This window comes from Myotis myotis, unplaced genomic scaffold, assembly GCF_014108235.1.
Source record: "Myotis myotis isolate mMyoMyo1 unplaced genomic scaffold, mMyoMyo1.p scaffold_m19_p_10, whole genome shotgun sequence".
Lineage (NCBI taxonomy): Eukaryota > Metazoa > Chordata > Mammalia > Chiroptera > Vespertilionidae > Myotis > Myotis myotis.
Genome location: NW_023416314.1, coordinates 41,869,536 through 41,941,031, shown reverse-complemented (window position 1 = coordinate 41,941,031; position 71,496 = coordinate 41,869,536). Strand labels below are relative to the sequence as shown.

Genomic DNA, 71,496 nt, shown 5'->3' with positions numbered 1-71,496 from the left:
AAGCGTACATGCAAGTAAGTGTTGACACACATCCACTTTCAATCACACAGCCCTTTTCGCTTGAGCTGCTTTTCATTAGGACTCCAGGGAAGAATTTCACTTTGTGGCACGAGGACCCAGCCACAATACCACCCAATGAAAACAGTCTGCAAGATTTCAGTTACTTCTTCACAAAAAGTGTCTCTTTATTATAAAAGATGGCCAAATTTTCCATTCAGCAGAATAATTCTCCTTAGAGTTGGGTCAGTGTAACAAGTCTCTTGAGGTCAGGATTTAGATAGAGACGCATCAATTTCTTACGATCTTTGGCCTTCTGTCATGAGACTCTTTACTTCCAACTCCCTACATGCATCCTTCCTTAAGGTGTCCATTGCTAGACAGCTAATCAATAAATGCAAACAACATTTAAGTGAGCATTTGACTTTCCAAATTTATGTTTCTCATATATTTATTTTATATTTCAATGAAAAGCAGCACTAAAAATGAGAAAGTGAATGTATTTTTGTTATATCTGTTCACATTGCATCTCATTACATTTTACTTATGTTTTAGTCTTTTTTTTTTAATTGTAATGATATATTTTATTTAATATACAAAAATATATCATTTTAACCTGCAATCAGTATAAAAATTACCAATGAGAAATTTTATATTTTTATTTCATAATAATCTTCAAAATCTAGTGTGTATTTTATAGAGCATGTCAATTTAGAAATGTCAAGTTCTCAGTAGTCACATATGGCTAGTAGCTATCAAACTGTACAGTTCAGTTTTGCAAGGATAGAACAGAATAATGATAACGGAACCACATGTAAATGGAATTTGTGATAACAGATTACTCTCTCTATTAATTCTAAGCTATGAGGCTGAAACATAGCATATGTAACATCTTGAGAGTAGATCCAACAGATCTGTTGGCATGCAAGTGGGGTCCCAATACACCCTAATAATACAAGCTTTTCACTATTGAACCCCTTCTTGCTCCTGACTTTTGTGTTATATTTCACAGCATCTTATGTAGACAGGACCACGTAACCCACTGATAATCATCCCCTCTTTCGTTACAGGCTAGAATTTCTTTTCTTTTTTTTTTTTTTTTAATTAAATCTTTATTGTTCAGATTATTACATTTGTTCCTCTTTTTTTTCCCCCATAACTCCCCTCCTCCCAGTTCCCGCCCCACCCTCCGCCCTCACTCCCCACCCACTGTCCTCATCCATAGGTGCACGATTTTTGTCCAGTCTCTTCCCGCATCTCCCACACCCCTTTCCCCCCCAGGAATAGTCAGTCCATTCCCTTTCTATGTCCCTGATTCTATTATAATCAACAGTTCATTCTGTTCATCAGATTATTTATTCACTTGATTCTTAGATTCACTTGTTGATAGATGCATATTTGTTGTTCATAATTTGTATCTTTACCTTTTTCTTCCTCTTCCTCTTCCTCTTCTTAAAGGATACCTTTCAGCATTTCATATAATCCTGGTTTGGTGGTGATGAACTCCTTTAGCTTTTCCTTATCTGTGAAGCTCTTTATCTGACCTTCAATTCTGAATGATAGCTTTGCTGGATAAAGTAATCTTGGTTGTAGGTTCTTGGTATTCATCACTTTGACTATTTCTTGCCACTCCCTTCTGGCCTGCAAAGTTTCTGTTGAGAAATCAGCTGACAGTCATATGGGTATTCCCTTGTAGGTAACTGAGTTTCTTTCTCTTGCTGTTTTTAAGATTCTCTCTTTATCTTTTGCTCTTGGCATTTTAATTATGATGTGTCTTGGTGTGGTCCTCTTTGGATTCCTTTTGTTTGGGGTTCTCCGCGCTTCTTGGACCTGTAAGTCCATTTCTTTCACCAGGTGGGGTAAGTTTTCTGTCATTATTTCTTCAAATAGGTTTTCAATATCTTGCTCTCTCTCATCTTCTGGCACCCCTATAATTCTGATGTTGGTACGCTTGAAGCTGTCCCAGAGGCTCCTTACACTATGCTCGCATTTTTGGATTCTTTTTTCATTTTGCTCTTCCGGTTGGGTGTTTTTTGCTTCCTCGCATTTCAAATCATTGACTTGATTCTTGCGCTCCTCTGGTCTGCTGTCGGGAGTCTGTATAATATTCGTTATTTCAGTCCGTGTATGCTTAATTTCTAGTTGGTTCCCCAATATAAGATCGAGGGTCTTATTAGTTTTCTTGTAGATCTCATTAAGTTTATCGGCGGCTTCTAAACAGTTCTTGAGAGACCTTAAAAGTGTGGTTCTGAACTCTATATCTTCCATTGACAATTTTGTCCTGTTTCTTTGTCTCCGCATTTTGTTATGCTTCCTTGGTGCACCCCCTAGTGGTCTTTGTTCGCAGTCTTATAGTTAAATCTTGATTGTTGTAGCTAATTCCAGGGAGGGTTTGACCTCCAGGCCAAGTGGCTATGAGAATCAGCTGTGTCAGCAGTGAGAGAACTTCTGTCCTCTAGGGAGGTGCTAATCTGGTGTTTGCCTGAGGCTATCCGGCAAAAGCCTCTGTGCAGAGCTTGGGCAGGGCGGGTCGCACAGGATCAACAGGGTGGGCCGGAGAGAGCAGTTATGGCGGCTCTCAGTCCTGTCCCCAGGGGCTCTGCCTCTCTGAGTCCCAGCACCCGCTGCAAAGCTCAGAGAGAAAGCTGCACTCGCTCTGACCGAAGCCAGACAGTCCCGCTTCTCCCATTTGAGTCTGGGTCGCTAAAGACTCGCCCGGATCTGGAGCTCAGAGTCTGCGACTCCCTCCCGATTGAAAACTCCAACCACGCCCTCCGCCGCAAGCCCGCTCGCGAACTCTGCACCTCAGAATTTGACTTCAGCACTGCGCCTCCTCTGAGTGTCCGTATGCGTTTCTCTTTCCTCCTAGTTGTAGGACTTCCACTCAGCCAGCGTTCCTGTGGTTCTGGGTGATGTCCCTTCCGTTTTTTGGTTTCACTTTTGAAGTAGTTGTTCAAAGCAGCAAACTCCGGCGTTAACCTATGCCGCCATCTTGGTTCTCCCCTTATGTTTTAGTCTTAATATTGATTATATTTTAAAATTATGACTTCTATTACATCTGTTTCATGGTTTCTTTTTTTCATGGTTTGTTTTTTTGTTTTTGTTTTTTGTTTGTTTTAATTGATTTCAGACATAAGAATCAGGAAAGCTAAACACCATGATGGAATGATGAAATGGAAATTAGAGGAATTAGAAGAAATGTGACTATAATTGGAACCCTAAGTGATCATACATTTTGGATACCCAAGTCATGGGGCAAGTAATTGGAATACCCAAAGCAAAACCAGAAGTCACTTTTGTGGTTGTTATGGAGTGGTCTTTCCTCTGCACTTGACTACTGCCTTTTGTATCATGCCCAATGATAGTGCTTTGCATACCCAAAACCCAATAATCTCAACGTCTTCTTGCCTGCTTTGTTTAATGTGTTATGGAGTTTGTAATCAGACTTGTAATGAATCCAGCTCTGCCCTTTGTCATCCCTCTGGGAAGGGAACACTGAGAGGAGACTGCTTTGTTGATCTGTGCACTCCCAGTTCCGGGAATAGGGGGACAGCTAATGTCCGCTGTGTTGGAAATATTAAATGCACAACCATTCAGACCTTGAGGAAAAGGCCTTTCAGCTCTTTCATAGTTAAGGGAAATGAGGATCAGAGGAAGAGTATCTAGAGGTTTTTTTTAAAGGCTTAATTTTTAATTTTTACCTCTTATAAACTGAGTTACCTTGGGCAATTAATTGTTTTACCACTTCTGGGAATGTCAATTTCATCTGAAATTTAGGGAGAGTAATTCCTGCCCTTTCAGTGTAGTTATAGAATCACGTTAGTAATTTTCAATTCATAGAAGTTAAGTAGCTCAGTGCTTTATATATATTATCTGTTTTCTACCTGGAAGGTAAAGCCAATGTTCCTATAAATGCTAGAACTCATAACTTTATCTTGCTGTGTGACCCATTCACAAAAGCACATTATGATCAGGGATCCTCCAGGTGGACCCAGGGGGTAAGGAGTGTTTCTGTGAGAAAGAGAAGGTGTTTCTTTCCATGGAGCCCTCACAAGTTTCAGGCCACTCGATGGGATCAGGCCTGCAGAGAAAATGCGAGAACAATGTTGAGATGTGGTCATTTTGTCTCATTTCCTTTACTGAGCTGATATTTTTCCAGGCCACATTCTTTCATAAGTGGAATTCCCCATACCAGTCAGGCATATAGTTCAGGTTTTTTTTCTAGAATATTTCATGCTTTATTAGTACATGCAGCGTTAGTAGCATCTTGATTATTAAAAACTTATATCAAAAAATGCTTTTCTTGAAGCTCAGACGATTTTAAATAAATGACTTCAGATATTTATTTATTTACTTTAAAATATATTTTTTATTGATTTCAGAAGAAGAAAGAGGGAGAGGAAGAAAGAAACATCAATGATGAGAGAGAATCATTGATCAGCTGCCTCCTGCTCGCTCCTTACTGGGATCAAGCCCGCAACCCAGGCACATGCCCTGACTGGGAATCTGGGTGATTCCCAGTGACCTCCTGGGTGATAGGTCAGTGTTCAATCACTGAGCCATGCTGGCTAGGCTGACCTCAGATTTTTAGGACTTATATTAAAGCATGCACAGAAAACAGAGTAGAGAGTATTATATAACACCACATTATAACTCCAATCAAACCATTTGATCTAGGCAGCTTAAACTTTGTGTGCAGTATAAAGCAAGAGTATCCTGTCCTATTTCCTCATGTGTCAAATGTGAATACTATCTACCTCATAAGATGTCAGGACGTCTGTAAGAATTACATGAAATGTAATTGTTGAATAAACATTAATTGCTATTTCTGTTACTGATACTGTCCTTGTTTTACCTTCCATGGCTCAAATATCCTATAGTTATTAAACAAATATCTTTTACTCTTAGAATTCAGAGCTGTACATTCTTAGCATTCCTTTAGAATTATTAAAGCTGGAGACCACTGGGCCTAGCATCTCAGACTTCTTGAAGTTCCCATTTGGAAAGCTGCCCATATTTAAACACATGCACTTATTTGAGAGAGGGAGAAGGAGTAGTCATCTGATCTTAGTTTGTATCTTCAGGATTTGAAGGAGCCGCTCTCGGATCTGCTTAGTGCGGACAGCATAGACAATGGGATTGAGGATTGGAGGAATGAGGAGGTAGAAGTTGGCCAACAGAGTGTGGATTGGAGGAGGCACCTGGTGACCAAATCGATGAATGAGGGAGGAGACGGCAATGGGAACATAAAAGATCAGAATTGCACAGATGTGAGAACCACATGTCCCCAGGGTTTTAAGCCTGGCCTCAGGGGTGGCCAGCCCCATCACAGCTCTGAAAATCATCACATAGGAGGCAGTAATGGCCATTGAGTCCAGGATCAGCACCAGAAAGCCAATGCTCAGCCCATAGACATTATTGATCCTGCTGTCACCACACGCCAAGGTGACCACAGCCATGTGCTCACAGTAGGAGTGCATGATGACTCGGGCTTTGTAAAGAGGCAGCCGCAAGCGGATCATCATAGGCAGAGGTCCAATGTAGAGTATACCCCGGAGGAGGGCAGCCAGTCCCAAACGTCCCACCATAGTATGAGTGAGCACTGTGGTATGACGCAGTGGGTCACAGATGGCTACATAGCGGTCAAAAGCCATAGCAAGAAAAATGCCTGACTCAACTGTGGCAAAGCAGTGAATGAGAAACATTTGGGTCAAGCAGGCATCCAGGCCAATGTCACCAGCACCAAACCAGAAGATTCCCAGCAGTTTGGGCATGGTGGAAGTGGAGAGAACCAGGTCAATGACAGCCAGCATGCACAGGAAGAAGTACATGGGCTGGTGCAGGCTGCGCTCTACTCTTACCACAGCCAGGATGGTGATATTCCCCACCACAGCCACCAGGTACATGGAGCTGAAGGGGATGGAGAGCCAGATGTGCAGAGACTCCAGCCCTGGGATGCCAGTGAGCTGGAAGGATCTGGGTACCGAGCAGACATTATGAAAATTGAGCATAGCTATTCATAAGTGAACCTTCTCACTTGGGCCCCAAAATGTAGTAGAACTTTTTTTTCTAGAAATAAAAGACAAGAGGATTTTATTCTTAAGTCCTATAATAAAGAATAGGATCATTGATAAGATGCTATAAACGTCTTTCTCAGAGGAAATTACAAAATGTCACAGTGTAGGCGTCATATTATTGTTATTATAGTACTCACAATTTTACCAAGCACAGGCCAAAATACATATTTGATGAAACAGCTGAGCATCTTTTTGTAATACATTCTCAAGGAGTAATGTTCTTGCATCAATGAATGAAATGACCTAAGGCAGACAGGTACCTATTCAGTCATTTAACTCTTCAGGACTGTGTAGTATCTCTCAGGATCATATTTGGTTTCAAAGTGAGGACTCCTTGAAAGAAGAGACACATTGATGCTGAGAAATACAAATAGCAGTTAATTTTATTCAGCACTTATTATGTCATGTCATTTTTACAGTGTATATTTTTTTCAGGGTCTAAGCGATACCAAGATGTGTTCCTATGTATATTGCAGGAATGTCAAGTAAGGGAAGAAGCTTTGTCTTCCACATTTTGAACCTAGTTGGGTTGAACAGAGCAGAGTAGTCAGTAGTCTGGGCTTTAGAATTTTCCAGATACGGTGTCGTCAGATCTTGGTAATAGGAGTTTAGACAAGTTACTTTATCTCATTAGATAAATACAACTGACTTCATTCCACAACAGACTTAAACCACTGTGACCTAGAGAAGTCATTAAATGCATTCTCATTTAATCTGACACAATAACACCAAGCATTATATCTTTTTAGAATAATGTGTAAAACACGAAATATATCCAATCAACTTAAAAGAACTCTGGAATGTCTATCTCTGAAGGGAGCCATAATGCTGGGAGGATGGCAACCTATGTAAGTCTGTTGTTTTGACTTTATCCCACAAAATTCCTCTCCATAAGCTGTGTTTTGCCCATCTCAAGGTTCTCATAGATCACTACAAATAGAAATAGAGACAGTGTTGGCAGTAGCCGTAAAGTGGAATACTACTCAGCCATAAGAAAAGATGAAATACTGCCATTTGTGAATATCATGCTAAGCAAAATAACTCAGACAGAAAAAGTTAAAGTAGGGGAGGGCGGGGGTAAGGGGAAGAGATCAACCGAAGGACTTGTATACATGTATATAAGCCATACCAATGGACATGGACAACAGGGGGATGGGAGCATGAGTGTGTGTGGGGGGGAGGTTGGGGGTTAATGGGGGGGATGAGGACACATTTGTAATACCTTAACTAATAATAAAAAAAAAAAAGAACAATAAAAGGGGACTTGTCTATTTTACCCTTACCAGTTATTAACTAGCTTTTATAACTTGATGTTATACTTAGCAAAGGCGTAATCATGTGGAGAATGTTGTTTTACTCCAGGAAAACAAGAGTCCCTGAAGTGGAAAAATAGGCAGGACTTGCCAAGTGACTATGCCTTCTGTTCCCATCCTTGTAGAAATTACTCTCCTGTTAGTGAGGAAACTGTGTTAAGAGTTTGTCTTCCCTTCTGATGCCATTTGTGTCCCATCACTACTGAGTCACAACCTGGGCAGTTGCTCCCTTCTAGATTTGGACCTAAAAGTCATGTTGTAGAAGGATCTCACAGCCCAAATTAAATATGAGGCTAAATGTATGCATAATGAATTATGGGCGTATGAGTTCTCTTGAAAGCAATCAGGCCTCAGACCTCTACTACATCACAGACATTATTAGATTCAAGTCAAATATCCTCAATCCTCTGAACTGGCCTCAAGGAGGTGGATTTTATTTTTACCCCTTATCTCTCACTTTCCTTCCCCATATTTGAAAATACTAGTATACAGGGCTGTCTTCCTGGATAGTTATGTCATCTCCTTTAATCTCTTCCTCTGCCTATCCATCTCCTAGAACACATCATGAAGCTGAAAAGGGCACTCACAACTAGAGAGATGTCCTTCAGCTGCTAGATGGGGGTAGGCTGAGCATTGGTGACCACCCATTCTTCCCTATGATCCCAACACTCCTTAACTTATGTCTTCCTAGTCAGAGCAGCCCTCACACCTTAAACACAACAGAAGGAGGCTACTGTACCTCCTTTTCAAGGTTACTGTGAAGGTGTAAGGAATCACGGAAGGACAACCTCCCACCTGAGTTCTACCCAGATACATTTGCCAACATCAACCATAGCGTTTACCATTCCTCATCCTGCCTACTATCTTCCAACAAGGCTGAATTTTGTCCATTTCCTAACGGCATCATGGTCTTCTGCCTCTGAGAATTACCTATGACCTTTCCTGATGTTGAAATATTCTCATCTTCTTCACCTGGCTAATCCTTACGTATGCACCTTGCCACCACTTAGATGTCACCTTTAAATAGCCTGCTCCAACACTTACTCTCTGCTTGGTACCTGTCTTTGTACTGCACATGTAATGTTCTGAATTGCCTGATGATATGCGTGTTTCCCCAAACAGAATGTGTTCCATAAGAACAGAAAGCATGCCTTATCTTTTTCTTTAGTGTAATCCCTGCACTAACACAGTGCCTACCTATGTTGAATGATAAGAAAATATTGTGCCTACTTAAAGCACCCGGAGATGTTTTCAGAGGGACTTGAACTGGTGTTAGTAGATTAGAGGCCTTTTCAGCCTCCTTGAGTTTGGTTTTGTGGACTCCACCCCTTTTCAGTCCCACTCTGAGAGAATTCCTTCCTTCTCAATCTTATCTTGGAGACTTATACAGGAGCACAACCTAAGTGTCCCAATCTGTTCATCCTTATAGCCTGGGAACTCTTCCTGATGACCCCTGTTTCTGTCCTCAATTCCCCTTTATAAGATGTTCTTACCTGGGCTGGGTAGTGTCAGAGAACAAGAGCCTGGGGTTCTGCAAATACCTCTGAGGCCTGGCACTTATAAGCATTCTATTCAGGGCTGGAGAGAATTCCACCTGGACTCATAACCTTCTCACTTCCCTCAGTGGAGAAGGAAATAGCAGGCTTTGTCCCAGAAGGATGGTCACAAAACCTAAATTTAGGCACAGCTATCCCTACCACATCAGGGTTGGTCCTGAGAGGTCTAAGGAGACAGACCTAATTGAGTCTAATCCCTTGGGTCCAACTCCTGCTCTCCCTTGTTGCTGGCCTCCCTGGAGTCTGAAGCTATTCTAAGGACACCAAATAGAAATCAGAAAGGCGAGGAGGGATGCAGAATATCCCTGAGACTAGATCTCAGCCTCTCAGTAAGTCTCTAATGAAATTTGATATCCTTACAGCACTTGAAGTTGATGGTAGAGTCTTGAACTAATGTTAAGACAAATCAATGGCTATTCCCTAAAAACTAGATAGGGCAGACTTTTTCCCTAGTTTGGTTTACATTGTGAGGAAAGGACCTGGTGGTCTTGTGGGTTGAGCAGTGCATCTCCCTTACATCTTAACCTAACCTTCCCAACCTAACATTCCATTCTGCAGAAAGAAGAGAAGCCAAACTGAGAGAGCAGTTTCTTTTGTTGTTTCCTAATAGGATGCTCATGGGTTGTTGGGGCATCACGCTTTAGGACGCATGTTAAGACATGGCCTTTGAAGCACCAAAGGTTTAAGTTTGCAAGCCAACATGGCTACATGCATACCCACTATGTAACTTTGAGAATAAAGTGGGAATAATGCCTGTCTCTGGGTAGCTCTTATAATTGAGTTTTTATTCATTGACCCAGTCCATACTGTATGGAAAGGGGCTAGAAAGAAGACAAATGTATTAGATGCTTAATAAACAGCATCCTTGTTGCCAACATGACTGCTGTTGTTTTTGTGTCTTTGAGAGAGATTAGCTCTCACAAGCTTAGAAGAGACATCCTAATGGTCTTTTTCAGATAAGGAGCCCATATCTGAGAAGGAGCTAATGCAATAGAATCAGTACCGAAAGGATCTCATTTTCACCTCCAACACCCCTTTCAGAGGATCTTACTTCTCTAGCACCTCAGGAAAAGATAGAAATTTCTAGAAGCTTTCTACCTGCTCCCCAACCTTAAATTTTACATTCTATGTAAATCTGCTTACAGTTGCTGCAATATACATGGTTATTTCTTCTTTTAATGCCTGTGTACATGTTATACCCTCAGTCAAGTAACGTAGGAATGCCATTCCATGCAGATTCATATCTAGCTTTTGAAACATGGTTCAGTAATCACCTCCACCAACTGAACTCTGCCTTTAAATTGAAAGTGTAATAGGTAAGCTAGGATTTTTAGTACCTGGATGTCTTGTGTAATATTAAAAATGATAAGTATTCAAAAGTCAAATCAATTAGACTTGAATTATTTTGTTAAAGGTTTATGTAGTAAGGTTTCTTCCTTTAATAATTTGACTTTATGGGCCAACTCTCAAGACAACCATGAAATAAGCCAGTCAGAGAAAGACAACTACCATATGATTTCACTTATATGTGAAAACTAATGAACAGAATAAACAATATAGAAATGGACTCATAGATACAAAGAAAAAAACTGATGGTTCCCAGAGGGTATGGGGCTTGGGGCACTGGGTGAAAAAAGGTGAAGGGATTAAGCAATACAATTTGGTAGTTGCAGAAGAGCCACAGAGATGTGGTCTGCAGCATAGGGAATATAGTCAATAATGTCAAGATAACTGGGTCTGAGTGATCCACTTCTAGGAATATATATTAAGAAACCCAAAACACCAATCAGAAAGAATATATGCACTCCTATGTTCTTAGCAGCGCAATTTACAATAGCTAAGATCTGAAAACAGCCCAAGTGTCCTTCAGTAGATGCATGGATATAAAAAGCTCTGGTACATTTATTCCATGGGATACTATGCAGCAGTAAAAAAGAAGAATCTCTTACCCTTTGAGATGCTAAGTGAAATAAGTCAGTCAGAGAAAGACAAATATCCCATGATCTCACTTATATGTGGAATCTAAGTAACAAAATAAACTGATGAACAGAGTGAATCCAGAGACATGGAAGCATGGAACAGTGTGCGAAATCTCAGAGAGAAGGCGGGGCAGGGTGGGTGGGTGGGTGGGTGGAAGGTAATCAACAAAAGACCTTGTATGCATATATGCATAACCCATGGGCACAGACAATAGGGTACTGAAGGCCTGGGGTGGGGGGTGGAGGCAGGCTGGAGGGGGTCATTGGGGGGGGGAAGAGACATATGTAATACTTTCAACAATAAAGAATTATTTTGAAGAAGGAGAAGGAGGAGGGGGAGAGGAGGAGAAAAAGAAGGAGGAGGAGGAGGAAGAAGAGGAGAAGGAGGAGGAGGAAGAGGAGGAGAAGAAGGAGGAGAGGGAGAGGGAGAGGGAGAGGGAGAGGGAGAGGGAGAGGGAGAGGGAGAGGGAGAGGGAGAGGGAGAGGGAGAGGGAGAGGGAGAGGGAGAGGGAGAGGGAGAGGGAGAGGGAGAGGAGAGGGAGAGGGAGAGGGAAATGAGAAGGAGAGAAGCTGAAAAGAAAAGATAATTGTGTCTGGCCCGGTGGGTGCTTGGGTCAGCAGGGGGCCATGCTTTAGACTGCATGGTTTTCCGACCCCTTTATTGTACATCTGCAATTTGTGTGGAATGGTATTGAATGTAAATTGTGGTCAAAAAATAAAAACAAAATAAACAAATAAACAAATCAACACCCCAGGGGGAAAAAAGGACAACCCTTTAAAACTGATAGAGTTATGCATATTAAATATGCATAAGAACATTAAATTAATGTTCCCCATAGAATAATATCTTAAATCTATATTAAACAAATCAAGTGCATATTCAGCCTTGAAAGAGATGAACCAGAAACATGGTCCATGTTCATTCTAACACTGTCCAGGAGTGGGCGTCCTAGCCCAAAGTTGAGACACCAATGGAAAACCTCAAACTTCGTGTTATTAAAATATCTTAATCCTTCATTTGAATGTGCCGAGTCAGCTTATTTTTCTTAATTTTTATTGTTGAAAGTATTACATATGTACCTCTTTTTCCCCACCCCAGGCCTTCATCACCCTATTGTCTGTGTCCATGGGTTATGTATATATGTATGCAAGTTCATTGGTTGATTTCTTCCCACCCACCCACCAGCCCCTGCAACTCAGCTTTATGTCTTCCTTCAATCAACCCTGTCTTACAGCTTGGCATCCCACGTAGGTCAATCGAGGTGAAAACAACTTGCTGCTCAGGCCAGCATAATGATTCCAGGGGCCTTACTGTGGTCATCATTAGACAATGCATACTAGTATGTGTATCAAATCATCACATTGTATACCTTAAACTTACATAATGTTATATGCCAATTGTATCTCAACAAACCTGGAGTGGAGGGTGGCTTTAAAATCAGACTTACCTCCTCTATCCTACATCGAAATCTCTATGTCCTTCCAATTCTGCCTAAGACTTTATCCCTTTAACTTGGGTCTGCACCAGGGAAAGAGCAATAATCTCCTAGAATTTTAAGGTGTGTTGAAACGTATTTCCCAGAAATGGTCAGAAAATAAAATCTGGAGCTGGATGGAAAGAGCAACCACAAAAAGCATTTTGTTAACAGTTAAAGAACAATCCATTTTGCTCTCTAAACGTGGCACCTGAGGAGCAGAGATGAGAATGATAGGAAAGATGGACAAGGGCCATTATAAGGCTGGTGAGGAGCTGAAATAAGATGTCAAGGCCTGGCAACAAGGGTACAGAAGAAAGAAAGCTCTGTATGAATAATTAGAAAATCTGCTTGAGGGTTCTCATAAATCAAGATGGAGTCTTACAAATTGCTAACAGTGATCATAAAAGGACCTCCTTGAATGTATGTCAGAACTTTTCTATAGAAAACATTAAGTCTTTTCCATGTTTTCGAAAAAAAATTGAGAAGAGAAACTGTTCAAAATAAATACATTAGATAAAAATTGTTCAAATGTTGACCTGTTCATGCTCTGTAGAAATGAAAACAATTTTGTTTTGCTTATCTATATAGTCGATATTTTAAAATTACTACAGGGCAATTTAGCAAATGAACTCACTGAATGCTGGGTTAAACACAGCTGGGCAAATACTTTTGGAAAGCAACTTGACAGTAGAATTCATGAGACCTGCACAATGGTCGATAATTTTCCCTGGGATTCTAACCTAAGGTTGAGCAGAAAAAAGCTATTGACCAATACGTCTGTGCCACTTGCTATAGTGGGACAACTGAAACTATACTCGCACTATTCTGGGAAGTGTAAGTTAAAGTGACCACAGATATGGACACACAAACCATTGTCACTTGTGATTATAAATATTTTTAAGTAAACATGAATTTAAAAAAAACTAGAAGCAGAATGAAAAATTAAAATGTTGATGAAGTTTGTATTTAAGTAAATCTCTTCTTTATTTGTGTAGCCTAGAGTTGATATTAACAGTTTTTAAATGGTAAAAACAATGACAAAAAATTTAAGTTTTCTTATTGGTTATACTAGTATCTGATGCCCCTCCCCAACCCCACCCCCCCCTTCTCTTATGAACTTTTCCAACTTCAAGACTTCCCTCTTGAAATCTTTAAAAACCTTGGGCCTAGGGAGAGAAGAGTGACCTGGGGTCAGCCAAGAACTCCATCAGGAGAATAGAAATGTAAGTTTATAATCTAGTCCTGGGAGGTGGAATGGGATAAGGAGTGAAAATTGCTCCCAAGGAGAATAACTGAAGATCCAGAGGGAAGGGCACAGGTTTCTCTATGCAACCCTTGGGAAATAACTGTCTATTTTCAGCATCTGGATAAAGAGGGAGGGACACCAGAGAAAACAGTGAAGAGATCGGAGCCATGGCCTCCCCCTTGCTTGTGAACTAAATGCATCCAAACATTCTGACAAGGTGACCACTGTAAGAAACAAAGCCTACAGCTCTGTGGACGGCACCCTAATGGGTAAGTATATCCCAGAGATGGAACCAAAGTCATTGGAAACACTCCAATTTTCAGAAACTACATTTGTCTTTTGGTCTATCCAGGGCTTAACTTCTTCACAGTTCTGGTCAAAAGCTGAGGAAATAAGTTGGTCAAAATTTGGCCTGGATTATGAATCAAGGAAGAGGAAAAACCCCAAGGTTTTCTCAATGCTTTGTTGCCTAGTGCTCTCCATAACACAAGAGGAAAGACTGGACTATTCCAGCCCGATGTGACCTCTCGCCTTCTGCTTCAGTCAGGCAAGATCTCCTGAGCTGATCCTTACATGATAAACAGGTCTCTTCCATTGGTTATATCCGTGTCTAAAGGTCTATTCATAGAGCTGGGAAAGAAGGATAGCACTGTGTCTGTTTTCTGCGGAAGAGGGCAAAGAACCGAGGGGAGGGATCAGTTAGGAAGGGAGTGCACTTAACATCTGACCTTCTGCGCGCATACACACACACACACACACACACACACAGTTCACTTAATACATGAAGCATCTTTTTTTTTTTTTTTAAATACATTTTATTGATTTTTCACAGAGAGGAAGGGAGAGAGATAGAGAGTTAGAAACATCGATGAGAGAGAAACATCGATCAGCTGCCTCCTGCACATTTCCCACTGGGGATGTGCCCGCAACCATGGTACATGCCCTTGACTGGAATCGAACCCGGGACCCTTCAGTCCGCAGGCCGACGCTCCATCCACCGAGCCAAACCGGCTTCGGCTACATGAAGCATCTTTAATGTAGCTATCACTCCCTTCATTTCAGACAGGGAAATAGAATAGAAAACCGAGGCAGAGAGATTACACTCCCTAAGTCATGCAGCCAGAAACAGTGGAGTTAGTATGTGAACCTAAGTGGGTATCACTTCTAATTCATGTTTATTTCATCAGAACAAAACATCGCTCAGGAACCTCAGACCCACCATCAGAATGCTTCTTCCAGGACTTGAAGGAACCTTACTAGTGTCCATGAACATTACTAGTGCCTTTATGTGGGCTGACACAGAAAACATTTCTCTGAAATATTCTAGGTGAAGTAACACAACTTAGGTGCCACAATCTAGATCAAACCACCATTCAAGATGCCAATTATAAATTTGGTGGATTTTATTTTTATACGTACGTTCACATTCTCTTTGTCCCAGCCTAAGACAGTTTCACTGATTAAACTGGGTCTGGCACAAATCTAAGTTATACATCTGGGTTTAACTCAATCCTACGAACATTGATTCTTTTGTAATGAGTAGCCATAGATTGACCTACCTTAACATTGAGTAACTAGGCCCCTTTCTGCTTTAGGATGGTGGTTCACCACAATAGTTTCAGAGACCACTTCAGATATTCTCCCTGTTATGAGATAAAATTGTCTATTAACTTCTGTTCCCCTTAAATCTCTGTTCCATCAATACAATTCCTGGACTTCTAAGGCATCCTTAAACCTGTTCCATGAAACAGAGAAACACAGGAAACTATTCCAACTTGAAGAATGTAAATTTCTGGTCTACTCCCCTTCGTGAACAGTAGAGTCCAGGGAAAGGAAGCTGTTGCTATGTGCCAAGAGTCTCGCGCCTGTGGTGTTTTTTCTTTATACTTATTCTTTACAGTTGGTATTCTCCCCATTTTTTATAATAAAATGACTTGGACTTAAGAGGCTAGACAGTTCCCAAACACCGAGTAAGATGAAGCTCTGGAGAGGGAACACTTGTTTAGAAGATGGTAAAGCTGGTGCGCTGAGCTGGTGCTGCCTCCCAAGACCTCTTTCCCTTTCCTATCTTATCCTGTAGATTCACAGAAACTTCTATTTGATCCTGAGGAAATGACTTCATACATGTATTTCCTCATTGGCATATTAAGTTCCCAATTTCGCAGAATTGTAAAGTAGGAGTTAATATAAGAGAACACTTATGAACCATTTTAAAATTTACAAAACTTTCATTTTTTTCTAACACCCAAAGCCTGAACCAGTAGAAAACATGTAAAAAAACAAAAAAACAAAAAAAACTTAAAATTGTGTTGGTGCATGAATTAAGAATTCATGAGATTGCATGGGGGCATTTCTCTTTTTTTAACTTTTAAATATAACCTCTTATTTAATTAAATTTACAGCATTTTTTAAATATATTTTTTATTGATTAAGATATTACATATGTGTCCTTATCCCCACATTACCCTCTACCCCCCCACCCCCCGTTCATGCCCTCACCCCCCCGTTGTCCGTGTCCATTGGTTAGGCCTATATACTTGCATATAAGTCCTTTGGTTGATCTTACCCCCTTACCCCCACCCTCCCCTACCTTCCCTCCAAGGCCCGACAGTCCAATCAATGCCTCTCCGTCTCTGGATCAGTCCTTGTTCATCAGTTTATGTTGTTCATTATATTCCACAAATGAGTGAGATCATGTGGTATTTATGCATGGGGGCATTTCTTATGCTTATTTGCTATGAAAATATAATTGCTATTTATGTTTTAGACAAGAATACTTGAAATGTGCATGGCTTATTTGAGACAATTGGGGAGAATGCATTGACTACTGGCCACTTACTCTTGTATAGGCTAGAGATACAAAAGAAGGCTCTGTAGAGGAGAGGTGATCTGGGACAGGCCTTGAAGAATGGAGGAAATTTGCCTGGATAAGGGTCCAGAAGGTCGTGAAACCTGTCAGCAAAAATATGGCTATTTGAAGGCACGATGGTGAGTGTGATCATGGGGAGTCTGAGACTTGACTCTGCTGAGTATCTGGTGGAAAGCATGAGGATGTCAAGCCCAAGGCAGAGGAGGATGCAAATTAGACCCTCGGATTCTGCACCCCAATGCTGTGAAGCAATAGGAGCCATCATTAGATCCTTAGCAAGAGGTACCTGAAGGGCAGAAGAGCAAGGAGTTGGACAGGTGGTGGCCAGTGCTTTCATGCTGACCTCTGTCTCTTCAAAGAATAGAAAACAGTCAACAGGACCCTTTTCACTAATCACATACTTCTTGGTCTCTGTCAGTCTATTCTTTTTTTTTTTTTTATCACTATCATCAGATAATGGGACAAAAATGTCCAGTGAGATTTGCTCATAAAAAGATACACCTCTTCTTTTATCTACCTCAAATTATATACAATGCCCAGATTCTCAGAAAGTTTAATAGGGTCTGTCCTTACACTAAACCTTTCTTAAGGAACTTTATCTGTTCATCATCTTTTTAACCATGAAATCTGGGCAACCTTAAATGAGAGAGCTTTTTCTTTGAGATATTAGGTTTCATATCAAATATCTTTGAAGAAGTCAATTCAATTTGATAATATGTCCAATTCAATGTTGAACCTTTAGAGAAAAGGGAGTTGCACTTGACTAATATAAGGGCACAATTTACCAAGGAAAATGTTTTTTATTGAAATTTTTAAGATTATTTTTAAAGCTCTTGACCATTTTTAAAAAACAATATACATACAAAAGGAAAAGTCAAAGAAGGGTGTGTTTATACATTAAGGTATGTTTCTAAATGCACACACATATTTTTAAATAATTGTATCAGAATATGCCTCCTGTTCCCTTACTGAACATGGCCTCCCTTCCTGAAATATGTAAACATCTTACAATGTAAATATATAGATCTAAAAGGTTATAGACATAATTCTAGTTCATTGAATGCATGTACTAGAATTTAAACAGTGCTTTATTTTTGAACATATATTTCTTCCAACTTTTTATTATAAAATCAGTAATTACAAATAGCTAATCATTGTTATTGATGTTACAATGTTACTATATATACAGTGATAAGAGAAGTATATGCAGGCACTGGGCTAAATACATTACATTAATAGACTTACATTTAATCATGGCTCATAGAACTTTTCTGTATTTTTCATTTCCTTTAAAAAATGTTTCCAAAAGCAAAATTCATCGAAGAGGATGAACATTTTGGGAACTTCTACAGTGGAGTAGGGTAAGTTATCAGTAGAAATCATGAGCATGCCTGTTTCTACATTTACCAGTGGGTGTTTTTATGCATAGTCTCTTTTATAAATATGTAATATGCCAATTTTCAAAACCACACTTCCAATTCTGCTTTATTATAGGCTCCATCAGTTTCCCAGGATGGAAAAAAAAAAGAACTAGTAGTCTACAGTTTCCAGAGGCAATATTTCTCAGAGAAGTAAAAATCTAAAAATAAGAGCTCCTGTCCTCTGGGTACTTCACACCCTCAAATATGTTTGTGTCTAACAATTCCTGCTTGGCGCCTACTTCTTTCTGGCTCACTGGCATCCCAGGGCTGGAGTCTCTGCACATCTGGCTCTCCATTCCCTTCAGCTCCATGTACTTGGTGGCTGTGGTGGGGAATGTCATCATCCTGGCTGTGGTAAAGATGGAGCGCAGCCTGCATCAGCCCATGTACTTCTTCCTGTGCATGTTGGCTGTCATTGATTTGGTCCTGTCAACTTCTACCATGCCCAAACTGCTAGCCATCTTCTGGTTTGGTGCCCACCACATTGACTTAGATGCCTGCTTGGCCCAAATGTTCTTCATCCACTGCTTTGCCACAGTTGAGTCAGGCATCTTCCTTGCCATGGCTTTTGATCGCTATGTGGCCATCTGTGACCCACTACACCATACTTCAGTGCTCACCCACACAGTGGTGAGTCGTTTGGGTCTGGCTGCCCTCCTCCGTGGAGTACTCTACATTGGACCCCTACCCCTAATGATTCGCCTGAGGCTGTCCCTTTACCGGACCCAAATCATTGCCCACTCCTACTGTGAGCACATGGCCGTGGTCACTGTTGCATGTGGTGACACAACGGTCAACGACTTTTATGGAATGGGAATCGGGTTCCTAGTATTGATCGTGGATTCATTAGCCATTACTGCCTCGTATGTGATGATTTTCAGAGCTGTAATGGGACTGGCCACCCCTGAGGCTAAGCTTAAAACCCTAGGGACATGCAGTTCTCACATTTGTGCCATCCTTGTCTTCTACATCCCCATTGCTATTTCCTCTCTCACTCACCGCTTTGGACATCATGTGCCTCCCCATATCCATATCCTTTTGGCCAACTTTTACCTCCTAATCCCACCCATCCTCAATCCAGTTGTCTATGCTGTCCGTACCAGACAGATTCGAGAGAAACTTCTCTACATTCTCAAAGCAGGGGCTCATCCCAAATGACTATTCTGCACCTATAAGGCATGTAGATATTTGGTGATGGAAGGAAAAGGCTCTAACTGAGGCAGCCAATGCAATAAGACCCATGCAACTGGGTCTTACTGGAGTTGTGGAAATAAGGGTCTATGATGAATGAATTTTCTGAAAATGGAGAGGGTAATATCTGAAATATATGACAGTGGAGAGAAATCAAGAAATAAGTTTTTATACTACAATATCCCTTTTCCTATTTGACTTCATCAAATTATGCACAACCACAGAACTGGGAATATTTTTATTTTTGACGCTTTTTGGTAAAGGATTTCTGGTTTCTCTTTGGAGAGTGTTTTTGAACAATTCCTAGAAGGTAAAATTATATTCTAACACCTTTTTAAATATGTTTTTATTGATTTTTAGAGAAAGAGGAAGGGAGAGGGCTAGAGAGATAGAAACATTGATGAGAGAGAAACATCATTGACTGACTGCCTCCTGCACACCCCCTGCTGGGGATCTAGCCTGCAACCTGGGCATGTGCCCTGACTGGGCATCAAACCAGTGACCTCTTGGTTCAAGAGTCAATTGACACACAACTACTGGGCAACACTGGCCAGGCTACCCTAATACCTTCTTGAAGACCATTTACAAATTCTGTCAGCAAAAGCCTGGAAAAATTCCAACTGTGTTGGCAAGCTCTTCCAATCCTTTTGGCTTGCCCCAGAAAAGACCTTTTGTTGAGAATGGAGGCAATATGAATATTACAAATCTTAACCTAATAGGACCTTACTGCCCATAGGAGTTAAAGTCCTCAAGCCAGATCATTTCCCCATTTAATAGATAGATGGAAATGTAATATCCCACATCTTCTCCTAATAATAGAGTTAATTGGAAGCAGGTAGGAGGAGACAGAAGGACAATTGGGGATTTTGTTTTGGAGTTCCTGAAATGGCATACATGAAGGACAGCAGCTATACTGAAATATTAAAAGGACATAATGAGAAGGTCACAGTGGGATTGACTTGTAAAAGGGGTTAAGTAGAGAATGGAGTAAAGGTGATGAGAATAAATAGAGACAGTGGTAGATACAAACCTTGAAATAACTTCAGATCTTTGGTGAATTTTTGCTTCATACTTTTTTATTTTTATATGATTTTAACCCTTTTCCTTTTCTTGATTATAGATTTTTCATAATAAAATTACTATTCCAGGCTAGAAACCTACAAAAATGATGGTAATGCATGAAAAATGAAATGAAGCAATCACTATTAATTGTAGTTATTCAGAATTATATGTCTATTTTAGTTCTAAAATGTTTTAGACTTTAAAATGCGCAACTCACCTCCTTGTTTTGCATACCATTACAAAAAAAAAGGAAAAATTAGGAACTTAGGATATCACAAACTCTTTTTTAAAGTTTTGCTAATTTCAAATTTCTATTTCCTTATAATCTTATTCCTAAACCTAAGGTTGTTTGGCTCATATATATTTTTCTCCATTGTTTCTCCTTCCCCCATCTCCTTATTAAGGTCCCTGGAATCCAGTGCCAAAACCAAGTCCACTTACTGGGAAAAGGTTGTGTTCTATGAACATAATTTTAGTGCCAAATGTTTTTAGTAGGAATTGATAAAGAGATACTATAAAAACCTCAGAGATAGAAGCTTATTTTACAGAATATCTCCTGACCATAATCCTAGGCTTTGAAGGAAAAAAAATGTATCACTGGCACTGATGCGGAGGGAAATGACAAGAAAATTTTGTCATGGAATGGCTCTTCAGCATAATGCCTAAAGTCCACTTTTTACTGTGTAAGCAGACAATATATTTGGAGATCCAGGGCTTTTAATCTGGATTTAGTATTAATCCTTCTAAATGTAATTAACTTTCTGGCCAAATCCTCTCAGAAACCTCACAGTAAAGTGTTTCTCTTTAGAAATCTGCTGGGTCTACCATAAATCAAGACCAAATACCAATCATCTCTAGTTTCTTTATATGGATGGCATTGAATGATTGGGGGTAAAGAGAAAATACCATCTGTCTGTATGGTCCTAGATACAGGGACAACCCCCCTGACAACATCCATGCCTATCAGACTCAGGGTGTGTACTTGGTTACAGTAGAGCATTTAATTCCATTGTCAACTATACTCATTGCTGGGCTCTTTCACGGTGAAGGGGTTATCTCAGCACAAGATGGGAGGGAATGTATAGTGGTGAATGCAGTATAGGGATCTGACAGAAGTCCAATAATTGAATCTCTCTCTTATTCAAAGCCAACATCTTACTTCTCCTTCACACAAATATCTCTGTTCCCTTTTTACCACCCGCCCTAGGGTGGGAGTAAAGGACACTCTCATCAGTCCCTTTTGAGTCTGCAAGACTTCATGGAAAAGTGAAATTGGGGAACAGTTGAAGGAGGAGGCACTTTTATGGTTATTTGTAAAGGCATTTTTATGGTCATATGGCACAGGTGGTTAAGGACTTGGGCTCTGCAATTACTATAAATGGCAGAGATGGATCTGAACCAATAACTGTCAGACTTTGGATGTGTTGCACAATCTAAGCCTCAGTTTCCTCTCCTTGAAAATGATACTAACTCCTTATGGGTTTGTTATAATCTACACTAATAAAAGAGAAAGATGCAAATTGACTGTACCTTCGCAATTCCCAGCAGCCAATCAGGGTGAGTATGCAAATTAACCCAATAAGCTGGCGGGTTAATTTACATATGCAGGCGCTGAGCTGCTGGGGTGGGGCAGGACGCAGGTGTTCCATACCTCCCCAGCCGCTCCGGGCCACTGGGCAGCGTGGGAAGGTGGAAAGGCAGCTCCGGGCCAGAGCGAAGGCAGTGCCGGCAGCCAGGAGAAAGAAGGCCTATTCTTGCACAAATCTTCATGCATCAGGCCTCTAGTCTATATATATAAAAAGCCAGTGACCTGTCACTATGACGCCACTGTGGCCAGCAAACAGCTCGATCAGGGGTGGAGCCAGTGGCCAACCTCCCGCAGCCCCTCCTCCTGGCCAGCCCCACCCCTGGTCATCCCCCAACCCCAATAGGGGGTGGGACTGGCCGACCAACCTCCTTCAGCCCCACCCAACCCCACCCCAGATCGACCACCACCACCCCGATCAGGGGCAGGACCAGCGGCCAACCACCCATGGCCTCTCCCCAAGGCCGCTGGCCCAAATCAGCAACACCCACCCCATTTGGGGGCAGGGCCGGCTGGCCCACTGTCCACAGCCCCTTCCCATGGCTGGCCCCGCCTCCCAACCCCAATCAGGGATGGGGCCTGCTGACCAATCGCCCATGGCCCCTCCCCCCAGCCAGCCCAGCCCTGATGGAGCGCTGATTAGAGCGGGCCAGCCAGCCCACCTCCAACCATTTCCTCCTCCCAACAGGCCCAGCCCCAATCCACCCCGATGTGTCTGGGGTCAGAGGCCTGCTGTACCCCACCCATGCACAAATTCCTGCCTTTTACCTCTAGTGATGTATTAAGATAATGAATCTAAAATGCCAGTGCCTGGCATAAAGAAAAAACAACTTGCCTCTTAAAAATAACAGCATTTTATTGTGCAGTAAAAGTCCCAAGAGAGAATGATAAGGCAGAAGAGTAGCTGGAACTAGTTCCTGGAAAAACCAGATAATGTTTGCAATTGTGCCTCAGTCAGGAATGTACCAGCCTCCACTCTGGAAAACTCTGTTCTTGGCTTCTCTGTAGAAAACCATAGCAACAGAGCCAGCTTTCTTCTGTTCTCCTTGGCTGCCCAGCACCCACTCATGTACACCTCATGTATCCAATTAGTGATACACACTCACATAACTAGTCTTGTGACAGTAAAAGGCTAAATACCTCTAAACAGTTCCTTGTATAGCAAATAGAAAAATTATAGTACAGATTTAGTTGTGAAAATATGTCATTGATTCAGGGTTATGTTTTTGTTTGCACAATAGGATTTAGAGTAAAAATAAAATCAAAGTGTTATAGAAGATAGCACTTCTGACCAAATCCAGTCCACTTTAATTATTTCTTAGTCCATTTCAATATATAATTTAGTCTGATACAGGTTCAAAATCTCCCCCGGGAGTTTTCTTATCACCCCCTTCCTTATGTTAGGTTTAAAACTGCAGTAGGGGATGAATGGGTTTTTATAAGATTGCCATCATGGCAGTCACGTGGGAAAGCACTGTCTCCTGCTTCCTTGTATCTTATCTGGCCTCTGACCCCAGACACATCTTGTGCTGTAATTTGGTGCTTCTTTACATTGTTACCTGTTGGAAATGACCTCCTCCTACTAGATTCTCAGGTACTGTTAATTGAACAGATTGCTGTCACATCCCCACAAGTCCGTGGCAGTGCCCACTCTGAATCTTTCTAATGCTCATACCTGCATCCCAGTTATAGGACCCTGTGCTAACTGACCAGAATGATCACTCTTACTCTGTAATGTTCAATTGTGAGAGTTTGTGTAAGGAGACAAAAGCAGACAGATAAGTGAAATTCTTTTTTAGGATATGCTAGAAGAAGAAATAGTGGATTTTCTTTTTTTTTTTTATTTAAGTACTTGGAGTCTTGAACTGTCATGCAAGAGCTGACGTTGGAGTGCAAGAAAGAACTCACCATTCCAGAAAACAGCTCCAAAATCTCAGTAGTTTACATAAAAAATAACAAAACCTTCTTTGCTCATGTTATAGGAACACTGTGGGCCAGCTGTGGCTGTGTTCCAGGCAGTGAGTTAGACTCATAAGTGCTCTGTGTATCTTCTCAATCATGGGTCTAGGTTGAAGGAAAAACTCTGTTCGGGAACATACTCATTTTTGTAGCGAGGTGAAAAGCACTGAGCCAAGCTACACAAACATATTTTAAAGTTTCTGATTATTATGACACATTTCAAGGCCACTCAAATTTTATTGGCCAAAGAAAGCCATAGGAAGAATTAACATTCCTAGAGTAAGGAAATTCCCCTTCAGGGAGAAAGGAACAGGATAGTAAATATCTGTGAACAATAATAATCTATCACAACTACATATTGTAATTATTTTCTTCTTGAGCTTCAGTAGTCTCATCTTTAAGAGGGGAATATATTTCCACAATCTATTCAGCTCTTCTATGCATTCATATAATAAATATTAGTAAGGATTTTGGAGACAAAAGGCATATGCATGTGAAAAGTAAGTTACCATAATATAAATTTTTATAAAGTGATATCCCAAGACTCCTTTGTTAGTTGTGCGATAAGGAATTGCCCATTACTATGGGTCAGAAAGGAACTGACTTAATAGAAGGAGTAAGTCTCCTTAGAAAAGGAGCTGTCCAACTGTAAAGCCACTACAACAGTAGTAGGCCAAAGAGTGTCAGAGGCTGAAAACCACTTATCAAAAGAGATAAGGAATTATTTTCAGTACTAAATGTGGTTTTAGCCTTTGGATAACAAAATTTGGGTTCAGTTCCTCACTCATAGTCTGGATGAAGAGTTCACCCAGTCTCAGCCAATATTCGTACTATCTTTCACTGATATGACAATAGCACTTTGGAAGGCTTCTTGTTTTTTTAACCATGTGATGAGTCTATGAAAATAGGAAGGTCAAAACTCTGCTATCAGACAGACTGTGGGACACACCTGTTTTGATCTTACTGGTGAATCTGTGAGATTGGCACTTCATTTTTCTTGTCATTATTGAGAATTAACAAACATAGAGACTGCAACTTTCCTACTTGAAATCTTTCATCTATGCTTCAGTCCAGCACCCACTCAGTATTGGATTGGTGAGTAAGGAAAAAAGTATGCATCTACATAGCCTTTTTCCGGAATAAACTGAGCACATGATCACGAATCTGCTTGGTCTTGACCCCATAGATGATGGGGTTGATCATGGGTGGAAAAAGAAGATAGAAGATAGCAAGGAGTATGTGTACATGAGGGGCAGCTCGGCGAGCCACACGATGCATGACTGATGAGATGACAACAGGTGAGTAGGTGGACAAGATGGCACCTATATGAGACACACATGTCCCAAAGGCCTTGTAACGGGCTTCCTGAGAGGCAAGCTGTAGAACTGCCTGAAGGATGAAGATATAAGACAAAATAACAAAGAGCAGATCCAACACCACTATAAACATGGCCACTGCAATGCCATAGATATTGTTGAAGCGAGTGTCCCCACAGGCCAGCCTTACCACAGCCATGTGCTCACAGTAGCAGTGGGCGATCATGGGTCCTCGGCAGTAGTGGAAGCGTCTGAGCAGAAAGGGGAGTGGAGTCATTAGTGTCACAGCCCGAGTCATAGCAGCTATACCAATCTTTGTGATAAGGGTCCTGGTCAGCACTGTGGTGTAGTGCAGTGGCTTGCAGATGGCCACATAGCGGTCAAAGGCCATGGCCAGCAGCACTGCTGACTCCATGATGGAAAAGGAGTGGAGAAAGAACATCTGGACCAAGCAGGCATAGAAGTTGATCTCTCGATCTTTAAACCAAAAAATAGCCAGCATTTTAGGAAGTGTTGTAGAAGAAAGGACCAGATCAATGGTTGCCAACATGGCCAGAAAGAGGTACATGGGCTCATGAAGGGCTGCATCAGCCCGGATAATGAAGAGGAGGGTGCCGTTGCCTAGCAGGGCCAGAGTATAGGCAAAGCAGAAAGGAATGGAGATCCAGACATGCAGGTGCTCCAAACCTGGAATTCCTACCAACAAGAAGACAGCTGGATGAGTTGAGGTAATATTGGAGGCTGACATGACTTCTGGAAATTTCCCTTGTCAGTTTTTGTGGGCCCCTTCACCTTCTATATATACCTTCTTGGGAGGATTAGCTCTTGTTCCCATTGCCAGACCTTAAATATAATCAGTTATTAGGCCTCATAGAAATGGAAAAGCATAATCCATATTTTATTACCTCAAGGAACTTTAAATTTCATTGAGTAGATAGAATATTAAAGATGATTAGAACTGATATCACAAGACAGCTTTCATAAAGGAATGAAGAGAAGGTAGTGTTTTCTGTGTTTGGGGTGTTTTCAGGATACCCTGTTAAAAGAAGTAGAAATATGTTTAAACAAATGCATTTCTTTAGAACATACATTGGCACCAAACTACATGATAATCAAGCTAAGCTCACAACCACAAAAGCCAATTTCCTGTCCTAAAATCTCAGGTTTGAGTGCTTGTATAAGTTGAATAAAGCCTGCAATTTCTATTAATTGCACAGTTTGTATATTTTCTCTAGCACTACACTATTAGATAGGACTGCCACTAGCCACATGTAGCAATTTATATGTATTAAAATAAAATGGAAATTCAATACCTCAGTTATTCCTAGCACTGTATCAGTGCCGAAAGTCACATGTGACTAGTGCTACCGTATTAGATTATTCAGATACAAAACATTTCCATCATTGCAGAAAGTTCTACTAGAGAGAGCTATTCTCAGATATATCTTCCAGGTACATTCCCCATCCACAAATTTCTGTAAATACAGCCCTACCTTAAACTTCCTAAGAAAATAAGGATCCTCTTCTTCTGGTTCTCTTCCATCTAAATTCATGTTAAGCTCCCTATTCATGTGGCTCTCCGCCCAATCATCTTCTAGCTCCCTTATTTTCATCGCAAAACTCTCATGTTTAGCAAAGCTAATACCTGACTTCCAAAACAAATGTCCTTTGTTAATCTTTCATCTTTCCCTCTTCTCTCATTGATTTTTCTCCTCTGTCAAATCTTTAAACTCTGGAGTTGATCAGTTTTTACACAGCCACTTTTCTCTTATAGAATCCAGTTAATGTGGTTTTCATGAGCATTACATAAGATTATGTATTTAATGCAGATTGGGATAGCCACTGTGGAAAGCAGTATGAAGTTGTATCAAAAAATTAAAAATGGCTCAACCGGCATGGCTCAGTGGTTGAGCATCAGCCTATGAACCAGGAGGTCATGGTTTGATTCCCAATCAGCGTACATGCCCGGTTTCGGGCCCGGTTCCCAGTGTGGGGCATGAAGGAGGCAGCTAATCAATAATTCTCTCTCATCATTGATGTTTCTAACTCTCCCTCTCCCTTTCTCTCTGAAATTAATAAAAGTATAAAAAAATAATAATCTTTTTAAAATGAGAGTGGAGATGGAGTGGGACTGAATGGAGGAAGAGTCAGCAAAAGAGACAGAATGGGCAACCTATCAGAAAAGTTTCCAAGATGACGTGCTGTCCAGATAGGTTATTGAAGGTAGTGGACTAAGGAGGAGGAAAAAATGACTAAACCAGAGGCTACCAATAAGTCAAATAATTCCAAAACAAAGAATTGGGCTTGTATATAGAAGTGCAGTGGGTTGGAGACCTTGATAAGAAAAATTTTTGCTAGAGTAGATGAAGGCAAAGCCAGATTTGATGGAGTTCGGTGATAAAAATGAGAAATTGAAATTTGTTAACTTGGCTCAGGTTTCTGCAAAGGCACACAGTAAAGAGGCCCTGGCAGCTGCAGAGGGAAGTGTGTGTGTGTGTGTGTGTGTGTGTGTGTGTGTGTGTGTGTGTGTTCAATTGTTTTTAAGAAGGAAAAGAAAAAGGCATGTTATTAAACTGAAGAGAATTTATCCAGTAACAAAGGAAAACAAAATTTACAAGAGAAAGGAGAATATTGCTTCAGAAATGTTCTTAAATCATCCTCTCTAGTGTTCTACTTGTCTACCATGAATTTTGTTATCAGCTCCCAACAGTATGACAATATGTTTCCATATCATATCTTCCCTTTTAGCCACAGACTAGTATATGCAACTCTCAATTTACTATCCCCATGTAACAGTCTCACAGCTATCTCAGCCTATCGTGCTTGAGGCAGGAATCTTAACTTCATCCCTCTATGCGCATTCCATACGTCAGTACATAATATTCTCTCCAACTAGTTGTTCAACCCAGAATTATTATCTACCCTTACTTCCTGCACCATATTCAATCCACCAGCAGGTCCAATTGGGTCAGCCTCCACAGAAACTCTCAAAATTGCCTACTCCATTTCAATTACCACAACACTTATTCAAGACACCATCGTGTCCCATTTGCTACAGGAACAAGACTTTTAAAATGTGTGCTCTGTCTTTGGGCTCCAATTTCTATCCTCCCACAAACACCGGCCTATTGTAAAATAAAGGGACTGCCTTATTCACTTCTGTAACTGCAGCTTCTAGCATACACATTGTGTTGAATATTTCACCAAATGAAGAATGAACTACCAAAGTTGAAAATGTCCTCTCACTGTGTTCAGATATCCCTAGCTGATCCAATAATAGGCTATCTTCCCATTTAACATGCAATTAGGAGATACGTTCTAAGAAACCCAACCAACCTTGGTGACGCATCAGAATAAAATCTTCTCAATGGAAAGTATTTTTCCCTGTCTTGCACATCTTTTCCAGAAAAAAAAAGCACTTTGGCTTTGTAGGAAACACAGCAAGAACTTTTTTCCCCGCTGTTATATCTTCAGTGCCAGGTACATAGCATATAGTCTATAAATGACTGTTGCATCTTCACCCTCAAGAAATATGCATTTTTTTCAACAAAATTGAACATATTTTATTTTACCTCTGAGTCTCTTCATCTCCCTGACTTGTTCTCTCTACATACTAAACGTAAGTAACCACCCTGTGACTGATCCATCTTTCTTCACACAAACAAAAAGTTATCTATTCTATCAATTTCTTCCCCCAAACACAGGTTATCCAATAGAACATGACCCTTACTTCTGTTGAAGCTCATCAAAAATATACCCCTACCAGTCCTAACTGGTTTGGCTCAGTGGATAGAGCATTGGCCCATGGACTGAAGGGTCCTGGGTTCAATTCTGGTCAAGGGCATGTGCCTCAGTTGCAGACTCGATCCTTGGCCCTGGCCCGGGTGTGTGTGAGAGGTAACCAATCAATGTGTCTCATATCGATGCTTCTCTCTCTGTGTCTCTCTCCCTCCATTCCACTCTCCCTCTAAAATTCAATGGAAAAATATTCTCGGGTGAGGATTAACCAAAAATAAATAAATAAATAAATAAATAAATAAATAAATAAATAAATAAATAAAATAAAATAAAATAAAATAAAATAAAATAAAATAAAAAATACCCCTCCTAGAATAAGGATCTCAGAAGAGGGGAGTATATGGAGCCAGTATTTCTTACCAACCATCCAGAACATAGGAACCTGCTTTGCAGTGAATGCTTTATCCTGCCTGTACTATGTTTCTGAAGTCAAAATGTCCATACAAGATCAGAGGACTTGTCTATTTCTTTGTTTTTCCCCAAAGTGCTTAAATGGGTCTCCATGGACAGAGAGTATTCAACACTAGCATCTACTTTGTAGTCTACACTTCTATCATAAGAGGGTATCAGAAAGATAATCTGAATGAGTATGATCCAGAGATGGGAAAATAGTCACTCACCTAAGGTCCTTCAAGGATGTGGCTTGTGGAAGAACCAATAGGAAATGTATTTCTACCTCTCCCTGCATCTTCCTAGTTCAGGCCTCATTTTCTCTCTCCTGACTAACGCAGTAGCTTCCTAATTGGAACAGGGATACTGGTGGGGTGAGAAGAGAAATGATAGGTAAGAAGTGACAGGATCCAAGCTGGTATAATCAGCTAAAACTGCTTGGAATTGAACCACAGTGTTTGGCACAGAAAGGAGGCAAAAATCCTCTGTAGTGGAGGGAGTGTCTGGAGAATGTAGACATAGCATTTGGGTTGGACTGTCAAGACTTATGCTTCTTCAATTGAAGAGCCAAAGTAGAGGCAATAAAGAAATAGGGAGCAGGCAGGAAGCTGATGCCTAAGACTAGAACTGAGTGTCAGAGGTAATTGAGGTGCCCCCATCCTCTCCCACTCACCACACCTGTCACCTCTTTCCTGTTTCTGCTAGTCCAGGTCTGTCCATAGTCCAATGTAGCCTTCATCTTCCAGTGATAGACATTTGGGAAGGACGGAGTTGGGAGGAGAACCTGCCTTTCTCCTCACAAACCTCTGCTCTTCTCCCAAAAGGATGTGGACATAAATACTGCTGCATGTGAGAAGGGTCCTCAGAGACTCATGGAAGACTCTGGCCTATTTTCTAGGGGACCACTCTGACGCAGAGTTCCCACCTCTGGGGGTCCTGCAGATTACATCCCCACCTCCTCTGTGGTGCTAAGTCAGGCCTCCCAGGAACCAGCTGTGCTTAACACTCCAGAGACTTTGAGCACTTCAGATAGAGACTGCGTGGGCCTTTGTCTTTGATATGTGTCTACTTTCCTCTACCCCTTCCTCGCAGTGTCTCCTAAGAAAGAGAACCTCATTAAGACAAAAACTGCAACCAACTCCTGTCTGACAAGGACCCAGAGGGCCGCAATTCCAGCTACTCTCTGTGTGTATTTGTATGTTGTTAATATTTACTGCTATTTTAAAGCACTCTACCTGTCCCAACTATGCTCAAAAGAAACAAGCTAGAAGTTTGTTTTTATTTCTGAGTATTCTTTTCTTTCAATTTTATTTTGTACTAGATGCTCAGTGCACAAATTCATGCATGGGTGGTGTCTCTCAGTGTGGCCTGCAGGGATTGGGCCAAAACCAGCAGTCCAATGCTGCCTGTCACTTCTACCTGCCGCTCCCGCTCATCCCGGCCACACTGCACCTGCCGTAGGCTTACGCCCAAGTCAGTCCTGATAGGAAGAGGCCTGTGTCTGGTGCCCATCCTGGTGGGGGGAGGGGAGATCTCGACGGGATCAGCCCTCCAGGCAAGCAGTGGGACACCTGTACTGGCCCAGGATCCCGATCCATCCCGCTGATGTTTGCGCTGGTTGTAGGGAGCCACCTGGCAGCTGCTTCTATATCGTTTCTTCCTTGAGGGGCATCTAGGGAGGGGGAGCAGCCATGGTATCCGAGGCCAACTTCCAGGAGGCCAGTGTGCTGTTGGGATTGTGCTGGTGGCATGCCAATCTGTCGGTGCATTCTCCAGATATTGGACTTGCAAGACTACTGAGGGAGTGAGTAGCTGCCACCAGGTTGGTGATCTGCTGGGACAGGTCGGTCAGCTGAGCAGCACTCCTGCTGTGGGAACACACTGACCACCAGGGGGCAGCTCCTGCATTGAGCGTCTGCCTCCTGGTAGTCAGTGTGCGTAACAGTGACCAGTCACATGGTTATTCAGTCGTTCGGTCACTTAGGCTTTTAGATATATAGATTGGTTTCAAGTGTACAATTTAGTGGTTAGACAATCATAGAATTCACGTAGTGTTCCCTTTGATATTTCCAGTATCCCAACTGGCACCATATGTAGTTACCAAAATATTATTGATAATGTTTTGGTAACTATCTATATTATAAAAAGCCAGGGACCATAATGCCATAATGACCAAACGACCTGTCACCAGGAGGTGCATTGATGGGTTCCGTGGTGCGCGGCAGGTCTGGGTCTCACACAATTTCACTCACTGGGCCTCTAGTATGTTATAATCCCTATGCTTTACTTACGTCCCCATGACTATTTTGTAACTATCAGTTTGTGGTTCTTAATCCCTCCACCTCTTTCACCAAGTCCTAATGCCCCTCCGCTCTGGCAACCACCAGTTTGTTCTCTGTGTCAATGAGTCTGTTTCAATTTTGTTTGTTTTTTTTGTTCTTTAGATTCCACATATAGGTGAAATTATATGGTAATTGTCTCTCTCTGATGGATGATATTTCACTTAGGTTAATACCTACTAGGTCTATCCATGCTGTCTCAAATGGTAAGATTTCATCCTATGGTATAGATAGCCTATCTAATAAAAGAGAAACATGGTAATTGGCATACGACCGCTACCCTTCCCATTGGCTAATCAGAGCGATATGCAAATTAACTGTCAGCCAAGATGGCGGCCGGCAGCCAGGCAGCTTGAAACTAACATGAGGCTTGCTTGCTTCAGTGACGGAGGAAACCAACATTCCCCGCCTGCCTTGCAGGCCTCTGAGCCTGCAGTTTGAAACATTTTAACAAATATATCTCAGAGCTGGAGTCAGAGCCGGAGTTATACATTGTTTCGAACCGAAACAAACCAGATACCTACTTTCAGCAGAGGAGGCCTAAGAGCTGGAGACTCAGAGCTAAAGCTGGCCCAGAATTAAAAAAAAAAGAAAAAAGAAAAAAAAGGAGCAGTTGGGAGCTTCCGTCACCCGCCAGCCTGAAAACAGCCCTCAGCCCCTCACCCAGACTGGCCAGGCACCCTAGAGGGGACCCCCACCCTGAAGGGTGTGTGACCAGCTGCAAACAGCCCTCAACCCCTCACCCAGGCTGGCCAGGCACCCCAGTGGGGACCCCCACCCTGAAGGGTGTGTGACCAGCTGCAAACAGCCATCATCTCCTCACCCAGTCTGGCCAGGCACCCCAGTGGGGACCCCCACCCTGATCCAGGACACCCTTCAGGGCAAACCAGCCAGCCCCACCCATGCACCAGGCCTCTACCCTATATAGTAAAAGGGTAATATGCCTCCCAGCACCGGGATCAGTGGAGCCAAGAGGCCTCCCGGCACCAGGATCAGTGTGACAGGGGGCAGCGCCCAAACCCCCTGATCGCCCTGCGGCTCTGTGTGTGACGGGGGGGGGGGGGGGGGGCCACAACCTCCTTATCCGCCCTGCTCTGTTCGTGACAGGGGAAGGCGCCCCAACCTCCTGATCAGCCCTGCTCTGTGCCTGATACGGGGGAGCTCCCCAACCTCTGATCACCCTGCGGCTCTGTGTGTGACAGCGTGCGGCGCCCCAACCCGGCCCCCCCACCCCCCACGGGCCCTGCTCTGTGTGTGACAGGATAGAGCCATAACCTCCCCATTGGCCCTGCCCTGAGTGTGACAGTGGCAGCTTCCCAACCCCCTGCTCCGCCCTGCTCTGTGTGTGACAGGGGGCGGCGCCCCAACTCCCCTATCGGCCCTACTCTCTGAGTGACAGGGGGGAGCTCCTCAACCCCCTGATGGGCCCTGCTCTGTGGGTGACAGGGGGGAGCTCCCCAACCCCCTGATGGGCCCTGCTCTGTGCGTGACAGGGGGGAGCTCCCCAACCCCCTGATTGACCCTGCTCCGTGCGTGACAGGATAAGGAGCCCCAACCCCCCTGATGGGCCCTGCTCTGTGTGTGACAGGGGGCAGCGCCCCAACCCCCGGATTGGCCCTACTCTGTGCGTGATAGGTGGTGGTGCCGCAACCTCCCCATCGACCCTGTCTTGAGTGTGACAGGGGGTGGTGCCCCAACCCCCCAATCGGCCCTACCCTGAGCGTGACTGGGGGTGGCTTCGCAACCTCCCCATCCGCCCTGCTCTGTGCATGACAGGGGGCGGCGCCCAAACTCCCCAATCGGCCCTGCTCTGAGCCTGACCAGGGGCTGCACCTAGGGATTGGGCCTGCCCTCTGCCACCCGGGAGCAGGCCTAAGCCAGCAGGGCATTATCTCCCGAGGAGTCCCAGACTGCGAGAGGGCACAGGCCAGGCTGAGGGACCCCCCCCCCTCCCCCCCGAGTGCACAAATTTTTGTGCACCGGGCCTCTAGGATATAGATAGATAGATAGATAGATAGATAGATAGATAGATAGATAGATAGATATAGATATATACAGATATATAGATATATAGATATTTTTATTTTTTTTTACTGCTTTTTTATCCACTCATGTACTGCTGGGCACTTAAGTTGCTTCCATAGCTTAGCTACTGTCAATAATGCTGCAATTAACATAGGAGTACATATATTCTTTCACTTTCTTGTTTTGAGTTTCTTCAGATAAATCCCCAAAAGTGGAATCACAGGGTCATAAGGCAGTTCCATTTTTAATTTTTTGTTTTCCACAGTGGTTGGGCCAATCTGCATTCTCACCAACAGTGCATAAGGGTTCCCTTTCCTCCACATCCTTGCCAATACTTGTTTGTTGATTTATTAATGTTAGACATTCTGACAGGTGTGAGGTGATATCTCATTATGGCTGTAATTTGCATTTCTCTGATGATTAATGACATTGAGTATCTTTTCATATGTCTATTGGCCACCTGTATGGCCTCTTTGGAGAAGTCTCTATTCAGGAACTTTGCCCATTTTTTACTTAGGTTTTTGTGGGATTGAGTAGTATGAGTTCTTTATAAATTTTGGATATTAACCCCTTATCAAATGTCTCATTGGCGAATATGTTATCCCATTTGGTAGATTGTCTCTTAGTTTTGTTGATGGTTTCCTTTGCTGTGCAAACATTTTTTAGTTTGATGTAATCCCATTTGTTTTTTGGTTGTTGTTTTCTTTGTTTGTTTTTTGTTTCCCTTATCCAAGGAAATATATCAGAAAAAAATATTGCTAAGAGAAATGTTCAAGATTTTACTGCTCATGTTTTCTTTTAGGATTGTTATGGCTTTGATTCTTTCATTTAAGTCTTTAATCCATTTTGTGTTTATTCTTATGTATGGTGTAAGAAGGTGGCTTAGTTTCTTTTCTTTTTTTTTTCATGTATCTGTCCAATTTTCCCAACATCATTTCTTGATTAGGTGTTTTTATATCATCATATGTTTTTGCCTCCTTTGTCAAATATTAATTGACCATATAGACATGAGTTTATTTCTGAGCTCTTTATTCTGTTCCATTGATCTATATCTGTTTTTACGCCACCACCATGCTGTTTTGATTACTATGGGCTTGTACTATAGTTTGATATCAGCAGCATGATATCTCAAACTTTGTTCTTTTTCTCAATATTGCTGAGGCTATTCAGGATTTTTTTTGCAGTTCCATATAAATTTTTGGATTATTTGCTCTAGTTCTGCAAAATAACACCACTAATATTTTACAGGGATTGGATTAAATCTATAAATTGCTTAGGGTACTACATTTTCATGATGTTAATTCTTCCTATCCACAAACACAATATATGCTTTCTTTATGTATATCTATTTTTATTTCTTTCTTCAGTGCCTTATAATTTTCTGAGTACAGACCTTTTACCTCTTTGGATAAATTTATTCATAGGTATTATGTTTTGGTACAGTTGAAAATGGAATTGTTTTCTTAGTTTCCCTTTCTGATATTCATTATCGGTGTATAAAAATGCAACCTATTTCTGAATATTAATTTTGTATCCTTCTACTTTACTGAATTCAGTTATCAGTTCTAGCAGGTTTTTTGGTGGAGTCTTTAGGGTTTTATTTTTAAAAAATATATATTTTATTGATTTTTTACAGAGAGGAAGGGAGAGAGATAGAGAGTTAGAACATCAATGATAGAGAAACATCGATCAGCCGCCTCCTGCACATCCCCTACTGGGGATGTGCCCGCAACCCAGGTACATGCCCTTGACTGGAATCGAACCTGGGACCCTTTGTTTGTTTTTTGTTTTCCTTATCCAAGGAAAGCCGCAAGCCGACGCTCTATCCACTGAGCCCAACCGGTTTTGGTGGGGCTTTCTATATACAGTATTATGTCATCTGGAAATAATGACAGGTTTACTTCTTCATTTCCAATTTGGATGCCTTTTATTTTTTTCTTCTTGTCTTGTTGCTGTGGCTAGGACTTTCAGTGCTGTGTTGATTAAGAGTGGTGAACGTGGACATCTCTATTTTATTCCTGATCTTAAAGGAAATGCTTTTAGATTCTCTCCATTGAGTATAATTTAACTTTGGGTTTGTAACATATCGCCTTTATAATGTTGAGGTATGATGCCTCTATTTCCACCTTGCTGAGAGTTTTTAACATAAATGGGTGCTGTATTTTGTCAAATGCTTTGACTCCATCTATTGATATGACCATGTGGTTTTTAATCCTGCATTTTGTTTATGTATTGTATTACATTAATTGATTTGCAGATATTGTATCAACCTTGCATTCCAGAAATAAATCCCACTTGATTATGGTGTATGATCTTTTTAATGTATTGCTGGATCTGGTTTGCTAATATTTTGTTGAGGATGTTTGCATTTGTTTGTCAAGGATATTGGTCTATAATCTTATTTTATTGTAGTATCTTTATCTGGTTTTGGAAATAAGATTGTGTTCAAGCATGAAGTTTTTAACCAAAGAAAAACTAGTGGTAAAACAACTTTTATTTTTCCAGAGGGAATTATGAGAGCAGAGATGGGAAACAATACATGGTTCTTGCAATATATTCCCCTCTTTGACAGCTTCCAACCTTCCATACCCCATCTGATATGGGCATTTAAATCATCTTTCAAAGCTAAATATGTATAAGCAGATATATAGAGATAGAGACAGATAGAAATAGAAATATGTAATTACTAAACAGTAGTCTCTGAGGAAATAAGGAAGTCACAAGATAAAAATACATGGATGCATTTGTGGAAGATGGTGTATGAAGGTTTGTGTGGCCTCACAAATCCAATTGTCAAGATTAATAGTAAGGGAATTATCTATTGTGTACGTTTACATGGGGATAGGGAGAAAGAGACAGAGGCTAATATCCCTATCTCCCATCTGCTTGCCTACTTTTTTTGTTTTTTCACAATTCTGAACCTTGAGATGAAAATTTTAGAGAGCACAACTTTATACTTAGAAATTCCTGCTTTATTTCAGGACATAGATGTGTAGCATCCCTCCCTTAGAAATCTATATATTCTGAACCCCAAGCAAAGATTTGGCACAGATTTGGAACTCAATAATATTTTGTGAGTAGATTAGTAAATAAATGAAGAAGTCATATTTTGGGTGAAAACATAAGATTGATCTGTGTGTAAAGAAAAGATTGCATGCTATAAGGAAATGTCAGAAGACATCTTATTCAAAGTCTTTAATGAGAGGTATTGAGCATGAAGATATAGATGTCAAAAGAAGTCACAGAATACATAGGCTGACTCAGTTGAAGAAATAAATTTTAACAAGCAAATCTGTCTTACTTGGAGCCTGTAGCCCTGGGAGGTTATGAGCTCCCCCAAACTAGTAGTAATCAGGAAAATATTGAACACCAACTATAAGACTATATAGGCATTCCTGCCTCAGATAAATTGTTGGTCCTTATATGAATCCAGAGTGGATAGTCCACCAAATCCCAATGACTTAAAATAGAAACTCAGATTCTCACAGTCTTCTCTTAATAAATGAAGCTGAAAGCATCATTGTGTCTTTAGGTGATGTTTCCAAGAGCAGAGTTGGTTAAGCCTTTGTCAAGCCCAGGATAGAACAGTGGGCTCTTTGAAGAAACAGTAAAGTCATCAGTTTGAATCCAGAGGCTACAAAAGGACACAGATCCATGAATCCTGATCAGACTGGTGACTCTATAAGTTTCAGGATATTTCGTTTTTTAGCTATACCAAGAAAGAACTAACCATAGAGACTCTGATAGCCTCCACTTTCTATCATATCCACACCCCCACTCCTGCATTCAACCTGCACCACTTTTTCTTCACCTATCCTTCACTCTCCATTCACACATCCTTTCTCAGGAATAGTCTTAAGACTCTCTCACGAATCTGCTTGGTCTTGACCCCATAGATAATGGGATTAATCATAGGTGGGAAGAGCAGATAGAAATTGGCAAAGAGAATGTGCACATGTGGGGCAGTTCGGCGAGCCACACGGTGCATGACTGAGGAGATGACAACAGGTGTATAGAAGGCTAAGATAGCACCTATATGAGACACACATGTCCCAAAGGCCTTGTAACGGGCTTCCTGAGAGGCAAGCTGTAGAACTGCCTGAAGGATGAAGATATAAGACAAAATAACAAAGAGCAGATCCAACACCACTATAAATATGGCCACTGCAATGCCATAGATATTGTTGAAGCGAGTGTCCCCGCAGGCCAGCCTTACCACAGCCATGTGCTCACAGTAGCAGTGGGCGATCATGGGTCCTCGGCAGTAGTGGAAGCGTCTGAGCAGAAAGGGGAGTGGAGTCATTAGTGTCACAGCCCGAGTCATAGCAGCTATACCAATCTTTGTGATAAGGGTCCTGGTCAGCACTGTGGTGTAGTGCAGTGGCTTGCAGATGGCCACATAGCGGTCAAAGGCCATGGCCAGCAGCACTGCTGACTCCATGATGGAAAAGGAGTGGAGAAAGAACATCTGGACCAGGCAGGCATAGAAGTTGATCTCTCGATCTTTAAACCAAAAAATAGCCAGCATTTTAGGAAGTGTTGTAGAAGAAAGGACCAGATCAATGGTTGCCAACATGGCCAGAAAGAGGTACATGGGCTCATGAAGGGCTGCATCAGCCTGGATGATGAAGAGGAGAGTGCAGTTGCCAAGCACAGCCAGAGTATAGGCCGAGCAGAAGGGAATGGAGATCCAGACATGCAGGTGCTCCAGGCCTGGGATCCCCATCAACAAGAAGATTGCTGGATGAGTTGAGGTGACGTTGGAGAGTAACATGGCCACTGGAATTTTTCTTCCTGTTTTCTACTTCCACAGGGCTCTCCCAGAAAATATCTAATGTGAGATGAATTATAGTATTCAAATTCAATCTCTAATCATTCACTTGGGAGGATTAACCCTTGATCCCATTTCCAGAACTTAAAAGAAATTAGAAAATTGGCCTAGTATGCATTGTGAAACATTATAAATGATCTCTGCCCTCGGGGTGCTCAGAAAATCATTGGGTGATCAAGACATTAAATAGCAATAGAGCTAGTATCACAAGGCAGATTTCATTAAATAATTGCGTGGACAAAGAGCTTCTTATGGTCTTTGTATGGTCAAGAACAGCTTTATAGAAGGTGGAGATCCTTGCCTAATTCAAATCTTAACCAAAAACATTCACTCTCTTCCTATTTCCTCCCAACTCAAGCTGCACTCTTAATTATGAAAGGAGAGTCTCTAGCCTGAAATGTCAAGTTTGGCTGTATAAACAATAATTAAGGATGGCATCTTTTAATAATTCACTTCCCTCCAAGTTCTATAGCAGGAGTTCCATTGTTCCTTATCTACCATTCAGAAATCTCACCATGAAGCCCTACCTCCAGCTAACTTGAGAACATGAGAAGGTCCATTGTTCTTCTCCCTCACCTAGCTTTAGTTTAGCTTCCATATCTAGATGCTTCTACCTTCACCTACTTTCCTCTCCAGCATTCATGACATTCAGAAAAAGCAATAGTCCACTCCCACCTGATTGCAAGGCTGACCTCTGAACTTCATACCATTCATTTTCCTCCTGCTATCCTTTATCTTTCTCTTTTTTTCCCTTTGATCATTATTTCCTTTGAATATGCTTAATAAATTTGTTTCCCAAAATTTAGACCTATGCTCCCTTCTCTATTTTTTCAGTTCCTATCTAAAAAAATTTCTTCTGAGGATTAATTTAGATAATCTTTTAAAACACTTAGCACAATGAATGAATGAATAAATAAAAAAATGTTGTATCTATACACAGTGAATATTATTCAGTCATAAAAAGAAGGAAATCCTGCCATTTGAAACAACATGAATGGACTTTTAAGGCATTGTGCTAAGTGAAATAATTTAGACAAAGAAAGACAAATATGTATGATGTCACTTATATATGAAATCTACAAAAAACTAATTCATTGAAAGAGAAAACAGATTGGAGATTGCCAGGAGTTAGGGAAAATGAGTGAAGATGGTCAAAGGGTACAAATTTCCATTTACAAGATAAATAAGTTTTGGGAATGGTAATGTATGGTATGTTGACTATAGTTAACAATATTGTATTGTATATTAGAAAGTTGCTTTTTAAAAAAAGTAGATCTTAAAGTTTTCATCACCAGAAAAAAATTGTGACTATATAAGGTGATGGATGTTAACTAAACTTGTAGTGATCATTTGGTAATATATACCTATATCAAATCATGATGTTGTATACCTTAAGCTAATACAATGTTATTGTCAATTATATCTCAATGAAACTGAACATTTTTTCTTAATATTTAAATTAAAAAATTGATTAACACAAATCTAGAACATTAAAAAGTGCTTAGTAAATGTGATTACTCTTTTCAATTAAGAAAACTAAAGGTTAGGTTACTTACTGACGATGTCCTGAATGTAAATGGCAGTGTCACATATGCTCCACGATCAGTTCAAATCCAGAATGTTCAAGTTAAATAAAACTCTAACTCATTACCATGCTACAGAGGGGAAAGTTTTAGAATGTTGAGCCCAAGTGATGATTATGCCATCAGTCTACCAGCAGAAACTGACATTATTCACTGGTATTTTTAATGTTTTAGTTCCTCACCTATAAGTAAAGGAAATAATTATACTTCCCCTGATCATCTTACTGAGTTTTATTGTGAAGAAAGATGAAATCACATATAAAAATAGAACTTGAAAACTGTAAAGCATTGTACCAAAACTATTTTTATTACTATCTTCCTCCCCTTGCACAAACCTGTCCCCTTTTCTAAAATTTTGTTTTGATTAACATTAACATGATCCTGTAATCCTTGGCTTTTTATATCTTCCTCCATCTAATACCCCTTAATTCTATTCCCGATCACAGCACAACTTGTTAAAAAGTTTGACAGTATTCAACTTCTTCATTTCTCATTTAATTTCCAGTCCTTCCCCATCTAGCTTCCATTTCCACTACGCTCCTTAGACTGATCTTGTCATCACTTCTCTTTTCCCTCATTCTCTCATTTTCTTTTTTATTCTCTTTTATTCTCATACTGCTCTGGGTGTTCTCTCCTATTCTTCTTGGCTTTTTTACCATGTCTGTTCAAAGAATTCCCAAATGTATAGCTTCTTCTCTGAGTTCCAGACTAGTTTATCCTGCTGCTATAACACATTTCCTGTTAGATGTTCTGTGGTCTTCTCAAACAAATTACAGCCCATACAAAAATCTTACCTCCCCACATACTATTTCCTCCTATGCCTTATCTATCTCAGTACATATTACTGCCACCCATCCTGCAGCAACTGAGGTCAGAAATGCAGGGATACTCCTTCATTTAATCCCTCCCTCTTCCTTCGTTTCCAGTTCATTAGCAAATCTTATCAATCTGGGGGAAAAAAGTGTCATTCCTTATTCATTTCCTTTCCCCTCCCAACATTCTTTTTAAATCACCATCATCTTTCTTCCAGTCTACAACAGCCTCCTGACTGATCTTTGTGGTCTGAATCTTGGCCCCTCTATAATCTATTCTCTATACTATAACCAAAGAGACCATTTATATGTAAAGGCAAATTATATTATGCCAGATCTTACCCAAGACCTTCATGGAATTACCATTGTACTTGAGGATGGAATCCACCTTGATTTACAAGTGTCTGCATGGGCTGGTCCCTACTCACTTTTTACCCTCATCCCTTCTCACCTCTCTTCTTCATTATACTCCAGTCACACAGCCTTCTGCCAGATGCTAGACGTCCTGGAGCTCTGTCTCAGTCAATAATGATGCCCCTGATCGTGCCCCTGAGTTTTCCACACTGTTCTTCTCCTCTCTGTGTTCTTTGTGTCTTCGCAAATTCACATCATCTCTTACCTTTATCACTATAAACGCCTCCTCTTTAGTTTCCACGCACACACTCTCAATCCATCCACTGCAATGTGACAGACAACATATGTTATTTCCCTATTGAAAACCACTTACGAGATCTCATTGCTACAAGAAAAATAGAAGACTACTCAACATGCTTACAAACTTGTTCCTGCCTAAATTATTTACCTCACCTCGTACCATCTCTCTAAATATCTATCCTATGTTCAGCCACATTAGATTCACTGCCACTTCCTAATGCAGCCATGCTTGTAGCTCATACAATTTATCTGGAATGCTTTCCTCTGTCCCCTTCCTTACCTTGCCAAGCTTGTGCCCTGTCTTCGTGAAACCTTCTCAGACCCCTCCAGGAGGATTTCCTCAGTGTTTCAATGAGGACTTGTTAATATACTAAATTAAGTAAGGAGAGTATGATGTGTGTTGCCAATGCATGTGTCTGTTCATTTATAGGACTATGAGTTACTCATTTCTAAATTCATAGACTCGCTGAACATGGTTGGTGTTCAAAAGTGCTTTTTAAACGAATGCGTAAATGACTCCATTCCTGCAGAAACTTCCTTCTCTCCTACTGTTGCATAATACACCACCGTCAGATTCAAACAGAGACTTATGGGTATCTCCCAATTTTAGACACCTGAACAAATAGAAAGTGTATAAAATCCTTCCATCAATTTTATTTACTTAGATCAGAATAAAGGCCCTCTTCATTGTAGAAACGTCATCTCCAAGTCTAATGTGTATCGGTCAATTTTCTCTAGGACTTAGCATTGGGATGGACATGCAAGTCCCACAACAACAGGGCTGTGGTTTTCTATTTACTGCCACTAATATCCATAGCGACCATGTAGAAACTTGTTAACTATTTCTTGAATAAATGAATGAAGGTCCTCTTATATATGCTGTCACTTTATCCTAAGTCAATGTGCTTCTCCAATTCCAAACAGGTGTCTCCTCTTCCTGAATGTCCCTGTACAACTCTCTTACTTCCTGTGTGCCCATGCTGAACATCCCTGGCCCTCAGTTTATTGACCCCCACACCTCAATCTCACAGCTGGCCTATTCTGTTTAAAATTCCAACCTCCCTTCTTTCCAGGTTCAACTAAAATATATCTCTAGTTCCATTTACAACTCAACTCTGCTTATCTGGTCTCCTGCCCCAATTCCCTTCACCCTGCCTGCATGAGTGTTTGTCCAGTCCTTACATGTCATTGTCCTGTTTTTGTTTCCTGCCTTCACAGTCAAGATATCATAAAATGACAAAAGGAAGCTTGAGTCATTTTTTTTTTCAGATAGGAAGGGAGCGGGAGAGAGAGATAGAAACATCAGTGATGAGAGAGAATCATTGATCGGCTGCCTCCTGCACGTCTCCTATTGGGGATCGGGCCCGAAATCTGGGCATGTGCCCTTGACTGGAACCAAACCCGAGACCATTCTGTCTGCAGGCCAACGCTCTATCCACTGAGCAAAACCGGTTACTTATTTCTTGGTCTCCCCAAAAAGTACATATGACTCCAGACCTAGTGAGTATTTAATCAGTACTGTAAACTATTCAGTAGACCACACCTTCATCCTAAAAAGACCTTAGAATGGTGTATTTGAGAAACTGAGCCCTCAAATGGTCATGGGGGGCGTTAGTAGCAGATCTAGAACAAATTTTCCATCTCCTAACTCCTATGCCAGGATTCTGTCTATAGAACAATACTGTATAAATAAAGCTGGTTGTTGCTGAAACCTGATCTGTCCTTCCATCTCCCTCTTTCAGGTTTCCATCTTTTTCCCCCTGGACTATCACAGCAGCTATGTCTGAGGTGGAGTCAGAATGTGAAGTAGGAATGAAGCAAACAGCACTTACAGGAGGAATGTGACTAACCCGGTCCGGTAGTTTAGCTAAGGCTTTCCTAAGGTGACCCCTCATACACAACACAGGAGCACAGGTCTGGGAGGCAGAAAAGAATTTCTTGTAATAATGGTGGGGTCTGAAACTTGTAGAAGATAAAGTACTTGAGGAGGACAGAAAGAAGTTCTTCTGTTAGATTCAGACAGACAAGAATGTGAATGATAGAAAACAAGAGAATCAGGAGGTGAGGTAATGCCTGAGACCAGGGTAAATTGTTTGGACATGAGAGGTTCATGAGAGATGGACTCTGCCTTGTGCACTCTGGACTCATCCCCCCCGCAACCTAGCCTATTTCCGTCAACCATTATACATACTCTTTTCTTACTGAAGCTCCACTCAGCCTTTGGGGACTTCCCTTAGTGATTACTATTTTTAGTCCTATTTCTATCGTTATCCTGGTTATTCCAGTTTTCTCTGCCAACCTCAGCTCACATGGCCTCTTTCCTTGACTGTGCCCTTGTTCTAGGCCCTTGGTAGCTGGTTGATCTCAGCAAAAGTAGCCCTCCCTGGTCTACTCACCCTTCATCCCATTTGTGCCAACTCCCTTACTGCTCCCTGTGTACTCCTGGTCTACCCCTACTACCACTGGCCCAGTGTGCTCTCACCTCTCAGTGTGATGCTCAGTTCATTTTCTGTAGGCTTCAGAGAATGCTGGTACAGTTTCCCCCTCAGTGAGAGGAGGGCGGGAAAGACGGAGGTGAAAAGGGAAGATCTGGCTATATCCTCACAATCAGCTAGTCTTCTCCCCAAAGGAAAAAAAAACAGTAGGTTCTCTCCATGAAGAATATCCTTAAAAGGCCCCATGATGGGCCTGGTTTCTTCTCTGGGGATGACTCTAGGGAACTTCTCCATGCCAGTCTCCAGTCTTTTGGGGTTCTGGCCCCTGGATTTCTAAAGACTCTCCTCCCTCGCCATTATGTGGCATTCAATCATGTGTCCCTTGAGGCAGAGTGTAGTCTGGTTTCAGTAATTACTTTGCCTCTCACCACCCTTGTCTTCCTCCCCTGTAAAACCTACTGAGAAATGGAGTCTCCTTAGAATATGCAAACAAATGCCTGCTGTGTGTGTTTGGGGTTTGTTTTTGTTTTTAACTTATGATTTATTAAAGTATAGCTGATATACAATATTATATTAATTCCAGTATACAGCACAGTGAGTTGACATTTATATACCTTATGCTGTGAACACCACAATAAGTCTAGTAACCACCTGTCACCCAAGTCATTACAATATTATTTCTTCTTACCCTTTTTTATAGAACTTTTCAATACCTTTTTTTAAAATATTATTTTTAAATGAGCAATAGATATTCCATGAGAACGAGGACTTAATCTTCTTTCTTCACTACTACATTCCTAGTACTTAGAGAAATGTTGGCACATAAAAGGTGTTCAGTAATATTCTGTTGAGTAAATATTGTTGGTTGAGCAAAAATCTGCCCAATGGTATCACAAGTTAACAATGAGTACCCATGCATAGCCCCAAGCCCCATCAAGATAACAGAGATCCTAGGTTTGGCTGTAAGCACTGTGGTAATGGAAGAAAATTTTAAGAGTCATCTCATTTATTTGCTATTGTCACTTATTCCCTCTATTAGAATCTGTTGTATTTCTGGAAGGTCTAAATGGGGGATGGCCAAAACTCAGCACTTCTAAAATTTAATTATTATAGTATCATTCCTCCATGCTCTCCAGGGAATCTATGTGTTTAAAAAACAAAGCTTCCACCTTCCTCTCTATCATCCAAGCCATGCCATCCTCCACTAGTTCTTCCCTCCATCACCTGCATGCATTGAAAGCTCTCTAATACAAGAAACTTTTCTATTATTTGTATTTCCAAGACAGGGCCAGATACATATTAAGTCATCAATATATGTTTGTTGACTTACTGGTTATCTGAAATCAAGCTTGTCTGCCTGGCCTACATTTGATCAAAATCCCATCTGCTTATTCAAAACCTAACATCATCATGACCTTTGAAGCATTATCAGAGAGATGAATTCACCTGGTGTCTGCCTTTACAAAGCCCATTGTGTAGAAAGCTAACTGAAAGATAACTTAATGAGAGTAACAACAAAAATCTATTGAAGACTTGCTATGTTCTAGGCACTGTATTAAAGATCTTATATGTAATATCTCATGACAACCCTCCCCATTTTGTAGGTAGGAAACAAGAGGCTAAGAGCTGTTGCTTAACCCACCTAAGGTCATACCAATAAGATTTAAAGTGGGCAGTATCACAAAAACAGTATCTGATAAGATGCTGTGTGGACAAGAGAAGAGAGAGAACATGTGATGGTGACTCAGAGTATCAGAGAAGACTCATGAAAGTTCTAACTTTGAACTGGGCTTTAATGGTTCCAAGAACATGCCCATAATCTCTTTCCTACCATGTTTTACACATGTTGTCTTCTGTCCCTGTGTGCCCCTTCCTCCAAGCTCACCTTAAACTTCTAAACCCTAAATTCTCAACTGACTTTTATAGAGCTAACCACTTCCCTTCTTAATGCACCTTTGTGTCTTTTTTGTATCATTGAATTGTAATTAATTTGCATCTGTCTGCCTGTCCTCCAAACCAGGCTGTGACCTCTTTAAGAACAGTGGCATCACCCTTCAACTCTATGCCCTAACATCTAGCATATTCCTTGGCATGTAACAGATGTTCAATCAGTGATCATTGAATTAGATAAAATAAAAATTCTGCTTTTTATTGAGAGGTTAGCATAGACCAGGCAACATGGTAAATGCCTTGCATATATCATCTCATTTAATATTCATTGCCTCTCCTTTTATAGATGAAGAACTAACATTCAGAGAAGTAGCTTGCCCAAAAGAAACAGAAAAGCAAATATTTTTGACAGAGGGGAGGGGATAGGGGGAAAAAAGCAAAATATTCTAAACTGTGTTTCTATGCCAAAAAGCCTTTAGAATTATCTGTGCTCTCCACCTTCCTCCTTCTTAGCCACATTGAACTTTTAGGGTAAATCTTCTCTGCTATCCTATCTTTCCTGCCTATCCTATCATGGCCCAAATTTCCTAGCTTCAATTTTCTACCTCTTTCCACCATCCCAGAGGTCCTTTTATTGATTTTATCCCCAGGGAATGTTTACTCTCAGCTAGGGCTCTAATCACAGGATAAATACTCCAGCTCTCTTGGTCCCCACACTCTAAACCCTGCAGTACCTAAGACTCCACTACCACTCCCAGCCCCAGACCTGGTAAGTCTGTCTGTCTCTGCAACCCTATCGTAGGCGCACTATGATCAGACCAAAGACCTGATGCCACTAAGATAACCTTCTCACAGAGGTGGTCTCCACTTCAGATAAAAGGGACTTACAAGTGAATCGTACTTTTTGATCACTGTTATGTGCTATGTGGTGCCATTGTTCTTCAGATACGTATCTCCTAGAATAATTCCTCATGGTAGCCCCTACAGTAGGAATTAATCTCTCCAGGTCACAGATGAGGAAGCAGGTTGAGAGAGGTTAGGTGACTTGACTGAGATCACATAGCTGGTGAGTTAGTAAAGCTGGGATTTGAATCAGGCTGCCCTTCATCTTCCATAAATGAGTGTTGAGCTCTTGTTAGGTAGCTTCCAGATGCTCAGGAGCAGCTCCATTGATGAAGAACATGCTCCTTTCCAGATACTTGAGCTCCTATTCTTATATACAGTGGTGGCAAATGTAGGTTTACAGTTGTAAGTACACAAAACACAGAGTTTATTCTTGTATTATTATTTATTATTTATTAATATTATTAACCTACTTTTGCCTTGTATTTTAAGTAAGGCTTTTATTACACCAAATGCTAAGTTAATTCAGAACAAAGAGAGGTGAAGGGTATAAAAGTAGTTATTCTGGACAAGTCGTCTGGAAGAGGCTGGAGTCTCTCCTTGCCTGATCTCCAGAGGGGGTGAATCAGAAGAAAACAGCAGTGGGGTGTAGCAGAAGAGGGTTCACAGGCAGAAGAGGGTTCACAGGAAGCTGGAAGAGTCTCTAGTGATTCACCTTTACTATGGAGAGGTTTCTGTAGCCATGTCAGTCACCTTCCAGCCCACAGCTCAGAGATCATTGAATTAAACAGAAGTGGCAAGGGTTCCTTTGAACACTTGTGATGATAGCCCACCTCCTACCTTGCATCATTTCCCAGTGCCCTACAATATTCTTCTCCCAGACATTTTTTCATGAGCTCTAACTCAAATATAATGAGAGGGCCAGGAAGTGAGAACCTCAAGGCCTTCACCTTGGCCTTGATCTCTTTCCTGGAATATTAGAACACTATGCTCAACATATGCTTTTCCAACTTCATTTTCTCCATTTGTGCAAATGGGACTGAGGCAAGATGAACTTTAAGGTCATTTTGTTGGGTAACTACAGAGATAGAATAAAAGCTTTTTGAGTGGCAGCTCAGGGACTGAGGAAACTTGATTCAATTATTTAAAGGCTAAATGGGAGAAGAAAAGAGAAAGAAGAAAGCAAGGCTGTCTCATTTATGGCTGGATTATTCAGCTCTCCATTTTCTCCACACCAAAGAAAGAGCACTAAAGCATAGACACTCCTAAAACAATTTATTACCTAAGTGTACCTGTCTTCTGAGTACAGCCTTGTTCATGCATTTTGCACAGAAATGTATGTAGACAATCACATGCTTAATCAAACACATAGTGTGCTCATTCATAGAATGGACCATTTTTACATATATTATTTCTCAAGATCCCCACATCCTACTCAGTTTTTCTTTTCTTGACCCTCTGGCCACCACCAAAGCTAAAATCTCCTCAGGATATGTTTGGGCCCAGGCTGAATGATGGAAACTCAGGAAGGGAAATAGCACAGAAGAGAAAATAGGAAACACATGGAAGACAGAATGATGAGACAAAAAGGGACAGGTGACTTTTTCAATATTATACCAGCCATAGTTGGCACTGAGATGGAAAAGCAGGCATCCTGGTCCGAGCTCCTTCCTTTCTTCCTGCCTCTATCTCTCTGGGTATGAATAGGTGATGCAAGGGTTTGCAAGGAGTATTGCAGCTTAAGGTAAAGGATACAAATGGGCCATCGCCAGAGGAACCAATTAGTCAGCTATCTGTGTCCCAACTAGCAACTAGAACACAGTCACATTTCATTCTATTAGAAACCAGCGTAAGAAAGGTCTATTTCTCTCTCTCTCTCTTTTCTCTTCTCTTCTCTTCTCTTCTCTCTCTTATGTCTATTTCTTATTTTTTCTTTCCTCTTCATCCTCATCTCCTCTCCCCTCTAATGTCCCCTTCTTAAATTTTCTTACTAATCTCCCCTCTTTTTCAAATTCCCAATCACTGGCTGTCTAGTGGATAAGAGAAAAATGAGAAAGTACATGTAGGTGAAGGAAGATCAGGGGATATAGAGAATATAGATAATGGACAAATAGAAGAGGTGGGGATGTGTAGAAACTCAGTACTATCATTTGACCAAGGTTAGTCTCCATATTTGCTTACAGTGAGTGGTTCTGCTCCCAATTATTAAAATTCGCTTATCTCCTCTTTCTTTCATGTACCTTTGATTTCTATAAGAAAGGATACTTCATATGCAACCATCTCTTAATAACTTTATCAAATTATATATTATGGCCAAATCAGCCTGACACCTAACATAGGCCAATTCTGCATGACCTCACCTGGTTCTACCAGCATCCATACTGGACACCTAAGGCAAGAATGGAATCCTAGTACTAACATGAGCCTAGGAATCTTATGGCTGTAGCAGGCTACAAGAGACTCAACTCCTCAACATGTGCTTTGCTGTTCCTGGTCAGAATCCAGGTTCTGAGCCTCATCTATGAGTAACCATGGGCTCAGTGACTTGAAAAACCCATCCAAAATCTCCCTGTTTTCCTTTCTCTTCTCTTCAGTTCTGATCTTCCCATCTTTAAAAGTAGCCACATTTTAGTCTTTCATCCAATCTTCCTGAAGTTTCATAATTAGATTACCCTTACATTGCCAGATGATTCAGAAGAAAATAAAGGCAGAAGAGGATTCACAGGCGAAAGAAGAAAGCTCTAAGAGTTCCTAGCCCTCATCTTTACCACGGAGAGGATTCTACAAACATGACATCACTGAATTAGACACAAATGTAAAGGACTCCCTAGAGCCCTAGTAAAGATAACTTCCCTTCCTGCCTTGCATCATCTCCCACTGCTCTACAATCTTCTCATCCTGGATGTTTTTCATGCAGTATAATTCAAATATTTCCTGCTACTATTTCCGTTTCAGCCACAGCATAAGAATAAATCCCAATACCTTCATCTGTCAAGACTTCCTATGGCTAAGAGTAAGACAGTAAGGTCTTCTACACTACCCAACCTTAACCTGGCCATGCAATTCACAAACCACAGCCATCAGAACCCAAACTCCTTCCTGCTCGTGGGAATTCCTGGCCTGGAGGCATCCCACTTTTGGATTGCATTTCCCTTCTGCTCCATGTATACCCTGGCAGTGCTCGGCAACATGATGTTGCTGCTGGTGGTACGCTCAGAGCCTGCACTGCACCAGCCCATGTACCTGTTCCTATGCATGCTGTCCATCATTGATCTGGTGCTCTGCACTTCCACTGTGCCCAAGCTCCTTGCACTTTTTTGGGCAAATGCTGCTGAGATTGCCTTTGAAGCCTGTGCTGCTCAGATGTTCTTTATCCATGGCTTCTCAGCTGTAGAATCTGGTATCCTGCTAGCAATGGCCTTTGACCGTTACTTGGCCATCTGCCGGCCACTGCACTATGGGTCATTACTGCCGCCAGAGGCTGTGGGCAAGCTGGGGGCTGCTGCTGTGTTTCGTGGCTTGGGGCTCATGACTCCACTCACCTGCTTGCTGGCAAGGCTGAGCTACTGTAGCCGAGTGGTGGCCCACTCCTACTGTGAACACATGGCTGTGGTGAAGCTGGCTTGTGGGGGCACACAGCCAAACAACATCTATGGCATCACTGCTGCCACTCTGGTGGTGGGCACTGACTCCATCTGCATTGCTGTCTCCTATGCACTCATCCTCCGGGCTGTGCGAGGCCTCTCCTCCAAGGAGGCAAGAGCTAAGACCTTTGGCACCTGTGGCTCCCACCTTGGTGTCATTCTTCTCTTCTATACACCGGGGCTCTTCTCATTCTACACACAGCGCTTTGGCCAGCATGTGCCCCGGCACATCCACATCCTCCTGGCTGACCTCTACCTCGTTGTGCCACCCATGCTCAACCCCATCATCTATGGCATGAAGACCAAACAGATCCGGGATGGGACTCTCCGACTGCTGAAGTGGGGCACCGCACAGTCATAAAGTCTTCAACCCCACCCTGGAACCCTAGCCTCTTCCCTTAACCCTTGGGAAAGATGTTTAAGAGACCAGTGAAACTTAAATGTCAAACTCTGTCTTCCTAGCACAGGAAATTGTTGATATCAAGGATGTTACTCTAAATAAAGCTATTGTTCAGTGACTTTTTTTAGTTGCAGTCTTCATGGCCTTTTAATACAAGAAGAATTACACCTTGTGGCCAGGATCACTGCACTCTCTCCTCCTTTCATTTTGGTCCAGCTGATCCATTATAACATGTTCTGTTCTGTTCTCATCTCTTCAAGCCCACCTGTTCTCCTCATCTGAGGGTCAATTTCAGGATCCTCTGGGGGTTTGGTCCTTTCTGACACCTGCTCTTTAAGCATTCTTCCAGCAGGATTAGGGGTCTAAGCCTTTCTCAGGACACCACTTTTCTCTATTTTGTAACTACAATAGACCTAGGACCAACATTATATCCTGTTGAGAAAAGTGAGTAGATAGGCTTAAACAAGTTATTGCTACTAATAAATTCTTTGAAGCAATGGGTAGCAATGAGTAAGATGACTTACCTAGGCCATCTCAAAATCATAAAACAGATACTAAAGGTCCTGGTGACTAGAATCAGAAGAATGTCCTTGTGCACTAGGCTAGGACAACCTACATTCAGTTTTGCCAAGAAATGGAGACAGTTGCAAAAGTCATAAGAGTGGTATACAGAGTTCTGACCCGCCCTAGAATACAAGGTCAGAAGAGGAAAAGACAGCAAAAGGGAAAAACTTATTAACTAAAAATCTGTGTAGATTTTATTATGTTCATACAATGTTTCTCAACTGAAGTTCACGGATCTCTGGTTTTCTCTGTACAGGAAGACTAAGCAGCACACCATACAAACAAAGTCTATAATTTTCTTTGCATGTGAGTTATTTTCTCTAGAGCCGGTATTGTACTTCTCCACTTACACTATTCTAAGATATAACCTGGTTTGGAAGCAATGATCAATGATATGTGGATCTTGAAGAAAACATGAATGTTCTTGCAAAGCACTAGCTTGGGGTGAGGCAAAGAGGATCTGTGCTCTCTGGCAAGGTAAGGAAGGTGCTTCTGCCAGCCTGAAGAGTTCAGAAAAACATTTAAGATTCAGTCGTTTGGGCTTATCCACCAAAATTTCTCATTTCTTGCTCTTATGGACCCACACTTTTTCTGTCAGGGAATTTACTTTGACATAGATGACCTATAGATACTAAATATTCACTGTTCTTCATATTTCTGCCACCCTTAAAATCATACCTGATACATAGCTATCTAATGCATAAAGATAATAATAATAATAAATGCTCCCATCGATTGAGCTCAATAAAAATTATACAATTATTTGCATTTACCAATTGCCAGGAATTCAGTCTTTCCTTTACTCAGTCATTTATTTTATACATAAACGGCTTACAGTATTTCAGCCCATTTGCATGGGTTAGACAAGTCAGGAGAAACAATGCCTTCCTGACTTGCAATGAATAAGGAAGACAGGCATTGATCTAATAACTACACAAATGGTTCTACCTAAAATTGGTTCTCTGCTGCTGGATTTGGTGCTCTATGTACATTATGTGGTTGAATCTTTACAACATCTCTGTGAGGTAGGTATTCACTTTATAAAGATGAGGAAATGGCTGGTTTGGCTCACTGGATAGAGCATTGGCCTGTGGACTGAAGGGTCCTGGGCTCAATTTTGGTCAAGGGCATGTTAACGTAAAAAACCACTGAAACCTGTAAAGAATTTTTATGAGTTTATTTGAGCCAAACTGTCGACATATGCCGGGAAGCAGAACCTCAATGAATTGAGATAGTGCTCTGGAGAATGGCAGGGTTACATTCGTATTTATACATGAAATTCATTGGTGACAGATTTAAGGAGGTGGGATTAAGCGAAGCGGGGGAAACCTCTGTGAAAGGATAAAAAGTAAAATGATGGACACATACTTAGGTGGGTGCAGGATCAATCAACATGATAATGAAGGAATTTGTAGTATCTGCCCTGGCGCCCAGAACATTTGGTTATGCCCCAGGGGTTCCAGAAAAAGGGAAGTTACAAGTTACCCAGACACTTCAAAGGAATGTTATCTTAGAGGCAAAAAGGCAAATGGGCTCAGTAAGGATCAAAGTTGATCTTGTCAGTGAAGATACTGGCCTAGGACATAACTGCCCACCATAACTGCTTTTAGTCAAAGTTTAATTTCAGACCATCCTTTGTGGTTATTTTAGGTCTCTGAGTCTGCTAGGCTGCCACACAGGCCTTCCCTGAGCTTGTCAGGTCAGCGTGTGGCCCCTTTCGTCCACAGGCATATGCCCAGGTTGCGGGTTCCATTGGCAGGAGGCAGCCAATCAATGATTCTCTCTCATCATTGTTGTTTCTATCTCTCTCTCTCTCCCACTTCCTTCCTCTCTGAAATCAATAAAAATATATTTTTAAATAAAAATAAAGATAAGGAAATGGAGGTTCAGAGAAGATGAAATAAACTAAAAGTCACACAGCTTATTTAGGCCAAAGGTAAAATTTTGCTTAACACAGGTTTTCTGCATGGATGAGTGAAAGAGTCTGATTAACTTAAAGATTAAGAGCAGGAGCCTTAGATTCATGTACGTAGACTCTTTTTAAAACTAATGCCAAAACCTAAAAGCCACTGTATATCATGTCCTGACAATCTCTTAACTAGCTGAACTGGTAGTAAAACTTTTTAGAGACCATCTCAGAACTCCCCCTTGTGTCAGGCTCAGATACTAGTTATTTGGGTCTGTGAGCAGAGGACGGCATTTTGGGACATACTGATGCATCTGTACCCTGAAGATAAAGTTGTGAGCACATGGACCCCAGGTCCCTTCCCCTTGACATCAGTGCAGCTGTGGAATAACTAACAGTAAAGTGACAGGGATTAAGGGTGGACAAAGACAGTCTAACTAACTAATCCTTTCTACTAGAGAAAAAGAGGAATAAATGGAGTGACACTATACACACACAGGAATACCTACATGAAGAGAGAACAATTTTTATGTAGCACCCAAACACAATATAGTTTCCGGTACAGTTATATATGAAAAAAGCTTGGAAGTATATCCTTTAAAAGTTAGCAGTTATGCTCTAGCTCAATGGTTCTCAACCTTCTGGCCCTTTAAATACAGTTCCTCATGTTGTGACCCAACCATAAAATTATTTTCGTTGCTACTTCATAACTGTGATGTTGCTACTGTTATGAATTGTAATGTAAATATCTGATATGCAGGATGATCTTAGGCGACCCCTGTGAAAGGGTAGTTTGACCACCAAAGGGGTCGCGACCCACAGGTTGAGAACCGCTGCTCTAAGAGGAAAATTCAATGTTTTTTGTTTTGTTTTAACTTCCCAAGTGTTCTTGTGGCCCCAAATGCCATCATGTCAGCCAAGGGTTTCTGATAGAGATTGGAGGACCCTCGGTGAAATGGACATGCTGGTATGTGAAGTTGACAGAGGGACCTGGATAAGACAGTTGCTTGTTCAGTCCAAGATTTATGGCTCTGAGGAGCTGTCTTTTCTAATTAGATCTCATCTTCAAAGTGCTGGTTGCCGAGAACCAATTTCAGCATGTCATAATTTCAAGAGTTTCATCAAAATGTTGATGAGACTTGGGGACTCAACAGGGTTGAGTCACACCTGTAGTCACCTGTTGGGAATGGCTAGAGGCATTTCCCCAAACCTGAATAGGAAACTGATTGTGGCTGCCAGACAGTTAAAGGGCATCTTAATCTACATGTTATTGCCTCCTACTGGCCAAACACCTGAACAGCCGTAGGCTAATTTCCCCAAACTGACAATGCTTCTGTACCCTTTGAAACTTTACCCTTTGAAGTGTATTATCTCCACCTTGCCTTAGGACAAATTGTGTTAATAAAAGCAAGGGTCCTAGACAAGGAGGGAGTCTTCAGTTCCTTTAGCTGAAGGTACTCTGACTCCCAATGCTTTTCAAAATTATATCTCGTCTCGGGAGTCTATTAGTCTCTGAATTTCTATGCCATCTACATATAGCCCCTTCTCCAGATTCCTGAACCCTTCTTGATGCTGGGACATGAACCCCGGCAGCTGGTTAGATTAGATTTACTGAAAACTTGGTTGGCTAATATTAGACATAATATTCTAAAGAGGTAACTCTGAACTCACCATCTGTTGCCCTTGCTTCTTGGGCTCTAGGGGTGGGATCCTGAGACCTTCAGATACAGAGGGTTGGCAATGGCCTCTTTCTAGTTACTATAGATACAGGGTTCTGAGTTCCTTGAAATGCATGCTTTGGTTGCTAATGTAAATACATCTAATAGGGGAAACAACTTTTCCAACTAAACTTGAGTAGTTGTTTTAACCAGGAATGTTCCTATTTCAATTCTTCAAGAAATGTTATATGTTCTTTAGGACTGAGCAGGCCAAGGGCAATGCTAGTGATGAAGTGAGACATCCTTCAATTTCTGGGTAAAAATCCCCCTCGAAGTCTGGAAGCAGCTTTGGACAAAGCTTCACACAAAAAAATAGCTCCTTGCTGAGCTGCACCCTTAGAAACAGACTTCTTGACCATATAAATCTTACCTTGTCCCCAAAGTCTCTGACATCCAACCTCACCTCATTCCATTGAAGTTTACCAACTGCTTGTTATCCCCACAGGGCTCAGGCATTCAGATCTCCCAGTCCTCTCCCTCCCTGGGAATCAGCCTTCATCTTCTCTACTCATTTATTTAACAATATATGTTAAGTACCTAGTATATGGTAGGTGCTGCTCTTAAAGCTGGGGACACAGCAGTGAACAAAATAGTCCCTGAATCCTGGGTTTCATGGAGCTTACATCCTAGCAGATCACCTGCATTGGAAATGAGTGGCTATTCCACCTTTATCATTGATGCTTGAGAAACCAGCTCTATCCAGAAGTTATACTGAATAGCTTTCCCAGGCTTGGCAGTGTCAAATTTTATCTCTAGTTCAAAATAGAGACACAGGGAGGCAAGTTGGAAGACTGGATGAAAAAAGTGAAGGGACTGATAAGTACAGATTAGTAGTTACAAAATATCAGGGATGTAAAGTACAGCATAAGGATTATAGCCAATAATATTATAATAACTATATATGGTGCCAGGTGGGTACCGGAAATATCAAAGGGAATACTCGTAAAGTATATGATTGCCTAACCACTATCCTTTACACCTGAAGCTAATACAAAATAATATTGAATGTAAATGGTAATTGAAAAACAGAAAAATAAATAGAGGCACATATGAAGAGAACCAGGAGAAAACTACCACTCCCTAAACTGCAAATAAGTGCTAGATAAATTCTGCATCTACCATGTTGTCCTATGAGTTTCCCACCACCCACTCTCCTTTTCTACTTCTTGATATGTGAGATGGTTTATATTAAATTTGGAAGAAGAAGGCCAGTGTTAAGGTAAATATAGTCTATTTACACATAATAGGAATACAGTTCTTCCTTAGGCTTAAAAATTAAATGTTCAGGGGGCGGGGGTGGTAATCCAGGTGGAAAAGGAGAGAGGTGCCTGCACAAAAAGATATGCACATGCATCCTCACAGTTAGCGCGGTTAAGTCCCCTGGCAAGGAGAAGTTACAGTATATATGAGTCTGAAATAGTTCAGCTCTAATCAGATAGAGCAATGAGAAGATTATCAAGATGATACTTTTATGTACTTTCCAATGGTCTCAGTCCCCAAAAACTATAATTATAGAAACTGATCGTGCCACACAAAGGCCTCAACAGTTGGAGCTGATTCATTAAAAACCCCTAAAATTTAAATCTTCACAATTAATCCTCCTCCACCCCAAGGCCTGGGTTGACCTGGGTCCTTTTGCTGTTCTAGGAAACATCAACCCTTTTTTCCTGGAAGCGCTTTAGGAGGCCCTGGCGGATCTGCTTAGACTTGATGCAGTAAACGATGGGGTTCATGAAGGGTGGGACCAAGAAGTGCAGGTTAGCCATGAGCACTGCCAGAGCAGGGTAGCTATGCTTCTCTACTCGGTGCAACACAGATAGCCCCAGTTTGGGCAAATAAAAGATGAGAACAATGCAGAGGTGTGAGACACACGTGTTGAGTGCCTTGAGACGTTCCCCAGGTGATGCAAGACCTAGCACGGTCCTTAGGATCAGGGTGTAGGAGAGGACAATGAGGCAGGAGTCAAGGCCCAGTGAGAGGAGTATCGAGACCAGGCCAACCAAGCTGTTGATCTGGGTGTCTGAGCAGGCCAGTCCTACAAGATCACAGTGCAGGCAGTAGCAGTGAGAGAGTACACTGATCTGGGGAAAGAGCAGATGCCGCAGGAGCATGGGTCCTGGGAGGTTGAGCACGACAGCCCTCACCAGGATGGCAGCCCCCACTTTGGCCATGGCTGAGTGGGTAAGAATTGTGGCATAGTGCAGAGGGTCTCGGATGGCAACAATACGATCAAAGGCCATGGCCAGCAGCACACCAGATTCCACATAGGTGAAGGCATGGATGAAGAACATCTGTGCAGCACAGAGATCAAAGGGCAGCTCACGAGCACCCAGCCAGAAGAGCCGCACCATAGTTGGGAAGGTGGAGGCACAGAGCCCCAGATCTGAGGCTGCCAACATGGACAGGAAGATGTACATGGGTTGTTGTAAGGCTGGGTCTGTGCGGATCAGGAAGAGGATGATACTGTTGCCCAAGATGGAAACCACACAGATAAAGTTGATGGGGATAGAAACCCAATGATGAGAAGCTTCCAGGCCTGGAAAGCCAGTGAGGAGGAAGGTAGAATGACCATAAGTGCTGGTGTTGCAGGAAAACATCATGATTCCAGGAAGGGATTGTGCACCCTACAAGTAAGAGGCATTCATTCATTTGATCATCACTTATAAAGTCCCTAAGTGTGCGCTACAAAAGAAGAGCTGCTCCATAACCCTTTCTTGGTCCATGAAAGAAACCTCATTCCTCTTAGGAGCTCCATTCCATTCCATTTCCTGGCTAGTTTAATATTATCTTTGAATAAGTAGTATTGAATCAATTTTATGAATTGATCTATACTTAGTTCAGCTACTCAATACCTATCTTCTCTTTTGCCTAAACAACCTCTTTTATTCACTTAAGCAATACCCAAAAGCCTATCTCTTCAAAGTGTCTTCTCAGATAAAATAATTAGTGGCTCAGTGGTTGAGTGTCAACCTGTGAACCAGGAGGTCACAGTTCAATTCTCAGTCAGGGCACATGCCCAGATTGTGGGCTCAGTCCCCAGTGTGGAGTATGCAGGAAGCAGCCAATCAATGATTCTCTCTCATCATTGATGTTTCTATCTCTCTCTCCCTCTCCCTTCCTCTGAAATCAATAAAAATATTTTTTTAAATAAAAAAGGAGAATAATATTCTTAGAGACATGTTTTCCACAGTTTGATATACATGTTAACAAATATTCCAGAAAGGATACTCAAACAAATGGTGTATTTTTAAGACCATCTTTTGTGGAGACTGGTTGGTTTTTCTTCTGGTGCCATTATGCAACCAACATTTTCTGTATTTCTTTTCTGGAAATGCTTTGGGGCACTTAACAGGCTCTTTGAATGTCCATGGTGACACATTTCTCTCCTGTGAAGATGGGTTGGATTAGGAAAAGTAATCAAGAGTTCTTCAAAGCTAAGTCTGGTAAACTCAAATGCACTCATTTTTGTTAAACTCTCTCTTCCTCAATCCCACATCCACGTCATTGGCTGCTTAAAGCTTGCACATTTTCTGCTGACTCTGCCTCTGAGACAGTTCTGTGGACACATTTAATTTGAAGGCACCTTCCTCTTACACATCTCTTTTTCATCCCTTTTACCATAAAAGCTGTTGTGACAGCCCCAAGTACTTTGTGACATTCCCAAGTACTTTGAAGTTCTCCTCAGTGTGGGCAGAACGGTGAGGCTGGCAGGTCTCGAGGACACCACCTGAGGAATGGAGCAGAGAAGCATGAGCTCCAGGACCCCAAGGGTTAATGTTAAGCAAGGAACCGAGAATGTGTACTGCAAGCTCATCTGTTTCCATAGCGGAGTTAGGCTGCAGTCTCCACAAGTTCTCTCTTCATCGACAGGACTGCACCTCCATTTGTCTTCTACGTATCTTCACATTGATTTGCCCTGTAAATTAAATGTCTTACAGAACCACAAACTGTAATCCCCCTGTTTTCTCCCCAAAGTTCACCTTCCAATACCTCCCAGGTTTTGTTTCCTTTCCTGTTATCCATGAAATTTCCAGGGGAAACACACACACACACACACACACACACACACACACACACACACACTTAGTATCTCTTTTCACTCTGTAACATATTCCCCATATCTATATTTGAAATATCCCCTCCTTTCACATCCCAGTTAACTAATGTAGCCAAAGTCACCATCATGTCCCTACATAGTATAACAGCCTCTTAAACTGTCCTACTTTTGTCATTTTTGTCAGTCTTTATTGTTCTAAATTTATCATCCAAATTTCCATTTGAATCATGATCAGACTACTTGAGAAAAGGAAAGTGCGGACATTTAAATGAGCATGCGCATAGGGAGGAAACGCAGTGATCAGGTTTGTTTTAGGAAGATGTCTCCTATAATATCTTTGTTAAATAACTCTCATGGGTCCCTGAGGCTGCAGGATCAAGTCTAAGTGAGATCATTAAACCAGGTCCATAAGGGGAAGGACCTTATCCATCCTACATTGCTAACCTACTCAGTTACCTCTCTCCTAAGCATTATAAACACTATTCAGAAAACATTTTTCTACTCATCAAATTTACCATATTTGATAATTCTTAAAATATCTCTTTTGTTGAAATACAAAATACATGCAGAAAAGCCTGCATATTATAACTGTAAAGCTTGAATGAATTACCTCAAAGCAACAAGCACTCAGATTAAGAAACAAATTATTGTCAGCCTCAGGGAACTCCTGTGACCCCTTCCAGTTACCCCCTCCTCTCAGGATTAACCATCATCTGGACTTCTAATACCACAGATTAATTTTGCCTATTTCAATCACATAGGATATACTCTTTTCTATCTGCCTTCCTTCAAATTTACGTCTGTTTGTTGAAGAAATGAATATACGATTTTATTATTTTTACCAGCACTATCTTACTAAACTGACTTTCTGTTATGTGTCAAGCACAGTACTAGGAAATGACAGAGAGCAAAGAAAACTCACATAAGCCAGGAATACCCTAAAGTTGTGTGCTTGTTTGTTCCATTATGAGTGTGTACAATTTCACCGATTCATGTCTGATAATGATTATTGATGATATGGATAGCTTTTATCATTTATTGACCTTGTGGTAGCCTCTGGGTAGGGATGTTACCTACTCTCTTCACAATAAGGAACTGAGTCCCAGGTTGAATAACTTGGTACAAACCAAACATCTGGTAAGTGAATGATCCTGATCTCAGTTCAGCACTGATTCTCAAGGCCATGTGCCAGCAGACAGCTTATGAAACTTCTCCCAAACTGTCAGGCCAGAGCCCAAATGGAAAGGCTTTTTCTCTGGATACAACTTAGTTCACACAAAAAAGCACTGATTGTCATTCCACATAGCATCACAGAGTTTTGTACAAAGCTTCTGTGAAATGACAGCAGAGAGAAATGACAACCACAGGCCATAATCCCCCCTGAACAAGTGCCTTCTCCAGCAGTTGGCAACTTGGACAGTCCCTGTCTCCGTGGCTCCTGGAGATCCCTACGTCACTGTGCTGGAGTTAAAGCCGACTTTCTGTACTTAAAAACAAACAAACAAACAAACAAACATTTTGCCATGTCCTTTGCTTTCTGATATTTCTTCGGGGTTTTAAGTTTATTTTCTCCAGAAATTAAGGTATTTGTTTTTTATAAATGCTCTCTACATATTGCTTACTCAATCTGCTAACCCTGTGGGATATTTTCCCATTTTCTGATGAGAAAATTGAGGCTCAGGGAGGCCAAATAACTTTCCCAACGTATGAAGCTAGGTGATTAGAGCTAGGATTTAAATCCAAGCTGGCCTAAAAACAAACACTATTGGCTTAATTGCTTCATACTAGTATAAGAAAAGGCGATTCTGGCCCTTCGTGGCTATTAGATCCTTTGCCATCAAGAACATTTGAAGGCCAGTTTTTTTTCTCCCCTTTCTCCAACCCCATGTCCCTCTAAAGCAGATGCAGTGTTTTGAGACCAGAGTGAGGTCACCTGCTGAAAGAAGTAGTTCCCAGGACCAGTCCCTTCATCCTCCAGCCAGGCCTCCACCTCCATCACTCCCAGTTTTTCCAAAAATTCCACACAGGTTGTAACTCGTCCTCCAGATGCAATGGCCAAGTTACCTTCCACAACTCATCTTTACCCAAGACCCAAGAATGCTGCAGTGTCTGATAAAAGGGAAAAGACATCCTCCTCCCCCTGTTCTAATGCTGCAGGGGTAAGAAGAAGTTCAGCAAAGTGTTGTGTTTTTGCCATGTTTAAAAATAATAATAAAAGGATAATAATACTGACCTCACAGAATGGTGTGAACATGGAAAAGACTACAAACTGTTTAGCACACAGTAGGCATTTATGAAAATGTGATGATAAGCAGAGATACCCTAGGGTTTCACATCCATTATCTCATGAAATCTTCCTCCTTCCCAAGTCTGTGAGTGGCATCATCTCCTTTCTTTAGATGAGGAAATAGAGCCTGAGAGGTGTGGAAATCTGTCAATGGCCACATTAAGAGTAAACATAAGGGACCAGCATCAAGTACAGTTCATTTGACTCCAAAGCCCATGTGTCTGTCCATTCCTCAGCACTCTCATCTCTAAAATCTTTAATGATAATACTTGTCTCTTGAGATCGTTATAAAGATTAAATGAGAATACATGCAAAGCATTAGAATAGTGCCTGGCACAGAATAAGCAATTAATGAATGTTAACTATTATGGGTTGTTTTAGTATTTACTACTTTATGAGGTGGGTATAATTATCATTTCCATTTTGCATATGGAAAAACTAAAGTACCAAGTAGTTGTATAACTTGCCTAAGATCGTGAAGTAAAAAAGTAGATGAGCCAGCATTCAATTCTAAGCAGTCTAACTCCAGAGCCCACATTCTTCAGCACTGCGTCATGTTGCTTCTTTCTGCTAGCTGTGATGATTACTAATATCATTCGTGCTTAAAATTTTTATCCCCAAAGAAGATGAAATACAATTACAGATTTATGCACTCTCATCGACCACCCCTACCTCCTCCCTCACCTCTTATATGCATCAATCCTTGAACTTCCCCATTGAAAAGTTCTAAGATTATCAGGATCCATGTGTTTATTGGCCATCCCTACGTTTCATAGTGCATGAGTTTAATACAGACTCATGGCTTAAGAAAATCTTCCCCCTAACAAAAAATAAAATCTCCTGGAGACCAAAGGAGAAATGTGATAGACCTACACCTGCAAAGAAAAACAATAAGAGGAAGAAATAGAGAGGGAGGAAGAAAGAGACAGAGAATCAATACAGAGCAGACCCTTCTAAGGGTGTGGGGGAAATTAAACCACACTCGCTGCCCCTCTACCATCTATTCATCCAGGTCCCAGAAGACCATGAATAGTGCAAAGACTGTGTCTTTCTCTGATCAGGGAAGTCTGTCCCCAAGTGGTTCATGGCCAAACTAAGAGCCATCTAAGCGTAATACCTAGCTTAGAGAAGGTTGGAGACCCTTCTCCCACAAGAGGATTTCCATGGCAACCAGACATTAGTCTCTGGTACTCAAGAGGATATTAGGCTGTAAGTCTCTGGACTTGCCAGCGGAGTCTTGGGACTGAAGAAGCCCCATGCCTGGGGCTAAGAGTAATGACAGAGAAGTAGGCGCTGGCACAGCAGCCTTAGCCTAGCAAAGATTGTCAAGAGCTGGGGACCTAAGGTTTCCCCAAGCTCGTGATGTTGTTAAACATCAGCTCTTTCCAAATTCTGCCAGCACTAGCCGGTTTGGCTCAGTGGATAGAGCGCCAGCCTATGGACCAAAGGGTCCCGGTTTCAATACTGGTCAAGGGCATGTACCTTGGTTTTAGGTTCCTGCTTGGCCCAGCCCTGGTCGGGGCTCCTGCAGAAGGCCATTAATCAATATGTTTCTCTCTTTCTTCCACTCTCCCTAACACTCCATGTAAAAAATATCCTAGGGTGAAAATTAACAAAACAAAAAACAAACAAAACAAAAAAATTCTGCCAATGAGGTATTAGGCAACATAGCCAAAGAGGAATGCATGATTGCTCTAAACATGGGGAGTATGTCAGAGAGGAGAGAATTTCTCTAACTTTATGCCTATACCTAGGGGATGAAGGTTGTTGAAAAATTAGCTCTAATACTGCTCTGCTTAGAAATAAGCTTAGCATAATCCTGTCTAGGGCAGACATCTGCATCTGGGCAGTCAAAAACTGTCTGGAGGGTCTCCAGCTCCCCAGAAACAACTCAGATCCATTTCACCTCCAGCTGCTTTCTAGCTGTTTGAAGCTTTTATGTTCTAGGGATGAATGGGGTCGTGTGAAGAAGCGTTCAGTGCTGCCCAGAAGGAGAAACGCTGATGTAGGTTGGTGGTGCAAGGCCTCGGTGTGCAGTCTCCCCATCGCAAGCCCAGCTTTGATACTCCAGGCCCAGCACTCACCATAGCTGCAGAGCTTCTGTCTCCTCTCATCTATCTGTCCATTTGTGAAATGCATTTCTTGCTGTGTCAATAAAGACCAGAATACTATAATCCTCCTGACAGAGTTAGGGAAATAACAGGTCTGCTGGGATCCCGGTGCAAAGCCAAGAGATTTTCAGAGTTGAATTTACTGAACCCCCTGAGTCCTGGGCCAGGCAGCTCTGGGACTTGGAAGGAAGCATCAGGTGGTAACATCCAGATGATTTTTCATAGAGGGCGCCAGAAGAATACTAAGGTTTCCTGTCCTGAGCACCTGCTCTTCCCAAAAGGTCAGCCCCATGAGTTGCCTGGTGACAAACAGAGGCAGGTGGAGACCAAGAGGATGGTTAGGGACTGGGACACACTCAGTCCTTCTGGAGCAAGAGACAGTGAGGCATTTCAGTTTCTCAAGAGAATAAGCCTAAGCTTTTTCCAAATTCTGCCAAAGAGAAATCAGGCAACATAGCCAAAGAGGTGTGCCTGAGTGCTTTAAACACGGGGAGCATGTCAGAGAGGAGACAAGTTCTCTAACCTTATGCCTACACCTCGGGGATGATGGTGGTGTAAAATAAGCCTATGATGATGAAGTACTGTCTCTCCCTTTCTCTGCTAGTGTTAACCCTTGGAAATCATTCATCAAGCATGATGTAATGAAAAAGCTGAGATATATTTCTAGATCTGTCACTTATCAACTGTGATAATAAGCAAATTACTTTAACCCCTTGGGCCTTTTATGCTTCACTTGTAAACTGAGAATAATGGTTATTTCATGGGATCATTGTTAGAATTATAATATAATGTGAGAGCACTCAGAAAAGGACTTGAAACATCATAGATTCCCCATACGTACTCCCTTTCCTTTCAAATAGGGACTGAGAACAGGCTTCAGTAGTCTCAACTCCTCTACATTGTCCATCCACATGTCATGCTTCCCGCTCATAGTCAGAGTTTGGGGATTTTTAACTAAACTTTTTATTTGGAAATAAATTTAGATTCACAGAACAGCTTCAAAGATAGCATAAAAAGTTTCTGTCTATTCTCCAGCCAGCTTCCTTAATGTTAATATAAACATGGTACATCTGTCAAAACTAAGGAATTACTGATGGTCCATTACTAGTAACTACAGTCCAGGTTTCCTTTGTATTTCATCAGTTTTTCCATTAGTGCCTGTTTCCTAATCTGGGATTCAATGCAGGGTACCACATCACGTCTGCTTAAAATGGTGGTTGCAGGGGCTGGAGAGAGGGAGGAATGGGCAATCATTGTTTAATGGAGACAGAGTTTTGGTTTGGCAAGATGAAAAAAGTTCTGTAGATGGATGGTGGTGATGGCTGCACAGCAATGTGAATGTATTTAATGCCACTGGATTACACACCTAAAAATAGTTAACGTGGTAAATTTTATGTTATGGGTATTTAGCACAATCTTTAAAATAATAATAATAACGAAATAATCTAAGAAAATCCCTAGCTCAGTGACAAGAACACAGTTGGTGTTCAATCACTGTCAATTTCCTTCTAACCACTCCCTGGTGCAGCAGTTTTCAACCTGTGGGTCGCGACCCCTTTGGGAGTCGAACGACCCTTTCACAGGGGTTGCCTAAGACAGAGCTGCCTCAAACAGATTGTCAAACTGCAGCGGGAAGGCCGGGGAGGGTTGGGGGGCAGGAGGGAGGGGGGTAAGAGATCAACCAAAGGACTTGTATGCATGCATATAAGCATAACCAATGGACATAAGACACTGGGGGATAGGGGAGGCTAGGGGACTGTCAAGGGCGGGGGGGAAAAAAAGGACACATATGTAATACCCTTTGTAATGCTTTAAGCAATAAAAAAAAAAAGAAGAAATTCTTACCATTTGCAACAGCATGAATGGAACTGAAGAGCATTATGCTAAGCAAAATAAGCCAGTCAGAGAAAGATAAATATCACATGACCTCACTCATTTGTGGAATATAATGAACAACATACACTGATGAACAAAAACAGATCCAGAGACAGAGAAACATCGATCAGACCGTCAAACCTCAGAGGGAAGGTAAGGGAGGGTGGGGGTAAGGGGGTGAGATCAACCAGAGAACTTGTATGCATGCATATAAGCCTAACCAATGGACACAGACACAGGGGGGTGAGGGCATGAGTGGGGGGGAATAATGGGGGGATAAGGACACATATGTAATGCCTTAATCAATAAAGGAAAAAAAAAAATCCAAAAAATAAATAAATAAATAAAACCAAAAAAAAAAAAAAAAGAAAACACATATATAATTACATATTGTTTTTGTGATGAATCATTATGCTTTAATTATGTTCAATTTGTAACAATGAAATTGGGGGTCACCACAACCTGAGGAACTGTATTAAAGGGTCGTGGCATTAGGAAGGTTGAGAACCACTGGGCTGGTGTGATACATGCCTTGAGGCCCTGCACAATAAATCTCTTATGCCCTGATGTTAAAAGAATAACAAGTGCTGGGAAAAGGAATTGTTTCTGAAAGTAGGTAGCAGATGGTGGCAAGTGAGGGCGCACTCCCGGCGCTCTTCTCTCCCACCAAACCTCCTTAAGAGGGCACAGCACGTCGGGGTGGGCTGATGGCCCCTCCATCTAGTTAGTGGTTCTCAACCTTCTGGCCCTTTAAATACAGTTCCTCATGTTGTGACCCAACCATAAAATTATTTTCGTTGCTACTTCATAACTGTAATGTTGCTACTGTTATGAATCGTAATGTAAATATCTGATATGCAGGGTGGTCTTAAGCGACCCACAGGTTGAGAAACGCTGATAGATGTTTTACTGTATTAGATAGTGAGGACACGGGAAGGGGCACAAAGCAGGAAGCAAAGGCAGCGAGCTTTCACTCTGACCCAGCCTCCAAGCAGCACCAGCCCAGACGTATGCAGCTTCCGACCCGGGGACTATCAACTCCACCTCCGCTCGCCCTTCTCCCGCCTCGCCCGCCCCTTGGGTTTCCTCTCCTCCTCTCGCTCCTCCCACTCTCTCCCCTGGCCCGCCTCCCTTAGACTTGCCTCTTACAGAAAATCGAAAGTGGAATAGAAAGCCGGCTGCCGCCCCCTGAGTGCCCGGAAAAGGTGAGTGAACAGGCTGGCCCTAGGTACCCCTGCCCAGGTCTGAAGATCCCCTTTCTTCCAGTTCCCACCCTAGAGCCTTGGGGGTCAGTCTCCCCCTCTCCGCAGCAGGTCTTCCTGGGAGGAGCCTGGGCTGTGAACGTGACTTCCAAGTAACGTGGAAGGAGCTCGGGCTGCCCTGCTGCGGGCACCTGAGCTGGGACAAGGGCCGGCTAAAGCTGGGGGTGGGGGCGGGGGGCGGGGCGGGGGAGAAAAACAGAACGGAAGCCGGAAACCCAGCTGGAGGGTAGTCCCGAGGAATCCAGTGTGGGGGAGGTCTGCGATCCTGAGTCTCTCATCCCCGCCTCTAGCCCTGGCCCGTGTGGCTCGCTGGTTGGAGCATAGTCCCGTGCACTGAAAGGTTGGTGCCCCAAAAGGTTGTGGGTTCGATCCCCCGAACAGGCGCCTATGGATGGCAACCGATCCCCAGACATTGGGCTCGCTCTCTCTCTCAAAAAAAGTACTCCTCTGGAAGAGAGAGGGCCAGGGTTAGGATGGAGGAGATGAAAACAGCTGCCAAGTTCAGAGTAGCTGAGAGAAGAGCCCAGGGTATGCTGATTTTATATATATATACACACACACATACACACGCACAGATACACATACATATTTAAAAGAATATATAAGAATAGCCCCGCCCAGTGTAGCTCAGTTGGTTGGAGTGTCCTCCCATACACCAAAGGTTGTGAGTTCAATTCTGGGCAGGGCACATACCTAGTTTGGGGGTTGGGACTCAGTTACCCCCTTCTGTCTGACTGAATCAGACAGACTATGGAGGAAAAGGTCTTGTTATTCAGGTTAATGTTCTTGTCTTGTTTTAACCCCTCCAGTTCACTCTCCCTCATATCTTTCTTTGAGTTGTTTTGTTTTCCCCACACACCCTTTCTCGTCTTCTCCCTAACTTTTCTCCTCCCCCTACTAGGTCGCCTTAAGATCTCCACCGTGCTGCTTACTAGGAACAAACCCGCCATGGCCTCAGCAAAGCCCTTGGCAATGATGTGGGAGGAGGTCACATGCCCCATCTGCCTGGATCCCACAGTGGAGCCTGTGAGCATTGAATGTGGCCACAGCTTCTGCCATGAATGCATCTCTCAGGTCGCCAAAGCTGGGGGCGGCACCTGTCCTGTGTGCAGGAAGCAATTCCTGCTCAAGAACTTCCGGCCCAATCTCCAGCTAGCCAATATGGTGGACAACCTAAGGCAAATCAGCCAAAATGCTAAGGAGGGCACACAGAAGGAGCAATGTGGGGTGCATGGAGAGAGACTTCTCCTGTTCTGTGAGAGAGATGAGAAGGCTCTTTGCCTGGTGTGTTCCCAGTCTCGGAAACACCGTGACCATCCTGTGGTCCCGCTTGAGGAGGCTGCCCAGGAGTACCAGGTGAGGTCTTGGCACGGAGGCATGAACAGATAGAAAGGAGATGGGATGGGAGAGAGTCCCCTGTAGAGGTGGGGGACTGGAGAAAGGGAGAGCGTTCCCCACCTTCTTGTCTAATTTAAGACTCATCAGAACTTTATTATTCCCAGGAGCAGGGAAGATGCTATGGGAAAATGCTGCAAAGATCTTGTTTCCTTGTGGTTTCCTGGTTAATTAAGAATGAGTACTGCCCTCACCCCTGCCACCCGAACAGTGTGGCGCTTTCTTAAGAAACATGAGGCTTTTTCCAAAAAATGTCACAAAAATTTGAACCCCAATAGGACTCTAGTCCTCCCTCCTTTTCTACCCTCAGGCTTTTCTGAGAACCCATATGATCTTCCCCCACCTCCTTCTTGGTCTGCTTGGACATTACCCTGCTATCTTTCTCTGCAGGAGAAGCTCCAGGTGGCATTAAAGAAACTGAGAAAAGAGCAAGAATTGGCTGAGAAGTTGGAAATGGATGTTGTAACGAAGAGAGCAGCCTGGAAGGCAAGAGTCACATTCCCCAAAGGCATCTTAGATCAAAAGCCTAGACAGGGTCCAGGGGCCTAGCCTCAAGGAAACCCTAACCATATCACTGCCTGTCTGAAGAGTGATAGGGTCAGCGTATGTCACTCTTCAAGAACCAACAGTCCTCTAGGCTCCCTGGTAGAGGGAAATAAACAGCATGGAGCTCAAAGAGAGCTCCCAATCAGACACAAAAATTGAGAGTCTTAAGAGATGCTGAGGAAAAAGCCATACCCTAAAGTTCCTGCTCAGTCTTAGGGGTTGACCACACCAATACCTTAGCATCTGGGACAGAGCTATCCCAGGAGAGAGACGGATACGCCTGTCAGGAAATGACAGGGGCTGTGAGGAACAAACTTGAGGGAACCACCAAGGCCTGAGGTAGGAAAACCAGTCTGACCAGGTGATTGCCTGACTGTGTCCAGATCACTGGTCCAAAGTAGAATGAGGAACTAAAGCTTATTCTGCACTGGTGATATGGAGGTGGGTCAGGAGTGGAGTGGAAGGAACTCGTGGCCAATAGATACCAAAAGAGGAAGATTTAGGAAGTAGGGAGGGTGAATCAAGCTGTGGTGGCAGAAGGGGTCATCTTGTGTCATTGGTAACCCTCTAGTCCAGCGGTTCTCAACCTGTGGGTCACGACCCCTTTGGAAGTTGAATGACCCTTTCACAGGGGTCTCCCAAGACCATCGGAAAACACATATATAATTACATATTGTTTTTGTGATTAATCACTATGCTTTAATTATGTTCAATTTGTAACATTGAAATTGGGGGTCACCACAACATGAGGAACTGTATTAAAGGGTCGCGGCGTTAGGAAGGTTGAGAACCACTGCTCTAGTCACTAATACAAGAGGGCGAGCGAAGTACAGCACAAAGACTTTCTTGCCCCAGGACTTAAGAATTGGTGTTGTGGACCCGTCTTTGTGAGGTTTGAGTGGGGACAGGTGTTACTCCTCAGTAACACTGAGATATGAAGATGAAAGGACACATTTGAGTGCTGGTCGGGTTTTAAAAGAAGTTGAGGAGAGTCCCTGATTCCGTGGGCTGATGCAGCTGTTACTCTAGGGCAGGGATGGCGAACCTTCTGAGCTCAGCGTGTCAGCATTTTGAAAAACCCTAACTTAACTCTGGTGCCGTGTCACAAATAGAAATTTTTTGATATTTGCAACCATAGTAAAACAAAGATTTATATTTTTGATATTTATTTTATATATTTAAATGCCATTTAACAAAGAAAAATCAACCAAAAAAATGAGTTCTCGTGTCACCTCTGACACGCGTGTCATAGGTTCGCCATCACTGTTCTAAGGCAACTGGTGTGTGTGTGTGTGTGTGTGTGTGTGTGTGTGTGTGTGTTTCTTCCCGGACAGAGCCAGAGTGGTAAGTCGGCAGGGAGTAGAAGTGGGTATGGACACCTCAATTCTCCAAGCTTGGGAGGTTTTGATTTTTAAAAAAACCCACCTCTCTCTTTCCAATGACACCAAAGGAGAAGGTTGAGACACACAAGTTGAGGATCCACGCAGAGTTTGAGCAGCAGAAAAACTTCCTGGCTGAGGAGAAACAGAGGCAACTGCAGAAGCTAGAGAAGGAAGAGAGGGAACAGCTGAGAATCCTGGGGGAGACGGAGGCCAAGCTGGCCCAGCGCTGCCAGGCCCTGCAGGAGCTGGTCTCCGAGCTGGAGAGGAGAAGCCGGGGCTCGGAGCTGGAGCTGCTGCAGGTGAGACGGGAGAGGCTCCCACTCTGCTCTCAAGGAGGAACCGAACAAAAGCCAGAGCTCCTTGGGGCTATCGTCAGAGCAAACAGAAACCTGGTCCCTGGAATTTTTTTTTTTTTTTAATAAAACAAACTGGAATTCAGACCCATGAGTGGTTTGCATTCAAGGCATGGAAAGATACAGACTTAGGAGGGAGTAATCCATGCAGCAATTTTTTTTAAATGAACGTCTCTGATAACTGCCTGCTCTAACATGCACCAGGTTCATGACCTTGAGAAAGGTCCTTAATCAGGTTTCTCATATGTTAAATGGATATTGTATTACATATCTCAAAGAATTTTTGTGAGAATTAAATGAGAATCCACCAAGGCTTTTTGATGAATATCTGGCCATGGGAAAGTTTTCCTAAAAACTAAAAATATTGAACTGAAAATTAAGAGACAGTAGCCCAGCCCCAGCCCTGTCACCAGTCCTCTCTACCACTCTAGGTTAAGTCATTTTTTCCTTTCCTGGACCTAATTTATCCATTTGTGAAAAATAAGGGAAAGGAGATGGACTAAGAAACAAGAATTCCCCAAACTTGGGTCATAATTGTGTCTCCTTTATACTTTCTGCTACTTCTATGAACTACCTAAGTGATCTTAACATGTTATTTTTCTTTAAATTGTCTCACACTTTTGCCAGAATAAATTTAGTTTAAAAGGAAATTTGTCCTAACCAATAATAGGCAAGAAATCATGTTGATGTTGTTGCTGATACTTTTTCTATTTCATAAGAATAACTGCGTATTCTTAAATAGCACATATTACATGCCAGGCATTGAATCCCTCCTGACATTGTGAGGAGGTGGTTCTATTATTCCATTTTCTAGATGAGAACACTAAGGCACAGAGATGTTAAGAGAGTTAGTGAGAGACAAAAGCTAAGTAACTTGACCCAGTTCACCCGAGTAGTATGAGAAAGAGCTAAGATTAAAAGAAGTACATAACTGTTTTTTTAAGTCATCAGTGTATATGCTATTTAAAATTATCTCATATCCACCAGTGATTTGTTTGCCAACCTTCTAATGCACTTTTGGAGCACTGAGGAGCCTGCCAGGACCAGATACAGGCTCCCAACCTCAGCAACAGAATATTCTCAGGTGATCTGATTTCACATACGTGAGGGAGCAACATTAACGACAGCACAGGACAGAGCTTTAACCAGCCTTTTCTCTCCAAACAGCTCAAGCCCACAAATGAGACAGAGCAGCTTCTGTGCATCCTGACTTGGCTATTCTTTCCCTGTGACTGTCTCTGGGCCTCTGCCAGGTGGGGCTATTTGCTTCTTTCCACTCTCGCCACCCACTTCCTCGCCCCAAGAGTCTAGTCTTTCTAACTTGTTTGATCGTCTTCGTGGCTATAG

The 71,496-nt window shown here is 42.0% G+C and overlaps 7 protein-coding genes across 8 annotated transcripts in view; 3 read left to right on the top strand and 4 right to left on the bottom strand.

Moving 5' to 3' along the window:
• Positions 1–5,054: 5,054 nt before the first annotated feature.
• LOC118664047 (olfactory receptor 52M1) lies at positions 5,055–6,008 on the bottom strand. Its single transcript, XM_036323948.1, has one exon. It carries the CDS (start codon positions 6,006–6,008, stop codon positions 5,055–5,057), a length of 954 nt encoding a protein of 317 aa, XP_036179841.1.
• Positions 6,009–18,140: 12,132 nt separating this feature from the next.
• On the top strand, positions 18,141–19,094 carry LOC118664295 (olfactory receptor 52M1-like). The gene has a single exon (XM_036324267.1). The coding sequence runs from the start codon at positions 18,141–18,143 to the stop codon at positions 19,092–19,094; it is 954 nt and encodes a 317-aa protein (XP_036180160.1).
• A 5,758-nt stretch (positions 19,095–24,852) lies between these two features.
• Positions 24,853–25,797, bottom strand: LOC118662863 (olfactory receptor 52K1). The gene has a single exon (XM_036321831.1). It carries the CDS (start codon positions 25,795–25,797, stop codon positions 24,853–24,855), a length of 945 nt encoding a protein of 314 aa, XP_036177724.1.
• Positions 25,798–37,430: 11,633 nt separating this feature from the next.
• LOC118662858 (olfactory receptor 52K1-like) lies at positions 37,431–38,375 on the bottom strand. The gene has a single exon (XM_036321819.1). The coding sequence runs from the start codon at positions 38,373–38,375 to the stop codon at positions 37,431–37,433; it is 945 nt and encodes a 314-aa protein (XP_036177712.1).
• An 11,277-nt stretch (positions 38,376–49,652) lies between these two features.
• On the top strand, positions 49,653–50,654 carry LOC118662851 (putative olfactory receptor 52P1). The gene has a single exon (XM_036321806.1). The coding sequence runs from the start codon at positions 49,653–49,655 to the stop codon at positions 50,652–50,654; it is 1,002 nt and encodes a 333-aa protein (XP_036177699.1).
• Positions 50,655–56,524: 5,870 nt separating this feature from the next.
• Positions 56,525–57,478, bottom strand: LOC118664065 (olfactory receptor 51G2-like). The gene has a single exon (XM_036323959.1). The coding sequence runs from the start codon at positions 57,476–57,478 to the stop codon at positions 56,525–56,527; it is 954 nt and encodes a 317-aa protein (XP_036179852.1).
• Positions 57,479–66,332: 8,854 nt separating this feature from the next.
• Positions 66,333–71,496, top strand: part of TRIM21 (tripartite motif containing 21) — a 7,429-nt gene continuing 2,265 nt past the window's right edge. Inside the window, exons 1-4 of one of the 2 annotated variants that reach the window (XM_036325192.1) lie at positions 66,333–66,416; positions 67,375–67,499; positions 68,259–68,354; positions 69,865–70,095. In XM_036325192.1, coding sequence (XP_036181085.1) covers positions 67,422–67,499; positions 68,259–68,354; positions 69,865–70,095 — 405 coding nt within the window. In that variant the 5' untranslated portion in view covers positions 66,333–66,416; positions 67,375–67,421. Of the gene's footprint in view, positions 66,417–67,374; positions 67,830–68,258; positions 68,355–69,864; positions 70,096–71,496 lie in introns of both variants that reach the window. The other variant, XM_036325191.1, reaches the window with a different exon arrangement.

Bases quoted from the DNA above. Each gene is read 5' to 3' on its own strand.
- LOC118662863 (XM_036321831.1), bottom strand. From the start codon at position 25,797: ATGTCAGCCTCCAATATTACCTCAACTCATCCAGCTGTCTTCTTGTTG.
- LOC118664047 (XM_036323948.1), bottom strand. From the start codon at position 6,008: ATGCTCAATTTTCATAATGTCTGCTCGGTACCCAGATCCTTCCAGCTC.
- LOC118664065 (XM_036323959.1), bottom strand. From the start codon at position 57,478: ATGTTTTCCTGCAACACCAGCACTTATGGTCATTCTACCTTCCTCCTC.
- LOC118662858 (XM_036321819.1), bottom strand. From the start codon at position 38,375: ATGTTACTCTCCAACGTCACCTCAACTCATCCAGCAATCTTCTTGTTG.
- LOC118662851 (XM_036321806.1), top strand. From the start codon at position 49,653: ATGGCTAAGAGTAAGACAGTAAGGTCTTCTACACTACCCAACCTTAAC.
- LOC118664295 (XM_036324267.1), top strand. From the start codon at position 18,141: ATGTTTGTGTCTAACAATTCCTGCTTGGCGCCTACTTCTTTCTGGCTC.